At 50.6% G+C, this 50,996-nt stretch overlaps 3 protein-coding genes, 1 long non-coding RNA gene and 1 other non-coding gene across 30 annotated transcripts; 3 read left to right on the top strand and 2 right to left on the bottom strand.

Moving 5' to 3' along the window:
• The first annotated feature begins 10,878 nt into the window (after positions 1–10,878).
• On the top strand, positions 10,879–10,950 carry TRNAQ-UUG (transfer RNA glutamine (anticodon UUG)). The gene has a single exon. It is a non-coding gene; the product is annotated as a tRNA-Gln (tRNA).
• A 13,832-nt stretch (positions 10,951–24,782) lies between these two features.
• GNGT2 (G protein subunit gamma transducin 2) lies at positions 24,783–28,758 on the bottom strand. Of its 6 annotated transcripts, none has more exons than XM_077968617.1 (4): positions 28,588–28,758; positions 26,994–27,103; positions 25,490–25,595; positions 24,783–25,033 (listed from the first exon to the last, which is right to left on the bottom strand). In XM_077968617.1, exons 3-4 carry the CDS (start codon positions 25,571–25,573, stop codon positions 24,908–24,910), a joined length of 210 nt encoding a protein of 69 aa, XP_077824743.1. In that variant the 5' UTR covers positions 25,574–25,595; positions 26,994–27,103; positions 28,588–28,758; the 3' UTR covers positions 24,783–24,907.
• Positions 28,759–28,850: 92 nt separating this feature from the next.
• On the top strand, positions 28,851–41,370 carry ABI3 (ABI family member 3). 14 transcript variants are annotated; one of them, XM_077971267.1, is made up of 8 exons: positions 28,851–28,985; positions 34,963–35,112; positions 36,169–36,345; positions 37,984–38,069; positions 38,292–38,387; positions 38,617–38,771; positions 40,220–40,354; positions 40,697–41,370. In XM_077971267.1, exons 1-8 carry the CDS (start codon positions 28,869–28,871, stop codon positions 40,858–40,860), a joined length of 1,080 nt encoding a protein of 359 aa, XP_077827393.1. In that variant the 5' UTR covers positions 28,851–28,868; the 3' UTR covers positions 40,861–41,370. The 14 variants fall into 14 exon arrangements, with proteins under 14 accessions (XP_077827393.1, XP_077827389.1, XP_077827392.1 ...); XM_077971263.1 differs by having other exon boundaries at positions 40,199–40,354; XM_077971266.1 differs by having other exon boundaries at positions 38,614–38,771.
• Positions 41,371–41,504: 134 nt separating this feature from the next.
• Positions 41,505–48,699, bottom strand: PHOSPHO1 (phosphoethanolamine/phosphocholine phosphatase 1). 8 transcript variants are annotated; one of them, XM_077971274.1, is made up of 4 exons: positions 48,375–48,699; positions 47,179–47,268; positions 44,789–44,900; positions 41,505–43,282 (listed from the first exon to the last, which is right to left on the bottom strand). In XM_077971274.1, exon 4 carries the CDS (start codon positions 43,273–43,275, stop codon positions 42,397–42,399), a length of 879 nt encoding a protein of 292 aa, XP_077827400.1. In that variant the 5' UTR covers positions 43,276–43,282; positions 44,789–44,900; positions 47,179–47,268; positions 48,375–48,699; the 3' UTR covers positions 41,505–42,396. The 8 variants fall into 8 exon arrangements, with proteins under 8 accessions (XP_077827400.1, XP_077827401.1, XP_077827399.1 ...); XM_077971275.1 differs by having other exon boundaries at positions 41,505–43,155; XM_077971273.1 differs by lacking the exon at positions 47,179–47,268.
• Positions 42,372–47,186, top strand: LOC144335615 (uncharacterized). Its single transcript, XR_013406565.1, has 3 exons — positions 42,372–43,111; positions 44,541–44,672; positions 47,028–47,186. It is a non-coding gene; the product is annotated as an uncharacterized LOC144335615 (long non-coding RNA).
• Positions 48,700–50,996: the final 2,297 nt, after the last annotated feature.

Below are 50,996 nucleotides of genomic sequence, written 5' to 3'. Positions count from 1 at the left end.
AACAGTCAGGGTTTAAAGGAAACCGAACTGCCAATGAAATCTGATTGGCAGTTCCTTAAAACGCACAGGTTTCCTGTCACTTCCAGTCACTTCCAGACATCTTGTCTAGACATATCTTTGAGACTGGGGAATCTATTCTTGTAACCACAGGCCGCCACCCAGGCCTCTGGCACTCAGTTAAATGGCTTCTGCCTTGAGGCTATTCACAGTAGTCGTTTCTAGTACAGAGGGACCATCTATAATCTGCTCTTTGTCCCAGTTTTTCCTCTTTGTGGGCAGAAAATGTTTAAAGCGTGTCCTGCCCAAATCAGTGTCCTGCTAAGTCCCCTGTCTCTGTGGATGCTAACTTTCACTTGGGATACAGAATTCAGCTTTTCCAGCCCTGTAACACTCCAAGTTGTAGGATTTCCAGTAAACTTGGATTGCAAGCCACTCTAAGCAAAATTGAAAACTTAAAACAGGGCACCTTCAGTCTAAAAGATGTCTCTTACAGGACCTGAAGACTGCATGAAGTCACTAACTCCTGCCAGCATTCCAGTTTCCTCCTACCATTTCCCATAAGTCTACAGTCCTGATAGGCACATAGTCTGTGTTTCAGATACCAGCATCAATTTCAGGATCATTAAATTTTGAAGAGGTTCCTGCTCTCCCCCCTACCTCTTCCACTCAACCCTGCATCTGTCTTGACACAGGATTCAAGTTAACATATAGCTCTTCTTTTTCTTATTCCTTTGTTTGGATGCTCCTGCTTCCTTTATGCCCTTCAGTTTCAAACAAGTCTCCCATATAAATTCTAATTCCCTCATCTTTAAATTTTACCAAGGGATTATCAAGATGCTCCTCATGTAACTGAGTAATCTATATAACTGCATATGCCTCTCTCCTGTCCCATTGTGCTTGTAAAGATCCCAGCTCTCCACATGCAAAGAACACAAAAGGCATTAATCACAAAAGAAAAGAAAAAGATACATTTGACTTTATCAAAATTAAAACCTTCTGCTTATCAAAAGACATTGATATGGTTTGGCTGTGTCCCCACCCAAATCTCATCTTGATTTCTACATGTTGTGGGAGGGACCTGGTGGGAGGTAATCGAATCATAGAGGCAGGCCTTCCCCATGCTGTTCTGTGACAGTGAATAAGTCTCACAAGATCTGATGGTTTTAAAAAAGGGAGTTTTGGCTGAGTGCGGTGGCTCACGCCTGTAATCCCAGCAATTTGGAGGCCGAGGCAGGCTGATAACCTGAGGTCAGGAGTTCAAGATCAGCCTGGCCAACATGGTGAAACCCTGTCTCTACTGAAAATACAAAAATTAGCCAGGTGTGGTGATGCATGCCTGTAACCCCAGCTACTTGGGAGGCTGAGGCGGGAGAATCACTTGAACCCAGGAGGTGGAGGCTGCAGTGAGCTGAGATCATACCATTTCACTCCAGCCTAGGTAACAAAGCGAGACTCTGTCTCAAATAAATAAATAAGTAAATTAATTAATAAAAGGGGAGTTTCCCTGCACAAGCTCTCTTCTTGTCTGCCACCATGTGAGACATGCCTTTTGCCTTCTGCCACGATTGTGAGGCCTCTCCAGTCACATGGAACTGTAAGTCCATTAAACATCTTTTTCTTCCTAGTCTCAGGTACATCTTTATCAGCAGCATGAAAACAGACTAATACAGAAAGTTGGTGTTACTGGGGGTCAATTTTTCTGGCTGGAAATCTCTGTAATCACAGTGCCTTTGCCTGAATTCTTGTCCTGCCTCTGGAAGAATGAGGTATGCAGACAAGTAAAGGGTGACGAAGAGTTTTATTTAGTGTTAGAACAGCTCAGAGGAGTGGGTACCTCCTCTCTGTAGGCAGGTTGTCCGGTTGAGTGTTTAGCTCTTAGCAGAGAGGAGGCCCTGGAGAGGGTGGTTTCTCTCCTCAGCCAAGTCATTCAGATGTCTCAGTAGGTCTCTGAAGCTCTCAGCAGAGAGGGTACTCCTCTCTGCTGGTCCATCATCTCTGCAGCTCTCAGCAGAGAGGGTATTCCTCTCTGCAGCTGGTCATCTTGTCTCATAGATGATACTCCTCTCTGGAGCTGGAATAGATGGTACTCCTCCTCTCTGCAGCTGCTCGTCCTGGCCAGTCATGTCTCCCTGCCCTCTTTGTCCTCTGGCCATCCTCTGCCTGCTCTGGCTGAGCCTAGGGCTTTTATGGACCTCACAGAGGAGGAAGTGCATGCCAACTGGTCCATGGGCAACTGTGGGCAGGCTGGAAGAGGCACCACAAGTCCCCACTCCAGTCTGTGGGACTGGCAGCCCAGCCCCCAGCCTTCAGGCCCTCCCTGGCCTGAGGGTGGGGCCTTACTAGGGACCTCACCCACTTCTGCCCAGGACTTTCTGCCTCCTGCTACCATTCATGGTCTGGGACTTGGCCTTAACCTTGCTCTGAGATGGGAGCAGGTGCCAGGACTGGAGAGAGGCCAGGCAGTGGGAGCAGACACCTCTGAGCCTGCAGGAATTGCGGGGGCTGCCCTTTCTAGGGCACCCGAGGGTGCAGGGTGCAGAGACGCCTGGGTCCTGTACCTGGGAGGACAGTCGCAGCTGCACCTGGGAGCTCCTACCCTGCTAACTCAGAAGAGGCAGGCCTCCCGCTTGTCCCTGGCTCCTGCCTGCTGCATGGAGTAGGAGGCCCAGGTCTGCAGTTGCGGGTCTGGTGGCTGCTGCCGCACCCAGGAGGGCAATCCTGCCTGCACCCAGCTCCCCCAAGAGCACAGGGAGGTTCAGATCCATAGCTGCAGTTTGCATAGCCCCAGGAGGGTGAGGCTTCTGCCTGCTTTGTAGAGTCAGAGGGCTGGGTCTGCAGTTACAGTTTGGGCAGCTACAGTGGCATGGGGCACCCCGCTCCCAACTCAAAAGGGGCAGGGCTCCCACTGGCTCCATGGAGTGTGCAGCCCCAGCCATGCCTCCCTGATGCAGCTGGCAGGATGGCAGCAGCCACTGTCACCATTGGTACTGAGAGTGAGGTGCTGCTGAAAAGATACTCAAAAATGTGGAAGTGACTTTGGAACTGGGTAACAGACAGAGGGTGGAACAGTTTGGAGGGCTCAGAAGAAGACAGGAAAATGTGGTAAAGTTTGGAACTCCCTAGAGACTTGTTGAATGGATTTGACCAAAATGCTGATAATAATATGGACAATGAAATCCAGGCTGAGGTGGTCTCAGATGGAGATGAAGAACTTGTTGTGAACTGGAGCAAGGGTGACTCTTGTTATGTTTTAGTAAAGAGACTGGCAGCATTTTGCTCCTGCCCTAGAGATTTCTGGAACTTTGAACTTGAGAGAGACGATTTAGGGTATCTGGTGAAAGAAATTTCTAAGCCTAAAAGCATTCAAGAGGTGACTTGGGTACTGTTAAAGGCATTCAGTTTTAAAAGGGAAACAGCACAAAAATTTGGAAAATTCGCAGCCTGACAACACAATAGAAAAGAAAATCCCAGCTGGGCATGGTGGCTTTCAGTCTTCAAAACTTTCTCAAATCTGTCTGGTCTCACACCTGTAATCCCAACACTTTGGGAGGCTGAGGCAGGCAGATCACTTGAGGTTAGGAGTTTGAGACCAGCCTGGCCAACATGATGAAACCCTGTCTCTACTAAAAATACAAAATTAGCCAGGCACAGTGTTGCGTGCCTGTAATCCCAGCTACTCGGGAGGCTGAGGCAGGAGAATCACATGAACCCAGAAGGCAGAGGTTGCAGTGAGCCAAGATTGTGCCACTGCACTCCAGCCTGGGTGACTGAGCAAAACACCATCTCAAAAAAAAAAAAAAAGAAAAGAAAAAAAAGAAAAAAAAAATCCCATTTTCTGAGGAGAAATTCAAGCCAGCTGCAGAAATTTGCATAAGTAATGAGGAGCCGAATGTTATGTTAATCGCCATGACAATGGGGAAAATGTCTCCAGGGCATGTTAGAGGTCTTCACGGCAGCCTCTCCCATCACAGGCCTGGAGGCCTAGGAAGAAAATATGTTTTAGTTGGCCTAGCCCAGGGTCCTTGTGCTGAATGCACCCTAGGGATTTGGTGCCCTGCATCCCAGCTGCTGCAGCTGTGGCTGAAAGGAGCCAACACAGAGCTTGGGCTGTAGCTTCAGAGGGTGCAAGCCCCAAGCCTTGGCAGCTTCCACATGGTGTTGAGCCTGTGGGTGCACCAAAGTCAAGAATTGAGATGTGGAAACCTCCACCTAGATTTCAGAGAATGTATGGAAATGTCTGGATGCCCAGGCAGAAGTTTGCTCCAGGGGTGGGGCCCTCAAAGAGAACCTCTGCTAGGGCAGTGAGGAAGGGAAATGTGGGGTCAGAGCCCCCACACAGAGTCACTACTGGGGCACCACCTAGTGGAGCTGTGAGAAGAGGGCCCCCATTCTCCAGTGCCCAGAAAGGTAGATCCACCAACACCTTGCACTGTGCACCTGGAAAAGCTGTAGATAACACTAGCCTGTGAAAGCAGCCAGGAGGGAGGCTGTACCCTGCAAAGCCACAGGGGGGTGCTGCCCAAGACAATAGGAACCCACCTTTTACATCAGTGTGACCTGGATGTGAGACACAGAGTCAAAGGAGATCATTTTGGAGCTTTAAGATTTGACTGCCTCACTGAATTTCAGACTTGCATGGGGCCTGTAGCCCCTCTGTTTTGGCCATTTTTTCCCATTTGAAACAGCTGTATTTACCCAATGCCTGTACCCCCATTGTATCTGCTTTTGATTTTACAGGCTCATAGGCAGAAGGGACTTGCCTTGTCTCAGATGAAACATTGGACTGTCAACTTTTGAGTTAATGCTGAAATGGGTTAAAACTTTGGGGGACTGTTGGGAAGGCATGAATGGTTTTGAAATGTGAGGACATGAGATTTGGGAGGTACCAGGGCAGAATGATATGGTTTGGCTGTGTCCCCACCCAAATCTCATCTTGAATTTCCATGTGTTGTGGGACGGACCCAATGGGAGGTAACTGAATCATGGAGGCAGGTCTTTCCCGTGCTGTTCTCATGATAGTAAATAAGTCTCATGAGATCTGATGGCTTTTAAAAAGGGGAGTTTCCTGCACAAGCACTCTTCTCTTGTCTGCCACCATGAGAATACATGCTTTTCACCTTCCGTCATGACTGTGAGACCTCCACAGCCACATGAACTATGAGTCCATTAAACCTATTTTTCTTCCCAGTCTCAGGTATGTCTTTATCAGCAGTGTGCAAACAGACTAATACAGACACTATTAAGAAAGTGAAAAGGCAGCTGGCCGCAGTGGTTCATGCCTGTAATCCCAGCACTTTGGGAGGCTGAAGTGGGCGGATCACTTGAGGTTAGGAGTTCGAGACCAGCCTGGCCAATATGGTGAAACCCCATCTCTCCTAAAAATACAAACATTGGCCAGGCATGCTGGTAAGCACCTGTAATCCCACCTACTCAGGAGGCTGAGGCATGAGACTTACTTGAACCCAGGAGGCAGAGGTTGCAGAGATCACGCCACTGCACTCCAACCTGGGTGACAGAGTGAGACTCTGTCTTTAAAAAAAAAAAAAAAAAGTGAAAAGGCAAGCCACAGACTGGGAGAAAATGTTCAACATACATATATTTGATAAAGGATTAATATCAGGATACATAAGGAATTCCTGTAAATTAATAAGAAAAACTTTTTTTGTGAGACAGGGTCTTGCCAAGTCACCCAGACTGGGAAAAACAGTTTCTTAATGAACAATACTTTAAACAGCATTTAGAAAAGAACATATCTATACAGTTAGTAAGCATGTAAAAGAGATGTTCAACATCATAACCATCAGGGAAATACAAATTAAAACCATAAAAAGAGATCACTATACAACCACCAGAATGGCTGAAATTTAAGAGACTAACAATACCACCTACCAACAAAGATGTAGAACTGGAACTCTCCCATACACTGCTGGTGGGAGTATAAAATAGTACAAAGCATCTTGGAAAACTGTTTGGTAGTTCCTAATAAACTTAAGTACACACATAGCCTATAGCCCAGCAATTCTATTCTTAGGTTTATACCCAAGACTAAAAAAGGGTTGTACAAGAGTGGTCATAGCAGATTTATTTATACTAGCCCCAAACTGTAAACAACCCAAATGTCCATCAACTGGAGAATGGACCAACGAATTGTGGTATAGTCATACAATGCAATACTACTCAGCAATGAAAGAATGTACTACCGATACATAAAATGACAGGGATGAGTCTCAAAATTGTTATTTATTTATTTATTTATTTATTTATTTATTTATTTATTTATCTGAGATGGAGTCTCACTCTGTCTCCCAGGCTGGAGTGCAGTGGCGTGATCTTGGCTCACTGCAACCTCTGCCTCCCGGGTTCAAGCAATTCTCCCGCCTCAGCCTCCCAAGTAGCTGGGATTACAGGCATGCCCCACCACGCCTGGCTAATTTTTTTGTATTTTTAGTAGAGACTGGGTTTCACCATATTGGCCAGGCTGGTCTCAAACTCCTGACCTTGTGATCCACCCATCTCAGCCTCCCAAAGTGCTGGGATTACAGGCGTGAGCCACCGCACCCAGCCTTCAAAAGTATTGATTTAATTTTGTTGATTGATTTTGTGTCTGGCAAAATAAACCAGACACAAAATACATTACAGATAAGTGAATTTCATATATGTAAAATTTAAGAGCAGGCAAAAGTAATTTATGGTGATAGAAACCAGTATAGTGATTCCAGGGAGGTAGGCGGTAATGGCTTGAAAAGAGTACCAGAGAACTTTCTGGGGTGATGGAAATGCTTTATATCTTGATCTAGGTGATGATCAAACAGGTGTATACATTTGTTAAAAAAAAAAAAAGTATTGGTTTCTCCAGTTAAAATTTGTGCATTTTCCATTATATAAATAATAATTCATTTACATATCATTTAAAGGGATAAAGCGGGGGGCAGTGGCTCATTCCTGTAATCCAGCACTCTGGGAAGCCAAGGCAGGAGGATCACTTAAGGCCAGGGGTGCAAGACCAGCTTGGGCAACATAGCAAGATTCCTGTCTCTATTTAAAAAAATGAGATAGCCGGGCGCGGTGGCTCAAGCCTGTAATCCCAGCACTTTGGGAGGCCAAGACGGGCGGATCACAAGGTCAGGAGATCGAGACCATCCTGGCTAACATGGTGAAACCCCGTCTCTACTAAAAAAATACAAAAAACTAGCCGGGCGAGGTGGTGGACGCCTGTAGTCCCAGCTACTCGGGAGGCTGAGGCAGGAGAATGGCGTGAACCCGGGAGGTGGAGCTTGCAGTGAGCTGAGATCCAGCCACTGCACTCCAGCTTGGGTGACAGAGCAAGACTCCGTCTCAAAAAAAAAAAAATAAAATAAAAAAATTTAAAAAAAAATTAAAAAATGAGATAGATTTTATATATTCTGTTATTGAACAATCTTCAACATATGCAACATATGGTGCTAATAAAACAAGGTGCAGAACAGTGTTTTGATTTTTTCTTTTTTAAGAAAAAGAATATGTGCTGGGCTCAGTTGCTCACATCTATAATCTTGTCACTTTGGAAGGCCAAGGCAGGAGGATCACTTGAGCCCAGGAGTTGGAGACTAGCCTGGGCAACATAGCAAGACTCTATCTCTACACAAGAAAAAAGAAAAGGAATATTCATATTCATATACATGTATATTTGTTGGTTTTTTCTTTTCTTTTCTTTTCTTTCTAGACAGAGTTCTGCTCTTTTTGCCCAGGCTGGAGTGCAATGGCGCAATCTTGGCTCATGGCAACCTCCGCCTCCCAGGTTCAAGCGATTCTCCTGCCTCAGCCTCCCGAGTAGCTGGTATTACAGGCACGCGCCAATACACCTGGTTAATTTTGTATTTTTACTAGGGACGGGGTTTCTCCATGTTGGTCAGGCTGGTCTGGAACTCCAGACCTCAGGTGATCCACCCACCTTGGCCTCCCAAAGTGCTGGGATTACAGGCATGAGCCACCGCGCCCAGCCTTTCTTCAGGTCCTTCCTAACCTGTGGCCTCACTGTTCTCCCCCTCTGCCTGATTCAGCCCTCAGTCTCAGTGCCAGGGCTGAAGCCACACTGATTCCACCTCTAGCAGAACCTAGGACTCTCCCATGCTTCAGGAGCCACTTGGGGAGGCTGGGTCTGTTCTCAAATATGCCATGGGTTGCCATCTTTACAATGTCATGAACTGTGGCTTTATGTTAATAGAAACTAGTTATTCTGGGGAAGGAAGATTACATCCTGTCTCCCTTTTCTCTCTTATCATTAAAAAATTAGTAAATGTGGCCGGGCGCAGTGGCTCAGGCCTGTAATCTCAGCACCTTGGGAGGCAGAGGCGGGTGGATTACTTGAGGCCAGGAGTTTGAGGAGACCAACCTGGCCAACATGGCAAAACTCCATTTCTACTAAAAACACAAAAATTAGCTGGGCAAGGTGGTGATGCACATCTGTAGTTCCAGCTACTCGGGAGGCTGAGGCAGGAGAATCGCTTGAACCTAGGAGGCAGAGGTTGTAGTGAGCCGAGATCATGCCACTATACTCCAGCCTGGGCAACAGAGCCAGACTCTGTCTCAAAAAAAACATAAAGAAAGAAAGGAAGGGAAGGGGAAAGGGAAGGGGAAGGGGAAGGGGAAGAAAAGAAAATAGAAAAGAGACAGAGCTAGGGAATGGGAGTAGGGAGAAGTGGAAGTAGGAGGGTGGAGTCACCTTCACCCTCACATTGGACAGAAGGAATTATCTCCTATGCATTGTCAAAGAATATCATCATGACCCTTTAGGGTTTCTACAGTAGCTTTTGAGATTTTAATTTCAATGCACTCTCACTGGTGCTCACAGAACCCTCATAAGGAAGAAATAAACAGGAAAGCTGAGTCCAAAGATGCTGACTGAAGTCATTCAACTTCAGCCTTAATAACTCACCCTTAAGCCATAGGAGCTTAAGGGGAGATTAGTTTGTTTCTCAAAATGGAAAATCTTTACTGTTTCTTCTGACCATATACAAGAGTTATTTTTCTTCAAGCAATATGGAAAAACAGAAAAGTCCTTATAAATTTACTCCCCAGAGATAAATCATCAACAGAGCATTTCAGATTTAGGCTACCATGGTCTTGACTGCATGCAACAGAAAATGACTGGGTACATTAAGCAAGAAAAGAGATTTATTGGAGGGATGTGAGATAGCTCAGAGCCCCAGAGAGAGGCTAGAAAAGCACACTCAGGAAGATGGACAAAGCCCAAGGGGAACTGGGCAGCCAGGACCTCAGGCAAGGTAAGGATCCTAGGCCGTGTGGTTAGGATGCCAGTTCTGCTGCCAATGGGCATGGCCTGGCTGCCCCCACTGCCCCTGGGACACTGGGTGTCACAGCCAACACTAGCAGCAGAACGAGTTCTAAAATGCCCTTGCTTGTGGGCATCAGTCTCTGGATTTTAAGTCTAATTGGTCAAGTTACGTCTCATTCTGACTGCTGGAGAGTGAGTTAATCTACCTCGGGGCACAGCGGCTGTCACCCAGATCTACACAGTGTTTGTGCCCTCAAGAAAGGAAGTCAGATGTCACAAGTCAAATAAATGGTAAATGTTCATTACACACATGTATAACTTTGTTTATAAGTCATGGGATATTATACATATTACTATATTTTGTTAGTATATATTATATATGAATTAGACATTAGTATATATTATTAATGATGTATTTTATTTTTATATAATTGTTATATAATTAATATATACTATATTATTATACACACTAATTGGTACAACACTATTATACATACAAATTGGTAAGTAGATTTTACCTGTTATTATATTGTTATACAAATTGGTATGTATACATAATTTGGTAAGTTGATTTTATTATTTTTATGCATAATTGGCAAGTAGTTTTGTTTGGGCCTGTATATCTTTTTATATCATTTTTATATCATTACAATAAGTTATTCCCTAAATTCTTGCGCAATATTGTGTAGATATTGTTATTAACCAATTTTCACTTGGACATTTATTTTGTTTTTTACTATTATAAATAACACAGCTGAGAACATCCTGGTACATGTGTCTTGGCACTTGCCTTGGTGTTTCCGTAGGTTAGTCTCAAAGGTGAAACTGCTGAGTCATACGGCGTGTAAAAATTAGATGTAGCCAGATTGACCTGCAGAAACATCCGTTTACATAGACATTCACTAAAATGTGGGAGAGAGCCCAGAGGGGAATGTCTTTTTCACCGATCTGATTTAATCCTAAAGTTAAGGATAATCGCCCAGCAAGGAAGGGTATCTGGGTGTTATCTCAGCAGTCCCACCTGGTGGTTTTTAATTAGGCACACAAGCAAGTGGAGGCGAAACTTTGGAACGGTTTCCCCTTGAGAGCTCTAGCCACGTGAAACAGTAGGACTCGCACCGACGCGGTCAGGCTGCCGGCGCAAATTTCAAAGTCTCCGTTCCCGCGTCCCTGGGGCGACTGGGGTTTGAACCGTTAGTCCCCCACTTGCCAGTCCGCTTCCCTTCCCGCTTGGCCAAAACACCTCTTCTAAGGTACCCCCTAACGTAAATAAACAAACAACCCAGGCTCCGTGCGCCGCGCCTCCTGCGCTGGAACTGAGGTTGGAGCAGGCTTTCCCCGGACCCATTCCGGCCCCACATAGCCAACCCTGCCAGCCTGCTGCCTTTCCGACCTCCCAGCCCCTGGAGGAGCGCAGGAAGACAGGATAACCCCAGGACCAGAAACGCCTGGAAAGGGAAGGACGCAGAAGCCCTCGCCGCGCAGCCCGTGGGTCCCCGGCCCAGGGCCCAGTCTGGCAAACGCGGACACGGCCGCCTCTGTGGAAAGACCGCCCAGAGCTCTCCTGGCTTGAGGAGACTCGTGGCCGTCTAAAGCAGCCAGTAGGTCCCATGGTGTAATGGTTAGCACTCTGGACTTTGAATCCAGCGATCCGAGTTCAAATCTCGGTGGGACCTCGCCGTATCTTTTGGTCCTGCAATTCCTGTTTTGGGGACCGCTTCCGGCAGCGGCCACCTCGGGTTGTGTAGGTATCCCCAGTGACCGGTCAGGCAGCGGCTTAGGGTCCCTCCTCCTCTCTCAAGATGTTTTCATTTCAGGGCCGTCCTAAGCGTGTCAGTGCGCACGCGCGAGAGTCGGGCAGAAAAATGTGTTGCTGGGAGAGCGAACGCGACTTTACCCTGGAGGGAAACTTCCGAAAGAACCCGAAGGATCCGGAGGATGCTGCTTCGGGCTGGGCATAGATAGGTCGGCCGGTCTAGGAGGTCCCCGGGGGCCGAGGGGGCCGGCATGTTTCTTATTGGCTACTGAGCAAGCGCGATACGTTACTGCTGCCTGAGCCGCCAACGAAGTGGCTCGACCGAACCAAGGGGCGGGGAAATGGCGCCTGCGGGACTCAGATTGGTCACGAACAATAACGAGGCTGCAGTCCCCAGAGGGGTATTTTCTTGGGGTCCGGCACGCACCCTAGTGTGTTTGTGTTGGTTGTCGGGTGCTGAGTGAGGTCGTCTGTGTCTGTCAGTCAGAAAACAGTCCCTTAGGCTGTATGCGGTGGCTCACGCCTGTAATCACAGCACTTTGGGAGGCCGGAGTTCGAGACCAGCCTGGCCAAGATGGTGAGCTGTCGTCTCAACTAAAAATACAAAAATTAGCCGGGCGTGGTGACGCGCGCCTGTAATCTCAGCTACTAGGGAGGTTGAGGCAGGAGAATGGCTTGAACCCGGGAAGTGGAGGTTGCAGTGAGCCGAGATCGCGCCAGTGAATTCCAGCCTGGGAGACAGAGCGAGACTTGAAAGGAAAGGGAAAGGGAGGGGAAAGGGAAAGGAAAGGAAAGGGAAAGGAAAGGAAAAAGAAAAGAAAAAGGGGAGGGGAGGGGAGGACAGTCCCTTAGATGCTGCAGCTGGTGAAAGAGGAGAGACAGAGAGAGAGAGAGAGAGAGAAGGTGCGGGGGCGGGGCGGAGGGGGGGAACAGGAGAAAGAGAGAGAGAAAGAGAAAGAAAAGAAAAAAGAAAAGAAAAGAAAAACAGTTCCTTGACTAAGGGACCGATTCTTCAGCTCGCCAGGGCGTCTTAAGGGAGTCCTCACCCGCTCTGGTCCAGGATCCGTGTTTAGGGTGCTGAGCAGGCACACGTGCTTTGCGAGGAAGGGCATACCTTTAGGATTGTATAAGAGAGACGTGTGTGAAGCAGCTTCTTTGGATCAGCATCTGGGTTTTGTGAGGTGCCTGTCCCTCTAGGATAAGTGACAAGGGAGCCCGCTGACGCATTTATGATCTCCCTACATGGTGATTGGCACTGGTTATACGTTCCCGCCCCTTGGGAGGATGCCACAGAAACAGAGGGGATCCTTGCGCTGTTCTCCCACCTCTCCCCTGAGCACCCGTCCTCCCCACCCTACCCCACCCCACACACTCCCTAAACGGTTGAATGGATCTGTGTGTATGAGCAATCCCAGCCTCAAAAATGCCTAGCCATGAGAGATGAAAGGATTTGCTCCACCAGACCGTAAAGCTTATTATCAACTGCAAGCTATAGAAATTGCGGTAGTTCGGTACTGGTGCCAGGCTGGTCTCGAACTCCTGACCTCAGGTGATCCACCCGCCTCGGCCTCCCAAAGTGTTGGGATTACAGGTGTGAGCCACTGCACCCGGCCTAATTTTTGTATCTTTAGTAGAGACAGGGTTACACCATGTTGCCCAGACTGGTCTCGAACTCCTGAGCTCAAGCGATCTGCCCACCTTGGCCTCCCAAAGTGCTGGGATTACAGGCGTGAGCCACCTCGCCCAGCCAGGAAAAGACATTTTTAATGCATAACTGACAAATAAATATAGATTACAATAGAAAAATCCAGCCAGGAGTGGTGGCTCACACCTGTAATCCCAATACTTTGGGAGGCTGAGGCAGGCATTACTTGAGCCCAGGAGTTGGAGACCAGCCTGAGCAATATGACAAAAACCCATCTCTACTAAAAATACACAAATTGGCTGAGTGTGGTGGTGCACACCTGTGGTCCCAGCTACTCAGGAGGCTGAGGCAGGAGGATGGCTTGAGCCCTTGGGGTCAAAGCTTCAGTGAGCCATGATTGCACCTTTGCACTCCAACCTTGGTGACAGAGCGAGATCCTGTGTCAAAAATAAAATAAAGTAGGGAAAATACATGGTCAGTTTGGGTTTAAAAAAGAAAAAAGAAGAAGAAGAAAAATCCTAAAAATCAATAAGAAAAGACAATCTAATAGAAAAATAACAAAAGGCTTGAACAGGCACTTCACTGAGAAAGGAAACTGAAAATAACTGATATACATATGAAAAGATGCAAGAGATCATTAGTCATCATGCAAATGCAAATTAAAAACTCAATCAGATACCACTACACACTCACCAGAATGCCAATGCTGTATGTTAAGAATATGGAATAATATGAACCTTCGTAGGAGTGTAAATTGGTGGAAGACAGTTTGATGTTACTAAACTTGGAAATGCTAGACCCTGTGATTTAGCAATTTCACTCTTGCCCATATATTCACAGAAATGTGTGCATATGTGCACCTAGAGACATACATAAGAATGTTAGGCTGGGCAAGGTGGCACATGCCTGCAATTCTAGCACTTTGGGAGGCCGAGGCAGGAGGATCACTTGAGACCAGGAGTTTGAGACCAGCTTGGGCAACATAGTGAGACCCCATCTCTATTTTAAATAAAAGAAAAGTTTGCCCACCAAGGGGAAGTCAGGATAAAGATTCTCTGCTTTGGGCCAGTCAAACCACATCTGGAGGATTGAGATCAATTCTAGGTATCACACAAAGACATTGGTAAATTTCATCCTGCCACTAACTGGCTGTGTAATTTGGGTAAGCAATTTAAGTGTTCTGAGCCTTATATGCAAAAGGATAATAACAGTACCTTTTGCATAGCAGTGTTGTGAGAATTAGCAAAATAGAAATGAAAAGTGCTTATATCTATATCTGATCCATAATATAGTCAAGAATGGTAACTGGTAGAGAAACAACTAGAATAGTGAAGTCTGTGGAAGCTCAGATACTTGAGAAACACAAATACTTATACCAGGAGGAAAACGAAACTTAGAGGTCACAAGATAGCTTTCTTAGTTTATTTGCCTATTTGTTCCTAGTCTGGATTACAACAGAGGTGGAGAATTAGAACTCATGGGTGGAAGTTAGAGGGGCAAAGAGGATGAACGTTCTAACAACTTGAGCTGTCCATTGGCAGAACACTGTAATTACCCAGGGGGTTCTTCCTGCCCACTGCACAGACCAAATCAATTCTCCAAGACCTTAGCATTGCATTAAAGAAAGAGTTCAATTGACATGAGGTCTGCCACATGGGAGATGGAGTTATTTTATTTTATTTTTTTAGACAGAGTCTCATTCTGTCATCCAGGCTGGAGTGCAGTGGTGTGATCTTGGCTCACTGCAATCTGCCTCCTGGGTTCAAGCGATTCTCCTGCCTCAGCCTCCCAAGTAGCTGGGACTACAGGCATGCACCACCACACCCGGCTAATTTTTGTATTTTTAGTAGAGATGGGGTTTTGCCATGTTGGCTAGGCTGGTCTTGAACTCCTGACCTCAGGTGATCCGTCCGCCTCGACCTCTCAAAGTGCTGGGATTACAGGCGTGAGCCACTGTGCCCAGCCCGGAGATGGAGTTATTACTCAAATCAATCTCCCTGAAGGCTCATAAATTGGGGTTTTTACGAACACTTTGATGAGCAGGGGGCTAGGAATGGGCACTGCTGACTGGTTAGGGATTAAATCACAGGGGTGTGGAAAATGGTCCTTCTGTGCTGCATCTGCCTCTTGGTGGGGCCACAGGCCCAGTTAAGTCATGAATCACTGATCTAGGTGGGATCTGTCAGTTGCCAGAATGCATCTCAAAAGACCAAGCCTAGGTTTTACAGTAGTGATGTTATCTACAGGGCGGGCAAATCACAAATCTTGTGACCTCTGGCCACATGACCTCTGAGCAATAAAGGATTATAGGAACTATGCCTACATTTTTGGTCCCTGAGCAAGGAGGAGGTTAGTTTTAGGGAGGGACCATTATCATCCTTGCTTTTTTTTTTTTTTTTTGGAGACGGAGTCTTGCTCTGTCGCCCAGGCTGGAGTGCAGTGGCCAGATCTCAGCTCACTGCAAGCTCCGCCTCCCGGGTTCACGCCTTTCTCCTGCCTCAGCCTCCCAAGTAGCTGGGACTACAGGCGCCCGCCACCTCACCCGGCTAGTTTTTTTTGTATTTTTTAGTAGAGACGGGGTTTCGCCGTGTTAGCCAGGATGGTCTCGATCTCCTGACCTCGTGATCTGCCCGTCTCGGCCTCCCAAAGTGCTGGGATTACAGGCTTGAGCCACCGCGCCCGGCCCATCCTTGCTTTCAAGTTAAACTATAAACCAAATTCCTCTCATGTTTAGTTTGGCCTTTGTGCAGGAATGAGCCAAAGACAGCCCATCTGTGAGGCTAGAAGCAAGATGGAGTTGGCCATGTCAGATTTCTTTTACTGTCAGAATCTTTGCAAAGGTGGTTTCAACATGCTTGAGAAATACTGAGCTGCTGGTCCCTGAAGTCTTCCAGAGAGGCTCAAAGCTGTTTGTCAGTTGTGAGTGTAGGAAGATTTCTGCACTCAGATGGAGATTGAGCTCCACAAAAGGTACCCTGCCTTCCTCTCTGAGGCTTGGTTCGTCTGTGAATCCTCATTCCCAGTTTAGGACTTTACTCACCATGAGCTTTTTCATTATTTCTCCGTGACTTTCACCATTTTTTGTTCGTTTGTACTAAGACTCTCAGTAAGATACCTGTTTTTCATCAGAAACCAGTATACACATACACACATGCACAAAACTGAAATAAAGGTTTAAGAAACAATATGTACTCCACTCCCACTGCTTCACTTGACTAACCTTGTAAAAACAAACAAACAAAAAATAGTAAATTAAACAAAAATAATATTTGACTTGGCGTGATGGCTCACACCTATAATCCCAACACTTTGTGGGAGCTGAGGTGGGAGGATCACTTGAGCCCAGGAATTTGAGACCAGCCTGGGCAATGTAGTGAGACCTCCTCTTTACAAAAAATTAAAAAATTAGCCGAGCTTGGTGGCATGTGCTCCTCTAGTCACGGTGACTGAGGAGGCTGAAGGAAGATGATCACTTGAGCCCCATAGGTTGAAGCTGCAGTAAGCTGTGATCAGGCCACTGCACTCCAACCCGAGTGACACAGCAAGACCCTGTCTCAAATAAATAAAAAGAAATAATATTTACCCTTACACATGTAAAAGTACCCTCTATTTTTTCTTTTCTTTTCTTTCCTTTTTTTTTTTTTTCTTTTGAGACAAGGTCTCACTCTGTTGCCCAGGCTGGAGTTCAGTGTTGTGATCAAATGATCCTCCCACCTCAGCCTCTCCAGGAGCTGGGGCTACAGGTGCGAGTCACCACACCTGGCTAATTTTTGTATTTTTAGTAGAGACAGGGTTTCACCGTGTTGGTCAGGCTGGTCTCGAACTCCTGACCTCAGGTGATCCGTCTGTCTCAGTCTCCCAAAGTGCTGGGATTACAGGCATGAGCCACCACACCCAGCCTCTGATATTTTCTATGTAGTTTATATTTTTTAAACCGGTCACAATCTACTAACTTGATTCTAGAACCCATAGTTGGTAAAACACTTAGACACTCACTACCATCCCAGCTGGCCGCCTTCTCCTAGCTCCAGCTTCTCTGAGACCTCCTTTACATTTCCATCTCTTTCTATGCCCAGTAGCATAGGAAGAACCTCTCTTTCTCCTCACAGCAGTCTGAAAGCCTCTTCCAATGGTTTTATTCTGGTGAAGGGGCCCAGGGCATAGCACGCTGTAGCCCCAAATTTCTGGGTTTAGGTGATCCTCCTGCCTCAGCCTCCTGAGCAGCTAGGACTACAGGTGCAGACCACTGTGTCCTGTGTAAGCCTATAAGTTATAAAATACATACAGTCTTTTTTTTTTTTTTTTTTTTTTTTTGAGACGGGATCTCACTCCAATGCCCAGGCTGGAGTGTAGTGATGTGATCATGGCTCACTGCAGCCTTGACCACCTGGGTTCAAGCAACCCTCCCACCTCAGCCTCCCAAGTAGCTGGGACCACAGGCATGTGCCACCACATCCGGCTAATTTTTGTATTTTTTGTAGAGATGGGATTTTGCCATGTTGCCCAGACTGGTCTTGAGCTCCTGGGCTTAAGCGATCTGCCAGCCCTGGCCTCCGAAAGTGCTGGGATTACAGGCATGCGCCAATGCGCCTGGCCCACACATAGTCTTTTAACACCTACCATGCTCTTGGTGCTAGAAATACAAAATTTAAAAAAGACTTAGCTGGGTGCAGTGGCTCACGCCTGTTATCCCAGCTCTTTGGGAGGCCAAGGTCGATGGATCACTTGAGGTCAGGAGTTTGAGAACAGCCTGGCCAACATGGTAAAACCCCATCACTATTAAAAATACAAAAATTAGGCCGGGCGCGGTGGCTCAAGCCTGTAATCCCAGCACTTTGGGAGGCCGAGATGGGCGGATCACAAGGTCAGGAGATCGAGACCATCCTGGCTAACATGGTGAAACCCCGTCTCTACTAAAAATACAAAAAAAAAAAAAAACTAGCCGGGCGAGGTGGCAGGCGCCTGTAGTCCCAGCTACTCCGGAGGCTGAGGCAGGAGAATGGCGTGAACCCGGGAGGCGGAGCTTGCAGTGAGCTGAGACCCGGCCACTGCACTCCAGCCTGGGCGACAGAGCGAGACTCCGTCTCAAAAAAAAAAAAAAAAAAAAAAAATACAAAAATTAGCTGGGTGTGGTGGCGCATGCCTATAATCCCAGCTAATCGGGAGGCTGAGGCAGGAGAATTGCTTGAACCTGGGAGGCGGAGGTTGCAGTGAGCTGAGATCGTGCCACGGCACTCCAGCCTGGGCGACAGAGTGAGACTCTCTCAAAAACAAACAAACAAACAAACAAACAAACAAACAAGACTTGCTCCATGCCCTCAAGGAGTTTGAAATCTTGACCGATAAATCAAAGACTAAAGTACAGTGTAAAATGAAAAGCAAGGCTCAGGAGTATATGTGGATGAAATGTAAGTGAAATACAGGTGTAGGTAAGGTATAAAAAGAAATCCAGACGAAAGCTCGGAATAGCATGGGAGTGCTACCATTTCTGTAAAAAGGGGAGAACATTTATATGGCTTGTGTGTGCATAAAATATCTCTGCAAGGCTGCATGAGAAACTGGAACATTGATTTCTCCAGGAATGAAACCAGAGAGAGAAAAGGAGGGAGAGACTGTTCACTGTACCCTTTTACACCTCTTGAATTTTGAACTCCCTAATTTTTCATTACTTCTTCATTCAGTCACAAAGTCTCTAGGGACTCAAGAAGCCAGAGAAAGCTTAAAGTGATGTTTCAACCTAGTTGTGACTTACTATCCGGATTAGCTAGATGAAGAAGCGGCAGCAGGCTGGGGGGGTGTTTCAAGCCCTGCATAAACTGGTCAAGGAATAAAAGAAGCTCCATATTGAATGCGTGGAGCCTAGGGGGCCAGGGTAGGGGTTGGGGGTGAGTAGGAGGCAGAGCTGAGGCCCCAGAGGTATAAGGGCCCCTCATGTGGAAGGGCCTTGGTGGCTTTGGTGCCCAGGAGTCTAGATTTGGTCTCACAGGAGGTGGAGAGTGAAGAAGGGCCTTAAGCAAGGGAGCTGCAGAGAACCTACCAGCAGCCGAGGGCAGAGTGGGCTGCAGCCGGGCTAGGAAGGTGGGGAGTTTCGCAGGATACTGTGGAATCATCAGGGTAAAAGGTGACCAAGCTTTAACTGAGGACCAGGCAGAGGCAGTAAAGCGATAAACAGATGAACATGTGAGAGCTTTAGAGGGTGGCTCCATCAGGAATTAGCTTGCTTAGGAATTAGTGTGATTAGATGGGCTGCCGGTGGGGGGGAGCAGGGGAGCGGCAAGGCCATGCGTACGTGGTTCTTCCTTCTCTCTCCTCTCCCGGCTTCCCTGGTCCCTGCTTCCTCAGTTCTGATGCTGCAGGCGATGAGTCCCCCACCTCTCCCATTTCCGTGGTCTGGTAGAGAATAAGAAAATCAGAGGGGCCAAGGGGACGATGAGTAACTACTCCAAAGTCACCTCCCTGCCCCTCTCCTACCCCAGCTTCTGTCAGAAATGAAGGAGGAGGGAGAGGAGGGCAGGGAGCAAGATATTTTTGGTGCTTAATTCAAACCCTGCCTGCAACTCTGCCCCTGCATGAATATCCTACCTCTTCCATCAGACCAGGGCCTCTGTCTCCCTACACATGACCAGCCACAGAATGTGTGGAGCCCAGTGTAAAATGAAAATGTGTAGGTCTTGTTAAAAAATTATTAAGAATTTCTAGATGAGGACAGCAGAGTGTTAAATCTAGCATGCGCCCTTCTAAGCAGGAGACCCTGTGTGACAGTAGAGGTCGAACGCCTATAAAGCTGGTTCTGTCCCCAGGCCTCAAGGTCAAGTAGGGAATTGTGTGTGGGCGGGGGGTGGGGGCGGTGGTGTTGGGAGGCAAGAGGCTGTGACTTACTTTTCCAGAGGTACTAAGGTCATGGTGGGGTAATCCCTGTCCCCACCTCACTCCTTGCTGGCTTCATGGGTAAGATCCGGAAGGCCCAAGGGTGGGTGGGGCGGGGCTGTCTAACCTGCTAGGAAGGATTTCTAGCTGCTGCCAGCTCCAGGAGCTGAGACCACATTAGCCAGTCCGCTGTTCCCCCTCCCCGCCTTGTAAGGCTGAGGAATCCCATCCTGGGAGTCTCTGGTGCAGTGTGGAAGGAGGGTGATACAGAATTGAAAACTTGAGAATGATTCCGTTCCATGTTACTTGACATGGAAATCAAGGCGTTCAAGAGCATTCCCTTTCGCTTACTCCCTTTTCCTGACTTGGCATCCTTTTACTGCTCAGGACCATTGGAATCTCAATTATGTGGTTTCTGCCAACAGCCTCACACGTCTGACCCTCTATGCTTGGTCTTCTTCACACTCCTCTTTACCCACCCCAGCCTGAGTTTCTGGAGTTCCTCCAAACTCTATTCTTGACCCTCCTTCTCTCAATCCACACAGTCCTCTTGGTCAATCTCGCCCACTTTTGTTGTATCAGCTGCTACCTCTCAGTGATCCTCAACAGGTGTGCAAAGGGAGGAGGAGAAGCCTATGGAGTCACGTGGGATCACCTAGTGGGGAGGGCTTTCCAACTGGTGACACTACCATTCACCTAGTCATCCACAGAGGAAACCAGAAGTCATCCTTGATAATTTCTTCTCCATCCTTCCAACATTCAGTCAATCTCTAGGTCCTGAAAATTCTACTTCTTCACTACCTCTCCAGTTCATCTCCTCTCCATTCTTACCCTTCCTTCCCAATTCAGTTCCTAATCACTTCGGGTGGCTGGATCATAGTGATTCTCCTTTCTCTAGAAACTGACGTTCTGAGGGTGGCCCTGAAAGTCAGCAGAGAATGGAATTTCTTCCTCTCTGATTCTTGGGACGCAATTAAGGTTTGATTCAGATGATCAAGATCTTGGAGTATAAGTGAATTGAAGACAAGGAGATCTGGGGAGAGCTTTGTGGCTGGACCTCTTTGGGTGAACCTGGAAACTGAAAATCCACATCACAAACAGGTTTACCAGAAGGCTCCCTGCAAAAGAGACTTTTCACAAGCCATAGACAGGGACCAAGGGGCTGTCTAGAGCTCATGAAACAAAGCAGACAGAGAAGCAGGAATAGAGGCTTTGCCTGGGTAGAATAGCATGGACTTCTCTTCATCAAGGCCAATGTAGCTCCGCTACTGCCCAGTGAGCTGGCAATGGTGAAACCCTGAGCCCCTCATACAGTACCAGACCTCAAGGCAACCATCCAGTTCTCTGGTGGCAGGTCAATGGAAGGGACACAGAATTGTCCTCACTGGAATAGGCACTTTTTCAGGAATTGAGTTTGCATTCCCTGCCAACACCACCATCTATGGACTCGTGGGATGTCTTCTAGGCAACTGTGGTGTCCTAGACCAGGCTAGCTCCAACCAAGAAGCTCTTCCCAGCAAAAGAAGTAAGGCATTAAATGCAATGTGGGTCCTGTAACAGAAAAATGGCATTAGTGAAAAAGCTAGGAAAATCCAAATAAAGTCTGGAGTTCAGTTAACAGTGTTACACAAATGCTAATTTTTAATTTTAAAAGTACCAGGGTTATGAAGATGTTAACATTAGGGGAACCTGGGTTAAGGGAACTCTCAGTACTAACTTTGCAACTCCTCTGTAAATCTAAAATTCTTCAAAATAAAACTACCAAAGAAACAAAAAGAAATAAGGTTGGGGCTAATGTCAACAGGATTTGCTGATCTCACCGTGTGTCTGTTATCTACAAGCAAGTGGCTTTACAGAGTGATAGGCTGTTCTAGTAAAGACCCAGGGTGGTGCCAGGTAGGTGGACACCACTTTGCAAAGACTAAGTGATGTCAGAAAGGTTGCTGGCTGTGCTGTGAATGGAACCAGAAACAACTTACAGTGTTTTCCCTTCATGGCTAAAAAACTCGAGGATCTCTAGGCTAGAGGAGGGAAAGGATGGCTCAGATGGCATCAATGACCCACTCTCAGAATGATCATTCTTGTCCTCCTAATCAACAGTGTGAAGGTCTGGGCATGCAACAAAGGAATGCTACCCGCTGGGCGCAGTGGCGCACACCTGTAATCCCAGCACTTTGGAAGGCCAAGGCAGTCAGATCACCTGAAGTCGGGAGTTCGAGACCAGCCTGACCAACATGGAGAAACCCCATCTCTACTAAAAATACAAAATTAGCCGGGCATGGTGGTGCATGCCTGTTATCCCAGCTACTTGGGAAGACTGAGGCAGGAGAATCACTTGAACCTGGGAGGTGGAGGTTGCAGTGAGCCAAGATCAGGCCATTTCACACCAGCCTGGGCAACAAGAGCAAAATTCTGTCTCAGAAAAAAAGAAGAAAAAAAGAAAAAGAAGGAAAGAAGGAAGGAAGGAAGCAAGGAAGGAAGGAAAGAAAAAGAAAGAAAGAGAAAGAAAGAAAGAAAGAAAGAAAGAAAGAAAGAAAGAAAGAAAGAAAGAAAAGAAAGAGAAAGAAAGAAAGAGAATGAAAGAAAGAAAGAGAAAGAGAGAGAAGGAGGGAGGGAGGGAAGGAAGGAAGCCACAGGGCACAATGTCATAATCCCTTTATAAGCTGAGATTTCTACCCTGCCATTTCAGGCTCCCTATGGCATTAGGAAGAGACAGAAAAGGGGGTCAGAGTGTCAGGCTGATGACTGACCCTGAGACTCAGGGAGTCCTGTGATTGTTACCACACCCTGTGGTGGCCAGGAAAGGTACAGGAGGAACCAGAGAACATCTGGGGCACATTGTACCCTGTGGAACGGTGGGCTGAAGAAACTGCTACTCTAATCAGAGTCCCACCAAGGGTTCAAGAGCCTCAGGAACAGAGATTAGAGTTGCCGCTCTGGATCCAGAACCCCAACCAGTGAGAGCCTGCCTGAAGACAGGAGAATAAGGACTGGGCAGGTGGAAGAAGGAAGCTGTAGCCACATGGCCAATGGCCGCATGACTGGCGCTCCCATCTTTTTTTCCTTCCTTACTGTTGGAGCCCTATGGAATATTTACCTTTCCCTGTTTTTTTGAAGGAAGAATTACTGTCTTTAATGTTTTCTCTTTCTCATTCCTCATCTTTTCCTTCTCTTGAGCAGACTATATGAAGAGTGGTTGAATTGACACCAGCTTGCAGAATGGTGAGATGGAGTCAGGATGGAATTGGGAATTGGAGATCCTGGATTTTGACCACAGAGGCCCCGTGACCTCACCCTTGAGGCTGTGACCAGCTGGGGAAGGGAGGCTGTGGCTGTAGTATGTAGGATGACTATTAGATTAGGTTTATTTTCAGAGACTTGCTTTCATTTCTATCTAGTAAACCCTACAAGCCAGAAACTTGGATGCTATCCTTGACAACTCATTCTCCTTCACTCATAACTCAAAGAAATGTCAAGATCTGAAAACTTTATTTCCCAAAGAACTCATCAACTTACCTACTGCCCCCAAGACTTACAGCCACTGCCCTAATTCAGGTCTTCCTCACTTTACCCCTGATGGAACAATCACCTCCTTAATTGCCTCTCTGCCTTCACTCTTTCCCTGTTCAATCTTGTCAAGAGCAAATTTCCAGCCAGGCTTGGTAGCTCACGCCTATAATCTCAGCACTTTGGGAGACCAAGGCAGGAGGATTGCTTGAGGCCAGGAGTTCAAGATCAGCCTGTGCAATATAGTGAGACCCTGTCGCTACAAAAAAATTTAAAAATTAGCCAAGCATGGTGGCACACACCTGTAGTCCCAGCTACGTGGGAGGCTGGGGTGGGAGGATTGCTTGAGCCCAGGAGGCAGAGGCTGCAGTGAGCCATGATTGTGCCCCTGCACTCCAACCTGGGCGACAGAGAAAGACTTTGTCACCCTCCCCACCAGAAAAGCAAATTTCCTTCTAACATTACCAAGTCACTCCCAGCAAATAAGTTTGTTTAGTTCAGCAAGCCAGACCCCACTAGTCACCTCCAAGCCCTCTCTAGCACAGATCCTAAGGATCTAGACCTCCTGACATCCCCACTCCAACCTGATTGGTGCTCCCATTCAAACCATGGTCCTTTCTCATATCATGCCTCTGTTTATACTGGCCCACCAGAAGTGCCATCCATCCACCCATTGACAACTTAACCCTTTAGAACTCAGCTCGAGATATCACCTCCTTCTAAAGGCCTTTCCTGTCTTTCTTCCAAGGACTCAACGCACCTCTTCAGCAAGATTAGGTAGCCCTCCTATGGGATTCCATCATATCCCTCGCAGACCTCTCTGATGTTGCACTGAGCTCATTGTATCATGAGTGCTGGTTTGTCTGCAGCTCCTTCAGTCCTTTCCATGCCGGCAAGGCCCAGGAATTGGTCTCATCCATCACTACATTCCCAGTCCTTAGCAGGATCCAGCCTCCCTTCTGCTAACCAGAATCTGCTTAAATACCTTCCTAGGCTTCCTATTGCCCTTAGGATGAAGAACAAAGTTCCTAACTGAGTTCACCAAAAGGTCCTTCAAGACTTGACCCCAATCTCCTTCTCTAGCCTCATGCTTTTCCAGCCCCCATTCTGCGCCCCTCGACAGCATTTACATTGACATTGCTCATTGCCCTGAATGTCTTTCTGCTGTGTGTTCCTACACGGCCCTTGACTCTCCCCATTGTAGCATTTATGGACTTAATTGTAAATTGTTTCATGTCTTCTCCACCAAATTCCATGAAAATAGGAGCCATGTTCGTCTTGCTCACTCTTCCATCCATAGTGCCCAGCACTAACAGACTACTCGACAATATTAAATAAGTCATGAAATCATAACTTCACAAACTCCTGTTGTCATCAGGCCATCTGGGGTGATCTAAATGACTAGGAACAGGATCACAGGGTAGGACATGATATGGGGGGACAGGACCGCCCCCAACCCAAACTAATCTGGCGTGGAAATGCTTTTTTCCTAGGAAGAGAGTGGAGGGAAAAGACGGAGGGGTTCTAAGGTGGTGTAAATGCTTCCTAAGGACTGCCCTCTGGGGTCTCATGGTATCGCAGGCTCCTCACACCCCACCACCCCTGGGGCCAACTGCTTGGCCAGCCACACTGTCCTCAGAGTGTTCCAGCAAAGTCAGCAGAGACCCAGCAGATGGAGGAAATAATGGGAGAAAAGAGTGGAAAGTGGGAATGGGGAATGGGTTCACAATGCATTTGTTCAGGGATCTTTACTCATTCTGTGATGAAGAGAAGGTGACACTTCATTGGCTCACTGGGGGTCTAGGAGACTTGGGCTTGGCTGAAGAGGGACAGACACTCAGGGCGGGGCTCCGTGTCATCAGCTTATCAGACAGCCGCCTTTCTCTTTGAAGGGATTCTTGTCCTCAGGGATCCCTTTGAGAAAAGGGTCGTTTCCTGCTTGGGCCTCCACATACTCCTTGATTTCCTTTCCCGCTTTGGAAATCTGTGAGAATACAAAAAATGTTTTAGGTCCTTGCTACTTTCTCTGGATCCATGATTTGGTCAGTGCTGGAAAAACAGGCTTCTGGGCAGGGCAGAGACAGAGGCCAAAGAGGAGAAAGACACAGGGGACAGACAGATGTTCGGGGGTGTGAGTTCCTCGATCTGACCCATAACACTGACCCTGACCTTCATGGACTGCTTGGCCAGAGCCAGCCCAGATGCAGGGCTGGACACACTGAGCTCTCCAAGGCCCTGAGGCTCTCTCTTGTGCTGAGGGAGGCTGGCACCTTCACAGAGTCAACCCCAGCCTTTCTCTGCATCCTATCCCATCCCAGAGGTACCTCCTGCTGCTTCTGCGGCCCTGGAACAGTCCCACCACCCTTTCTGGTCACTTCCTCCTTCCTGGGGCTCATCAGGAACAGGAAGGGAAGAGCAGGGATGGGGCGAGGAGGCTCACCGGAATTCTTGTGTTTTTCACTTCCTTCTTTAGCTGCTCCACCTCCATCTTCAACAGATCCTTCTCGCTGAGATCCTGGGCCATCCTGCCCTAGACAGACCTGATCCTGGAAAGGATTCAGCAGCCAGGATCATAAATCTCATCAGCTCTCCCAGCTCCCTCCACACCTCAACTTCTAGCATCTCCCCTGCCATATCCCTCAGTTCAGGCCCCTCATCATTCAACAGATATTCACTCCATCCTTGCACGCCCTGCCTCTTCGAGAGCCTGGGCTCAGGAGGGGAGGAAACTCCCAGTCTGATGGGAAAGGGACAATTTTTGCCTTTGGATTGACTGTCTACGGAGGAAATCTGGATTATCTGTCTACAGAGCCATCTGTCTGTCTGTCTACAGAGGAAACAGAGAAGAAAGAAGAAGGAGTTTCTTTCGGAGAGGAAGATCTGGGAAGCAATATTATTGTTTCATATAGTGACTCAGAGTTTTCCTCTTTCTCTACAAGTCCAGCACGGGAGAGTATACAATAATGTTCAAGAGAAGGGGGTCTTGGCCAGGCATGGTGGCTCACCCCTATAATTCCAGCACTTTGGGAGGCCGAGGTGGGAGGATCGCTTGAGCCCAGGAGTTCAAGATCAGCCTGGCCAACATGGCGAAACCTCGTCTCTACAAAAGATAGAAAAATTAGCCAGGGTTGGTGGTGAGTGCCTGTAATCGCAGCTACTCAGAAGTCTGAGGTACGAGAATCGCTTGAACCCAGGAGGCGAAGGTTGCAGTGAGCTGAGATCATGCCACTGCACTCTAGCCTGGGTGACAGAGTGCAACTGTCTCAAAAAATAAAAAAAGATCCCGGGTGCAGTGTCTCGTGCCTGTAATCCCAGCACTTTGGGAGGACAGGCAGATCACCTGAGGTCGAAGGTTTGAGACCAGCCTCGCCAACATGGTGAAACCCCATCTCTACTAAAAACACAACAAATAGGCAAGCGTGGTGGCGGGCACCTGTAATCCCAGCTACTCAGGAGGCTGAGGCAGAAGAATTGCTTGAACCCAGAAGACGGAGGTTGCAGTGAGCCGAGATCACACCACTGCACTCCAGCTTAGGCAACAAGAGTGAGACTCCGTCTCAAAAAAAAAAAAAAAAAAAAAAAAGAGAGACAAGGGGGTCTGGAGCTTGCCAGACTCCAACTCTGATCCCAGCTCTGCTGCTTCCTTACTGCTTCCTTAGTGTGGCCTTAGGGAAGTCACTCAACTTCTTTGAGTATTTCCCCAGCTGCAGATGGATATTAAAAAAACCTACCACATGCAATTATTGTGGGTACTAAGAAAATAATGTCTATAAAATATTATAATATACTACCTGGCACATAATGAACACTTAATACACTTATTATCACTAATAATGCTATTGTTATTATTATCACTGCAGGGTTATCAGGAAGGCCTGCCTGGTGCCTAGCCCCAGTGATACTAAGGGTAGATCCCAGCCCAGTGCAACCTCAGCACCTCTCACCTGCCACAGAAGAACACACTTTCCAAGTCACTTGTCCTGGACTCAGGTAAGATAGTGTTTGAGCCTCCTAGTTCTTCATCAGCTGAAAATCTTCAGATAAAGCAGATGGCCTGGAAACCAAAATCTCTAATGCCTAAGCTGATCATAGGCTCAAAGTTCTAAGCCCATCACCCGCCTGAGCCTTCAAGCCCTCACTGCCGCAGAGAGACAGACATTCTCCCCACAAAAACAAACTTGAAAACAGAAGCCACCTTTTCACCACCTTGCCCTGTGTTAGCCTCACTCTTTTGGTGACCTCACTAGCTTAGAGCCTGCAGCGCTTCTATTTCCCCACCTCCACCTCACAGCCCCGCCTGCCCCCTTTTGCTTGCTTTCTCCTCCTTCCCTTCCCACCTCTGAGCATGCTCTGAGGCTGTCCTTCCTCCTGCGGCAAGTCCTACACCGGCCCCTAACCTCCCTAACCAAGGTGCCTTGTGCGCCCACTGGATCCCCACTGTTTCACCTTATGAAGTTCTGCTAGCTCACTCTTCATCCACTCATTCAATAAATATGTACTTGCTCACCATGCTGTGCCACTTAGTACTTGGGGCATGGCCACCTCTAATGCCTCTGTTCAAGCTTCTTTGCTGCCACACCTCCCTCTGAGTCCTGAATGTGGGTTCCTGAGCACAGGACCCATATTCTGTTTTTTTCTTGCTCTCCCCCAAGGACCACCCAAGGGCTATGCCATTTAACAGACATTGAGCTCCTGCTCTGGCTGACACCCATCCAATGACAAGGGACCTGCTGAAGGAGCAAAAGTTAAGGGACCAATATGGTCGGTGGGAGGTCCTCTTACTCTCCTGTCTCTAGGATGACAGGCTTGGTGGTAGGAGGGGCAGAGAGGAGGCCTGCGGTCCATCCTAACTTCCCTGCTCCAGGACCCAGTCCAACTCTCAGCTGGGAGCTCTAGGAGTTTGAAATCAGGACAGGATCCTGGAGGTCGTCTGGTCCAACTGTCCTGTTAATGCATGAACTACAGCCCATACCTCCTAGGCAGGCTCAGTGCTCTGTCCACCGCTGCTTCCTAAAACCAACAAATTGATCTGGAATTTGAACCTGGTGCTTCTCAAATCCAAGTCCTTCCTGTTGTCTAATCTGAGTTCCTCACATTACACTTGGTCAATTTCATCTCGTCCTGCCTTCATGAGCACAGAGCATGTAGGGCAGATCTTCATCACACACTACCCTTCGCAGGCTTACTAACACCCCTCTGGGACCTCTCTAGTCATGTCTTCCCGGTGTCCAACCCTGACCCCTCTTGCTGCCACATCGGCTGTTTTCTATTTTTGCTGTGCTACCGTCCCACAGTCCTCTCTGGTATGACCAGTCTCCATATCCTATCCACCCTCCACTCCCCTGTCCCTTGGTGACTCATCCCCGAGCTTCCCAAGGAAGCCCCCACCCTCTGCCCTTTCCTCCCGCCTTCCATGAGTGGAAAATCCACCTCCACCCCCTATAGCAGGCCAGCCCCCTTCCTCCCCAGTCTCCCACCCCATCCCCCCACCAACCAGTTTCCTCTCCAGGACCAGGGAGCAATCACAGCTGCCCCGACCTTGGCTTCCTCTGCTGGGTGGGATTGGGGGCTGGGCCCCCAAATGGGCCCCTGGCTTCCCCCTTCCTCTGGGCAGGGGACAGAGAGGCACAGGCTCGGGGAGCAGGACTGACTTCCTCTTGTCCCGGAATGAGCATGCCTGCCCTTTGCAAGCAGGTTTGGGTCTCACGCAGAGGAAACCAAAAGCAGTAAGAGGGAGGGAAGGCAGAACAACCAATCAAGGGCAGGGTGAGACTCAAAACGAGCGGGCTCCCTGGGGAGCCAGACAGAGGCTGGGGGTGATGGCGGAGCTACAGCAGCTGCAGGAGTTTGAGATCCCCACGGGCCGGGAGGCTCTGAGGGGCAACCACAGTGCCCTGCTGCGGGTTGCTGACTACTGCGAGGACAACTATGTGCAGGTAGGTAGAGCGGGCGGAGGACTGACACCCCAGCCCCTGGAGGGCGGACCCTGAGCCCAGCCCCAAGTGGGGCCCTGGGAGCCATCCTGACAGTGCTTGTCTTGGGCCTTGGCTGAGAAATCCTCCCACTCCAGACTTTAGCTTCATCCCAGACCCCAATACTTAACTCTGACCCCATACTGCCCAAGCCCCCACTGTGCGCTTTCTGTCTCGCCTCAGAGATGTCTGGGACAGACAGTGCGATTCCATCCTGTTCTCAGATGTCACTGCAGGTTCATCCTTCTGAGTCCCCCAGGTCGATCCAGAGACCCAAAGCCTCCGTCCTCACACAGATGCTGGCGATCATTCTATTTCCAGGCCAGCTCTGGGTGACGCTTCAGAAGAACTTCCCAAACAGCACAGTGAACCTGAGATGGACCCTGAGTTTGGGAGAGTGGGGATAAGGCAGAGTAGGCTGGGCTAAAGAGAGGGGATCTCATGCAGAGGGAGGGGGATGGCCCACATGACTGCTGGGAGCAGGCTACTAGCAAAAGATAAGGAGGTAGCATTGTAGAACAGTTTTTAAATTGTGTGGTTGTCCTGGGGCTGAGAGTATAGATTCCTGGATTCAGGGAGGAGAGGCAAGGCAACTTAGCCATGATGGAAATCACTTCTGTTATTTCATTAATCTGTACAACTACCTTGTGAGACACGTATTATAATTCCTATTTTACACATGTGGAAACAGTAGCTCAGGGAGGTGAGGTGACTTGTCCAAGGCCGCACAGCTCCAAACAGCAGAGCCAGGCATTCCCGTATTTTTGCTCTTGTTGCCCAGGCTGGAGTGCAATGGCTTGATCTCGACTCACTATAACCTCCACCTTCCGGGTTCAAGAGATTCTCCTGCCTCAGCCTCCTGAGTAGCTGGAATTACAGGCATGTACCACCATGCCTGGCTAATTTTATATTTTTAGTAGAGACAGGGTTTTGCCATGTTGGTCAGTCTGGTCTCGAACTCCTGACACCTCAGGTGATCCACCTGCCTCGGCCTCTCAAAGTTCTGGGATTATAGGAGTGAGCCACCATGCCCGGCCAGTCTTTTTTTTTTTTTTTTTTCTTTTTTTGAGACAGGGTCTCCTCTGTCGCTCAGGCTAGAGTGCTGTGGCATGATCGTAGCTCACATAGCTTCACTGCAGCCTTGAACTCCTAGGCTCAAGCAATCCTCCCACCTCAGCCTTCTGAGTAACTGGGACTACAGGCGCATGCCACCATGCCTGGCTAATTTTTTTTATTTTATTTTGTAAAGACAGGGTCTCCATATGTAGCCCAGGCTGGTCTTGAACTCCTGGCCTCAAGTGATCTGCCCACCTTGGTCTCCCAAAGTTCTGGGATTACAGGCGTAAGCCACCACATTTGGGCTTACCTGACTCCTGACGCCAAGCCCTTTCCTCTCCATCTTTCTGCCTCCCTACACACTATGTGACTTTACGACAGTTTATTTGCACTCTCTGTACCCGGTTTCCTCTGCTCCCTGAAGAGCTGCAGGCTAACCTTGTTACCCCTTGGGCAAAACTTTATTTTTCTAACCTGTACTAACCGAACTATGAGAACAGGCATAGAGACCTCGTAGCATAGTAAGAATGTTGAAAAAAGAAATAAATGAGGAACAAGTGCTCATGGGAAATGGCAGATTAAAGAGAGTCAGTGATGACAGCAGTTAAAACTCTCTGGACCCTTCCTTTGGGCCAGGCATGTCACCAGCATGGCCTCCCTTCATCCTCATCTGAAGTCCAGTGAGGCGAGTCCCATTCTCACTTCACAATGAGGAAGCTGAGGTTTGGAAAGGTTAAGTCACTTTCCCAGAGGTCTCCTAGCTAGTGTCAGAGCCTGAATTCAAACCCAGAAATCTGATTCCAGAGCCCACTCCCTATGCCACTAACTGAAAATGCTACTCTGGGTATCATTTCGGTCTGTGTAGTTGTTGAATGACCACCTGCAGATGAGACAGAATGAGGCTTGCAAACCAGCGCATCCTCCTAGCACAGAAAGGCATGTTCCCTCTACGGACAAGGATCCAAGCAGTCCTTTCCATTCCTTCCATAACTTCTGCACACCTCAAAGAGCTTCCGCAGGGCTCTCATTTGCACACACAGTGTTCACACACAATTTGGGGTCACAAAGACCTAAGTCCAGTTTCCAGCTCTGCCACCTACCAACTACAGGAACTGTGGCAAGTTCCTCCTCTGATTCTCATGCCTGCCTTCAGGGGTGGCTCCATGGGTTCAATATAAAAATGTATCAAAGCATTTAGCCTAGTGCCAACCCCTTCAGAAGAGCAGGATAAATGGCAGCTCTTACCATGACTATCATCATCATTATCATTCATTGGAAAGATGGATAATAAGAATCAGTTCTAAGGAGGAGAAGCTGTCCTTGCAAAAATACATGGCGTGAGAAGCCTTGACCCAACTTGGAATCCTTGGATTCCTGCTTCTTTCCTGCAGAACAATAACTACTAGAACACACAACCTGTTACCTTTCCTGGCCTTTCTGAGGATCTTTGTCTAGGCAAATGCCTAGGAAGTTTATGGATCTCAGAACTGCTGTTACCTAAGGCCTGATTCCCCTACCCTCCATCCCCATCTGCAGCCCCTCTCTCCCCACACCACCCAGATGCTAGGAAACCCATGGGGAATTAGGGAAGGCAGACCAGGGTCACCTGCAGAGTTCTCCGCCAGGGTTGACTGACTTTACAGACAGGGTAATTTGCATGACGAACAAGCACTCAGCCGCAGAGATGGATCTCAGATGCTTGTCCCCGCAGACCTAACTTTGGGCCAGGAGCAAAGCCAGGGGTCAGTAGGTGTTCAGGCTCCAGGTGCCCAGAGCTGGGCCCAAGCAGACACTTTTCCTGTTTGGGCCAACAATTCCACATGTCAGTTTGGGGAGGAAACTGTACAGGAGAAGGCAGGCAAGCTAAGAAATCTGGGTGGAGATGGAGGAGTAGTCACTGCTCAGTTCTGGGCCTGTTTCCTCATTTGGTAAAGGAAGGTCCTGAACTAAATCAAGACCTGCTATCCTGTCTGGTTTTAATATCCTGGGTTGATTTCTTTGCCTTTTCAAGATTCTTGGTGACATATGCTGAGGAGATGTAAGTTTTGTTGCATACGCTGATGAGATGTAAATAAACATGCAAATGAGCATCTCTTTCCTGCTGTTGGAAAAGATAGACAGGGAGGAGAGAGCCACCGCATGGGCTTCCGGGGAGGTCCTGGCTCAGGCTCCATTAGAGGCTCCCAGGTGTCTCTCAGACCTTGCTCTGAGAGTTTGTAGGTCTGCTCGCCATTGACAGGCCCTGAGGGGCATCTGAGGGCTCAAGGAAGGGGATCCCAGTGTGTACCCTTGCCTGTTGGCCCACTGGCCCTACCCTAGATTCACCCTGGACTTGCCCCCTACCTGCGTTAGAAAGGTACAGGCTAGAGTATGGCAACTCCATGACCCAACAAGAGATGAGGAAGCTGCCTGGGGAACCAAACGACCAGAGAAGTTTTGCCCTAGCCCCCACTGCCTGATCTGGGACCAAAAAAAATTTCTTGGCCAGGCACAGTGGCTCACGCCTATAATCCCAGCACTTTGGGAGGCCAAGGTGGGCAGATCACCTGAGGTCGGGAGTTTGAGATCAGCCTGACCAACATGGAGAAACCCCATCTCTACTAAAAATACAAAAAAATTAGCTGGGTGTGGTGGTGCATGCCTGTAATCCCAGCTACTCGCGAGGCTGAGGCAGGAGAATCGCTTGAACCTGGGAGGCGGAGGTTGCAGTGAGCTGAGATCGTGCCATTGCACTCCAGCCTGGGCAACAAGAGCGAAATTCCATCTCAAAAAACAAACGAACAAACAAAAAAACTTCTTGCCTTCAGCCACTGCCTGCTTACCCCTCCTGCACTGACTGGCAGTGTGACCCTGGCCAGTGTCTGGCACAGTGCCTAGAATACAGTGACAATGTGCCCAGAGAATGTTTGGGATCCCATTCGACCTGCTAATTAACTCACAAGTGCGTATTTGTGAAGAATCTTCTGCGTGTTGGGTGTGATTCCATGATGGGATACAGGATGAAACAGACAAGCTCCCTGCTCTCATGACACTTCCATTTAAGGGAGGGTGGGTAGATAATAAAAAAAAAAATTCATAGATAATGTTTGATAGTGCTAAATGCCATGAAGAAAAGAGAATAAGGTAAATATGATAAAGAGGCAGTGAAGGCATGGGCTGGGGGAAATCTTAGTGTGGTGAAGGAAGGTGTTTCTGGGAAACTGAGGCCTGCTAATAAGGATTCTGAAAATAAGTACAGCATGTGCCAAGGCCCCGAGGCAGAAACAGTTCAGCTTGTTCAGGGAAACCCAATGGCCAATGTGGCTGGAGGGGAGAGTGGGAGAGGGGGAGTGATGAAGAGAAAGGCAGGAGCCAGACCTGGAGGGGCTATATGTAGGCCACGGTTGGAAGCTTGAATTTTATCCTCAGGGTATTAGAAAGCTATTAGAGGGAATGAATGAATAAAGTCCCTCTGTTCTGGGCCTCAGTTTCCTTATTTGAATTCCCAAACACCAATCTGCAGACTGGAGCTAAACAAAGAGTCACATGGAAAGCTTTTTTTTGGTTTGTTTTTGAGACAGGGTCTCACTCTGTCATCCAGGCTGGAGAGAAGTGATGTGATTTTGGCTCACTGCAACCTCTGACTCCTGGGTTCAAGTGATTTTTTTTTTTTTTTTTTGAGACGGAGTCTCGCTCTGTCGCCCAGGCTGGAGTGCAGTGGCGCGATCTCGGCTCACTGCAAGCTCCGCCTCCTGGGTTCACGCCATTCTCCTGCCTCAGCCTCCCGAGTAGCTGGGACTACAGGCGCCCACAACCGCGCCCGGCTAATTTTTTGTATTTTTAGTAGAGACGGGGTTTCACCGTGGTCTCGATCTCCTGACCTTGTGATCCGCCCGCCTCGGCCTCCCAAAGTGCTGGGATTACAGGCGTGAGCCACCGCGCCCGGCAGGTTCAAGTGATTCTTATGCCTCAGCCTCCTGAGTAGCTGGGATTACAGGCACGCACCACCATGCCTGGCTAATTTTTGTATTTTTAGTAGAGACGAGGTTTTGCCATTGTAGCCAGGCTGGTCTTGAACTCCCGACCTCAAGTGATTTGCCTGCCTGGGCCTCCCAAAGTAGTGGGATTATAGGCGTGAGCCACTGCGCCTGACATGGTTTGTTGTGTTTAAGAATGTCGGCTGGGTGCGGTGGCTCACGCCTGTAATCCCAACACTTTGGGAGGCCGAGGCGGGCAAATCACCTGAGGTCGAGAGTTTGAGACCACCAGCCTGATCAACGTGGAGAAGCCCTGTCTCTACTAAAAAAAAAAAAAAATACAAAATAAGCCGAGCATGGTGGTGCTTGCTTACAATCCCAATTACTTGGGTGGCTGAGGCAGGAGAATCGTTTGAACCCGGAAGGCGGAGGTTGCGGTGAGCCGAGATCGCACCACTGCACTCCAGCCTGGGCAACAGGAGCGAAACTCTGTCTCCAGAAAAAAAAAAAAAAAAAAAAAAAAATAGAATGTCTGCTCTAGCCAGTGTTGCCTTCCTCTTTCCTTTCTACTATTCACCCCCACTCCAACCCCTAAAAGGACAGCCTGTTACTGAAGTCTTCAGGAGGGTGGTACCATCATCTGTACTCAGTCCTCAGCTTGACTGTTTGAGAATGGGTATCTTTCCCTCCCTTTGCATCTGTTCCCCAAGGCTGCAGATTCACTTTTTTAAAGTGAATTTAAAGTGATGTTGTAGCTAGTCCCTCTTGCTACAACATAATTCTGCTGAGAGCCAACGCAAACATCTAAGGGTTGCGGCTCTGTCCCAATCCAGCGCCTATTTTCCCTAAATCCTCTCCCATCCCACCCCAGCCAGCCAAGGACCCAGTGGAAGATGCTGGCCCTTAGGCCAGGGCTGTGTGTATTTCAGGCCACAGACAAGCGGAAGGCGCTGGAGGAGACCATGGCCTTCACTACCCAGGCACTGGCCAGTGTGGCCTACCAGGTGGGCAACCTGGCCGGGCACACACTGCGAATGTTGGACCTGCAGGGGGCCGCCCTGCGGCAAGTGGAAGCCCGTGTAAGCACGCTGGGCCAGGTAAGGGGTGTGGGGCGTGGGAAGGCGTCTTGCATCAGGCCTCAACTCTTCAGCCCGACTCAGACATTTTCTACATCAAAAGTTCCTTCCTGCTTTCCCCCATGTCCAAATGCCCAACTCTACAGCAGAAGGTTGGCACTTTCCAAGCTTTTTGGACCTCCTTATCTCTGTGGCTATGCTACAAATTCCCCGAAGGCAGAGCTTTTTCTTTCTTGGAATTCTATCCTGGACATTAGAAAGTAATATCTACCAATCAGAGCAGCGGCATATACAGGAAAGAAGCAAATGAACCCTGTTTGCATCTAAATACAAGCAGTGCCTTAATAAATATCCTAGACCCAGGGTGCTAGCTTGACAAGGTCATCTTCAGCCCTGGAAGCACTGCCAGCACCATACAGTATACACCCTCCACCCTGCCACAGTGTTCTAGCGCACACACCCTCCTTCCTTCCTGGATCCTTGACCGAGGAATTGCCCCATAAAGCACATGCACAGACCCAGCCACACATTCAGCCTGGCCTGTGCATCACCCACATGTTCAGTGGGTGGGGTGTGCCTTTTCCTCTCCCCCCGCAGACCAGAGTTCCCACCCTTTCGAACTGTAGGCTTTCTCCATGGAACATTCTGAGAGGAAGTCAGTTCACTTATTTGTCCCCCAAAGCTGGTCAAGCCACCATTCTCTGCCACCTCCATATTTTCCCCCTCTGCTCCCAAGCCAGCCCAGTGCTTGTCTCTTCCCGGCATCCCCAGGGATGTTGTGTTTTCTCTTTTCCTCCTGTTCCTGCTCAGCTAATAATAACCCTTACTCTTTCCACCAGGAAGTGGCTCCAAAGTGGCTTCATCCTTTCCTGCCACTTTTCCCAATTGCTATGTAGCCTGGTGGGGGAGCGGGGGGAGGGGAAGGGCCCTCTTTTTCTAGACCTCGTTGCCTCCCATGGTCCCTACCCCCAGCCCAAAGTCTCTATCTTCTTCCTCCTTAGGGGGAAGGGCATTGGACACAGACCACCCCTCTCTGTCACCTTGAACCCTGTCATGCAGATGGTGAACATGCACATGGAGAAGGTGGCCCGAAGGGAGATCGGCACCTTAGCCACTGTCCAGCGGCTGCCCCCAGGCCAGAAGGTCATCGCCCCAGAGAGCCTACCCCCTCTCACGCCCTACTGCAGGAGACCCCTCAACTTTGGCTGCCTGGACGACATTGGCCATGGGATCAAGGTAGAGAGAGGGACCCTCTTCTTTCCCTCCAACCCACCCTCTCGTGCCTTGTGGCCCTTTTCCCTCCAGACCCCCAGTTCTCCTGCACATTTTGTCCCAACTTGCCACTGCTTTCTTTCCCCACTCCCTGAAGCCACCACTCTGAGCTCTTCTCCCTCTCCCTAGATTTTGTAATCCCTCCCTCCAAAACTGGTCTGTACCGTCCTCAGAGGATCTGCTGAGTGTGAGATCCTGAGCACCCCTCGCCCCCCCGCCCTGCCCCTGTGCCACCGGGCATGTGGGAAGGGGAAGAGGGGGAAGGGAGGATGTCAGGGTGTGCATGAGAATGGCTCCCAGCCACATGAGAACAGCAACTTCCTCTGTCTGGGGGTTTGAGGTCACTGCACTGAGCAGTCACCCCACAGCTGCTTTGGTGAGAAGAAGCGGGGATGCAGCCACACAAAGGGGACTTGGTGAAGAGAGGGGAGCATGGCGCTGGCGTCTTCTCAGCCCACGTCCTTCTGCGAGGTCGGAGAGGGCACGCACTCACACCCGTCCCGTCTTCAATTCCTGTCTCCACACCTTGACATTTCTGTATTGAAATGAACCCCTTGATATCCTGAACTTATCAGCCACCCTTAAAGGGGAAACCACACTCTCCCCTTCAACCACCAGGCCTCCTCCCCACCAGTAAGGTCTCTGTTGTCCAACTTATATTCTTTTTTTTTTTTTTTTGAGATGGAGTTTCACTCTTGTTGTCCAGGTTGGATTGCAATGGCGTGATCTTGGCTCACTGCAACCTCCACCTCCTGGGTTCAAGTGATTCTCCTGCCTCAGCCACCCGAGTAGCTGGGATTACAGGTGCCTGCCACCATGCCTGGCTAATTTTTTTTTTTTTTTTTTTTTTTGTATTTTTAGTAGAGATGGAGTTTCTCCATGTTGGCCAGGCTGGTTTTGAACTCCTGAACTCAGGTGATCTGCTTGCCTCAGCCACCCAAAGTGCTGGGATTACAGGCGTGAACCACCGCTCCCAGCCCAACTTATATTCTTTGTGCTTCAGCTCAAATCCCTTTCGTCTTGCCCCTGGTGAAGCCTATGAGGTAACACTGTACCCACCCCTTGGGGAAGTCCCATTGGTAACAGAAGTTCCCTCTTTCATGTGGGTGTGCGCCCTGTCATTTGCACATCCCCTCTAAGTGGCCTGGGTCCTGCTCCTCTCTGCCCTAACTCCCCAAAGCCAATTCCACAAATCTTCGAAAATGACAGGTGGGACACTTCTAAGTGTGATGTGTCCTCTCCTTTCCCCACCGCCTCCTCAGCCCAATCAAAGTTAGGGACTACTAAGCCAGGGCCTCAGCTTCCTGGGCTCTGAGATGGTTTGGAGGAGGGACAGGGGTGCCGGGCCCACTCAATCCGCTGTGGCTGTGCAGAGGAAGTGGCTGTCGGCTTTGGTAGAATTGAGTCCCAGAACCCAGGCAATGACAAGGGGGTAGCTTGGGGGAAGTGTAGGAGAGGGCCCTGAGAAGTGGAAGTGGGAACTGGCCATGCTGGGCTCTCCCTCCCGGTTCTCGTCCGCCCCTCCTCCATTTCCTCTTGGGGATGAGGGTGGGGAGCGGCCTCTCACCCCAAATGTCAGCCCTACCTCCCGCTCCCTCGCAGGACCTCAGCACGCAGCTGTCAAGGACAGGCACCCTGTCTCGAAAGAGCATCAAGGCCCCTGCCACACCCGCCTCCGCCACATTGGGGTGAGGCCTCGCCAACTAGCCTAGCCCTACCCCGCGCGACCCTGAAACTCTCCTCCCCCAGCCTCGCCACCCACCCCTGGCGCCTGGGTGCTCAGGCCGTCATGCTGGATGCCTGGCGCCAAACCTCCCCCTCGGCCACATGCCTTTCCTGCTCACACCCGACCCCTGCTGGCCAGAAGCCTTCCTCCTTCCTCCTAATACCCACTCCCCGACCCCCGCCAGGAGACCACCCCGGATTCCCGAGCCAGTGCACCTCCCGGTGGTACCCGACGGCAGACTCTCCGCCGCCTCCTCCGCCTCTTCCCTGGCCTCGGCAGGGTGAGACCTACAAGCCTGCGTGGGAGGGTGAGGGGTGGGAGGTGGCTTTCGAGAGGGGCCTCCTGCCAATGGTCATAGTGACTCCTGGGCTTGAAAGGACCCAGTTAGTCCTGGGTCACACGTGCAGGGCTGGGTTCAGGATTGGAGGGGTGGGGCCAGCTGGGGATGCTGCATTAGGGAAGGCGTGTCGCCAACCGGGCCGAGCCCCGCTTTCTCTGGTGTTCAGCAGCGCCGAAGGTGTCGGTGGGGCCTCCATGCCCAAGGGGCAGGCAGCACCTCCAGCCCCACCTCTCCCCAACTCCTTGGACCCACCTCCTCCACCAGCAGCCGTCGAGGTGTTCCAGCGGCCTCCCCCGCTAGAGGAGTTGTCCCCACCCCCACCGGGTAAGGAGCTCCGCCCCCTTCTTCTTCCCAACCGTGGGGTCGCTTTTCCGCCTCCTGCCATTCCCCAGCCCACCTCTCTTGGATCTGCCCCAGCCAGCCTCAGTGAATGCCTCCTCCATGGAGCGCAGCACGGGAGCGAAAGGAGGCGGAGGAAGTGAACTAACATAACTTAGCGCCTGCTGTATACCAGACCCTGTGTTCGAAGCTTCTCGTCCATTTTCTTATTTAAACTTAATCCTGGCCGGGCGCGATGGCTCATGCCTGTAAACTCAGCACTTTGGGAGGCCGAGGCGGGCGGATTACCTGAGGTCGGGAGTTCGAGACCAGCCCGACCAAAATGGAGAAACCTGGGCTCTACTAAAAATACAAAATTAGCCGGGCGTGATGGCACATGCCTGTAATTCCAGCTACTTGGGAGGCAGAGGCAGGAGAATCGCTTGAACCCGGTAGGCAGAGGTTGCGGCTAGTGGAGATCCGGCCATTGCACTCCAGCCTGGGCAACAAGAGTGAAACTCCCTCTCAAAAATAATAATAAACTTAATCCTAAAGGCCAGGTGGGGTGGCTAACGGCCGTAATCCTAGCACTTTGGGGGGCTGTGGAGGGCAGATCACTTGAGGTCAAGAGTTTGAGACCAACCTGGCCAACATGGCTAAAAATACAAAAATTAGCCTGGCTGGTGGTGCATGCCTGTAATTCCAGCTACTCAGGAGGCTGAGGCAGGAGGATCACTTGAACCCGGGAGGCCTCCAGGCTGCAGTGAGCTGAGATCACCCCACTGCACTCCAATCTGGGTGACAGAGCGAGATTCCCTCTCAAAAAAATAAAATAAAACAAAACAAAATAAACTTAATCACGAGAGGGTCCTTAGCACTCTTCCTTAATAGATGAAGCCACTGAAGCTGAAGTTCAGTGACTTGCCCAAGAGCCACCCAGCTAATAAGAGGTAGAGTCTGACTGTCCTCTAGTGCTGGATCTTTCAGGGTTTACTGAGCACTTACTATGCGCTAGCACACCGTGGGAGGACCAGGACAGGAGAGGGCTGGAGGAAGATTGCATGAGATGGGTGCATTCTTTTTATTTTCTTTTCTTTTGAGATGGAGTCTCACTCTGTCATCCAGGTTGGTTGGAGTGCATTGGCAAGATCTCAGCTCACTGCAACCTCCACCTCCTGGGTTAAGCCATCCTCCTGCCTCAGTCTCCTGAGTAGCTGGAATTACAGGCGTGTACCACTATGTGCAGCTAATTTTTGTATTTTTAGTAGAGATGGGGTTTCACATGTTGGCCAGGCTGGTCTCGAACTCCTGACCTCAGGTGATCTGCCCACCTTGGCCTCCCAACGCGCCTGGCTGAGATGGGTGGATTCTGGGGCCCAGCTCTCGAGCAGATCCCTGACACACTGAAGGAGCTTCCTGTGCCACACTTACAGCCTTTCTGCTTTTCCCCCAAGACGAAGAGCTGCCCCTGCCACTGGACCTGCCTCCTCCTCCACCCCTGGATGGAGATGAATTAGGGCTGCCTCCACCCCCACCAGGCTTTGGGCCTGATGAGCCCAGCTGGGTGCCTGCCTCATACTTGGAGAAAGGTACCTGACTTCTGGGACTGAGGGGCACCGGATCCCACTTCCCAGCTTCTGCCTCTGTTGTCCTGACCCCCATTCTCCTCCCTCTGCAAAGGTGTGAATCTATCCCCCGGGCTCCCTACACAATTTTTCTGACGAACTGAGTTCAGAACAGAACTGGGGAGAGGGCAGCTGGCTTGGTATTAAATATTAACTAAGCTGGGGAGGGGTCCTAAAGGCTTGGAAGCCCCTCAAGATGGTCCCTAGAGTCTAGTACTTGAGACCCTGCATCCCCATGGCGGTGGGGGTGGGGGGGGGAGAGGGCAAGAGGCATATCTCACAGCACCCTCTTCTCTTGCCCTGCAGTGGTGACACTGTACCCATACATCGGCCAGAAGGACAATGAGCTCTCCTTCTCTGAGGGCACTGTCATCTGTGTCACTCGCCGCTACTCCGATGGCTGGTGCGAGGGCATCAGCTCAGAGGGGACTGGATTCTTCCCCGGAAACTATGTGGAGCCCAGCTGCTGACAGCCCAGGGCTCTCTGGGCAGCTGATGCCTGCACTGAGTGGGTTTCATGAGCCCCAGGCCAAAACCAGCTCCAGTCACGGCTGGACTGGGTCTGCCCAGCTCTTGGGCTGTGAGCTGTGTTCTGTCCCTCCTCCCATCGTGGAGGGAAGGGGTCCTGCGGAGAGAGAACTTACCCAGAGGCCTGTTGCAGATGGGGAAGAGCTGGAAACCAAGAAGTTTGTCAACAGAGGACCCCTACTCCATGCAGGGCAGGGTCTCCTGCTGCAAGTCTCAACTTTGAATAAAATGGATGACGTCCTGTGACTGCCCCACGGAGATAAGGGGCCAGGAGGGATTGAAAGGCATCCCAATTCTAAGGCTGCTGCTAATTACAGCCCCCAACCTCCAACCCACCAGCTGCCCCAGAAGCAGCATCTTCCCATTCCCTCAGTACCCACAAAGTGCAGCCCACATTGGACCCCAGACACCCCTCTGCAGCCATTGACTGCAACTTGTTCTTTTGCCCATTGCTTGCTGTGTGTGTGATGTGTTCATATGTGGCTGGGCACTTGCCCAAGAGTGGGAACCATCTCCCTGACTTAAGCGGGACTCTCCTAGAGCACCTCACTCTCAACTCAGACTGACGCGCCAGAGATCTCAGTCATTTCTTCCCCCTTCACCTCCTTTATAGTTGTAAAACACCAGAGGAAGGAGGGGCTTGGGTTTCGCTGGTTCTGCTTAAAAACATCATGGCTTTCTGTTCCATGGGGGTTGGGAGGGGGATGCGTGGAGGGCCCAGCCCGCAAGGGTGACTTTGGTAAAGTCCCTGGTCTCTTGCTGCATAGATGAGGCTGGGGTGCAAGGAGACACCGTCACACGCTGCGAGGTTATTGGCTGGCAGGACCCGGGCCGGACGGTGCGCTACCTCGTACCACCACCAGGAGGCGATTGTTCCCTCTGGCTTTTCCGTTGGGGGTGCTAGAAGGGAGTGCGGAGGTCGGGAGGCAAGAGGGTGTAGACAGCACAGAAATAGTGTGGGGTCGCGTTGGGTGAAGCAAGATCGCAAAGGCCTAGGGCCATAGGTGGAGACCCTCTTCTGTCCGTGGGGAGTCCTTGTGGCCAGGAGAATTTCAGGATCCTGGGTTCCCTCCACAGCAGACTGGAGGGGGGGCAGTCACGCAGCCCGAGGCAACAGTTACAGCGGCGGGAGATGTTCCTTCTCTCACCTGCCAGGGAGCCCCTTCCTCCCAGTTGGTAGGACCAGGAAACACTGCTGCCTTCCAAGGTTTGCGCGCCACCCCGCGATGGGTCAGACTCCAGAACTCAACCGTGCGCAGTGGAGCGGGGGAGGCAGCCGAGGTGGGTTAACTGCATAGATAGGGACGGCTCTGAGCCCCCTTCCCCAAGCCCCTAAAGACGAGATTCCAGAAATTCCCGGAGGGACATAGCAAAGCCAAAGGGAAAAGGGAGTAGTAAAACTAACTTTGTCTTTCCCGAATCCCCCTTCCCCGCCCCCTCCGCCGTTGGCCAGGGTGCCCCCCTGCAGGCGGCCAGACTCAGCACGACTTCAGCACCTGTTGCAGGTGGAGGCGCACGTCGGCGGCCGTTTCCCAGGGCACCACGCTGGCACGGAACGAGCTGGGCTCGGCCTTCTGGGCCTCCTGAATGAGGCGGTGCATGGGGTAGCCGCGGCGTGGGAAGGCCACGTCGCCGCCCGCCAGCAGCCCCATGGGGCAGAAGTCGTTGGCGCCGTCGCCCACGTAGAAGAGGCGCTCGAAGTGCACGCCATCGTGGGCCCGCTCGCGCAGGTAGTCGCTGAGCACCTTGTGCTTGCACATGTTGGCGGGGCATCGCGTGCAGCTGTGTGTGTGGAACGGCCGCAGAGCCAGCAGTCCCCGCGCATCCGGCCCTGATGGGTTGCTGAGGATACGGCGGAACAGGCTGTGGTGGCCGGCGGCGCGCAGCGCGCTCTCCACGCCAAAGGTGTTGGCATCGGAGATGAGAATCACCTCGAAGCAGGCGCCCTGTTTAGCCACAAACTGCAGCAGGTCGCCCATGCCTGGCGACAAAGGGATGGCTTCGTAGATGGCACGCAAGTCCCGCGGTCGCACACCCTGCTCGCCCAGGTACTTGAAGACGCGCTGCATGTACTCGTTGTAAAAGCCCTCGCGGTAGGTGGCTCGCAGGCTCTCCGGGAGCCGCTGGCCTGGCGCGGCGCGCACAATGGAATCGTCGCTGTTTTCGTCCACGATAGTCTCGTCGAAGTCGAAGGTCAGGAGGAAGCGCGGCGCACCCTGCGCAGCCATCCCGCCGTCCTGGGAGCAGGGGGGAGAGCAGCAGGAGGAGGAGGAGGAGGGAGCAAGCGAGAGGGGGCGCGGCAGGAGCCCGCCCGGGAGAGGCTGGTTAGCGGGCCACGGCCAGAGGTGCTGGCACATCCAAGACCTGAGGAGGACCCAAGTCTGGTTAAGCTGGGAGGAGTACCCAATGCCACCACCTCTATCCCCAGCCTTCCCTGACTACCCCAGTGGCACCTCTTACTTAACTGCACCGGGGTTTATGCCCAGAGGGCTTCCCGGCACCTGTTTTCGGTACTCTCATCAGGGACCAATGGGGCTTAACAAGGGTCAAAAGAAGGGAAGAGCAGCTTCCGAGGATCACCACTTTGGGGAGGTTTGAACTGGACTGTTTTGGAGACTTCCAGTGGCCCCTGTTGTTCGTGTGGATCAAGAGAGGGTGGTGGGAACTCTCCCCTTCCTCATTCCCTGAGGCAGTCAAGGGAAACCACCCATCCACCCAACTGGACCGGCTTCCCCATTCAACTTTTGGGCTGTGGGGAATCTATGGCTCTCTGGGAGCTGCTTCCAGCCCAATGGCACTGGACAGAGGTCTAGGGATGGGGCACAGCTTCTCCAGGGAGTTTGAGGGCCCTGTGCTGACAGCTCATCACTAATCACTTGCCAATTCCCCAGGAGGAACGTGTCAGCGGGTGGGGTTTCTGCCAGAGTCCGAAGCAAGCGGGCAGCAGGAGAAGCAGTGGGGCTTGGGGAGGTAAGAGCCTCCCGCACCAGGCCACGACATACCTGGGAGACAGGTAAGGGAGAAGAGAGAGAGCAGCAGTGGCTGAAAAGGCAGAGGAGTGGGAAGGGCCAGGTAGTGGGGACTTAAGGGGTATGGAGGAGAGGGCTGAAAGGAAATCATGCTAGGGGATCTTGGAGACAGACTGCTGGACAGGAAGACAGAGTAGGGGTAGGGATAGGGGAGTTCCAGGAAGTGGAGACCTTGGGCCAGAGTCATGTTGGACGGGAGGGTAGTAGGCAGCAAGGGAGAGGACAGAGGACAACAGGGGACATGTCAGGGCACAAGGAAAGGCAAGCAATGGAGGCAGCAAGAGCCCTCAGCAGCAAGTCTCCATCACCTTTGCCTGCCAGTGTGTGAGAGGCGCAGAGGGGCAGTGAGCAGGTGATGTGCAGCTTCCAGATACCCACACACTGCTTTTCTCCCGCCCAGCTCCCACCCCAGTTAATTGAGATGGGATTGTTCCTCTTTCTGGTTTCTTCCTAAACCCCTCTCTCATATTCCTGGGGTGCTTATGGCCTGGCACACCTTGTGAAACAGAAGCCCAAGCTCCTCATTTCAGGGCTGGGATTTCGATGGACTATCTGCTGTCCTAACCAAGCTGTCCCTTCCACCTCATCCCTAGAGTCACCCTATGGTCTCATCAACATCCAGTGGGCATTTCGGTGGCCCAGGATCCTTCAAATTGCAGATATAAAGCATCAGGACCCCACACCTGGGATGGAAGCTTCTAGGAAATCATGAAGCTCCAGTAGAGGTGAGGGTAAACCTAAAATGGGCTGGATAGGGCCTCTCCCAAGGCCCTATGGAAAGGTGATGGAAAACTGGGGGCTGAGGCCTCATCCTAGGAGACCCCCAGAGGGACCCACTTACCCTAGATAGGCAGCGGAGGCCAGAAACTGGAAAACAGCCACTCATTGTCGGTGCATTACCGTGGGCACCACCTGTAGGGACTCTGTTGGCCTCCAGCCGTCGTCAAACGTTCCTGACAACCACAAAAGGTCATTTGAGGGTGCCCAGTCAGCTGCCTTTGCTTCCACTAGGAATACCCACCTGGCCCTGGTCCTTCTGCTGAGCCACAGGAGGCACTCCCAGGGTCTTAGCAAAAACAATCCCTCAAATAGGCCCAGCACCTACAACTCTAGAGAGGTTTCAGATGGTATCGGAGACCCAGAGAAGTTAACTGACTTTCCAAAAAGTCACCCACTGTAAATGGCAGACCGATCTCAAACCCACATCTGAGCCTGAGTCCAGTGTTTTTTCTCTAGTATCATCATTGTCCCTTAAATGTGTTTGACACATCATAGTTTACAAACCACCTTTACTCATATTCTCTCACTACTCATTAGTCATAAATTCAGCCAATGAGAAGGGCTCAGAGAGGTTAACTAACCAGCCACGCTGTTTACAGGGGGCATAGACTGTTTCGTGAACGCTTGACCGCAGCTTTGCCTTCCTCGTGCCCTCAAAAAGGAAGATGACCAAAGCTTACTATACCATAGCTGGGGTCTGGGACCCCTAGTCAGGTCTCACAGGTGATCTGGGAATGGCCTCCCTGGTGCTGTCAGGGGTCCGGTAGTCAGACGGGAGAGTCAGGTTGAAATCTTGGCTAGACTTTGGTGTGGCTTTGGGGACTGGGTTTCACCTCTTGGGGACTTCACTAAGAGAGCGGCAAAGGATACCACCTACAACTTCCAGTGCCTCTCTACTCTCCCACCTGTGCTCCTGGGGTTGCGTGAGACCAGAGGCAGCTGGGACAAGATTTGGAAAGATACAGAGAGCCAGGAGACAAGACCTGGAGAGGAGCAAAGGTCTGGCTGGCTGCTGCCCTCTGGTGGTGACAATGGTGACTGTAAACCCCTCTGTCAAGGTGACACTCTCCCCTGACTATCCAGGAGGGAGAAGCAATTGCCCCAGGACAGAGACAAGGACATCCCAGGAGCAGGGCACAGGCTCTAGCACTATCCATCTTGCAGCACCCCCTCCCTCACAACACCTGGACCACATATGTGTTAAATCCTTCTGCAGGGATGGAATGCGGCTCTCAGTTTTTTCCAAGAACTTCTAATCTAGGAATTGGGAGAGGTGGTCAAAGCTGAATGAAGCAGTGGGCAAAGAGAGGGTGAGGGATGGGAGAGAAGAGAGATTAAGGAGGAGGTGGGAGAGAAGGGGAGGGTTGCATGAGGGACAAGGAAATGGCATGGGTTGGAGCTGTCCCCAGTCCCTATCTGGAGGGACTTCCAACCTTCCAGATTCCCAGCTGATATCACATGTCCAACCTCAGCCAGGTGATTTATAAGAGAAAGGTCAGGGATGCCACTCCCCTTGTAAAAGCAAACAGGACAGGCACATGCAGCACGTGGAGAAGCAAGGGGCAGATACAAAGATTCCAAGGGGTCACCAGCAGCTACCCAGGGACCAGCTTTCATCCCATAGAGAAGGGTCTCATTACTTTGCCCTCTTCCTTCCTTCCTTCCTTCCTTCCTTCCTTCCTTCCTTCCTCTCTTTCTTTCTTTCCTTTCTCTTTCTTTCCTTTTTCTTTCTTCCTTCCTTCTTTCCTTCTTTTTCTTTCTTTTCCTTCCTTCCTTCCTTCTCTCCTTCCTTCCTTCCTTCCTTCCTTCCTTCCTTCCTTCCTTCCTTCCTTCCTTTTTTCTATTCTATTGACCATTAATTATGGTCAAAACTTCTCATTTTTTCAGCCAGGCAGGGTGGCTTAAGCCTGTAATCCCAACATTTTGGGAGGCCGAGACAGGCAGATCACTTAAGTCCAGGAGTTTGAGACCAGACTGGGTGACATGGCAAAATCCTGTCTCTTTAAAAACAAAAATGAGCTGGGAATGGTGACTTGTGCCCATAGTCCCAGATACTTGGGAGGCTGAGGCACGAGGATCACTTGAACCCAGGAGACAGAGGTTGCAGTGAGCTGTGATGGTACCACTGCACTCCAGCCTGGGTGACAGAGGGAGTAACCCCATCCCCAAAACACACACACACACACACAAAATTCCTCATATGTCATCATAAAAGACAGTTACATTTTTCTGCTAATAATAGTATCTAGAGGATTCAGTTAAACACTTATTGTTTGGTGAGTTGCCCTTGTTTCTTTTAGTCTCCAAGGCAGAAAGTCAGGCATCTTGGGTTTCTTCCCCTGAAAACTGAGAAGACCATGCCGTGACACCTCGTCCCCACCCCACAGGAGTCAGAGGAACCCCTTCCCCTGTTGGACTTTGGCTCCTGTGATGTTCCAAAAGGTCTCTCACCTCTGACACCTTTGTTCTGAGTCATCAAATCCTTTTGTGGTCACCAGAGTCCCTCAGAGTAGGGGGCAGAATCTGAGCTTCTCTAACAGGCTAGAGAAGGGAGAAGGGTTTCTAGGGGCTTGCAGGGAGTCCATATTCTAGTCCCACCTAAAAGTAGTGCCTACCTCCTTAATTCTGCACCGAGTCAGATTCCTGCCTGCTTCTCCCGCCTTTCACACAAATGCTCTTAAATATGTGGGAAGGGGGTGGGAGGGAAACAGGCCCCTCTCTGATACAGGCCCTAAGTTTGAAATTCCCTTCTTACTGGGTGGATGGAGTTCCTAGAAAAGTTTTGGCATAGTTTTCCACAGGAAATGTTCAGAATGAGGATGGGGAGGCGAGGACTCCAGAAAGACCACGGTAACAAGCCCTCTCTGTCCAAAAACAAGTCTCCTTGTATCAGTCACTAGAAATCAGATCCAACAACTAAGCTAGAATTCCCTCCCTCTCCCAGACAGTGCTCCCAAACATGACCATCTTCCTTGCTCACCACGCCTGAACAGCAGATAGGAAAAACAGAGGCCCAGAGAGGTCAAGCTAACATCCTGGGGGTCACACAGCATCGGAACCGAGAACTCAGGAGTCTCTGGCGCCTTTTGGGAATATTGCAGCTGGAGCTCCCCCCTTGGCCCTGGAGACTCTCGTGGGCTGAGAGCTTGCGGTCCTGACCAGCTGGCGGTGGTGGCCCTGCGCCCTGGTGCCAGTGAGGCGTCTGGGTCTAGCAGTCACCTCTGGGCACTGCCTGGCTGGGAGGACAATCTGGGAGGGGATCCTAGGGGCAGGGGCAGGGGCAGGGAGGTGGCAGCTGCCGGTAGGGTTGGGGGAGAGATATTTTTAGAGGTGACTAGGAAGCCAGCACTCTGGCGCACCCCCAGCTGGCGGGCGCTGGGCTCCAATGCGGGCGGGGGGTGCGCGGCTGGGGAGGGGTATTGTGGGTGGCAGGGAGCAAGGGGACACCAATTCCTTGGCTTTGCCAGAGTCGGGGACGGAGGGATACTCCAGCACTATGTTCCTGGGTAGGAGAGAGAAGGGGACTCACTCCTGAGCTCCAGAACTCCCCCACTGCCACGCGCGTGAAGGAGCGCCTTCAAACTCCACAGCCCCCACCCCGCGCCGGGACCCCAGCCCTCCCCTATCTCCCGGAGCCCAGGACTCACGTGGGGGCGGCGGCGGCAGAGGTCTGTCCCGGCTGAGTTTGGTGTGTAAGAAGTGGGGAAGGGGGCTAGCTGAGGTATTGGGGCGCCGGATGGAGCAAGGGGTGCTTACGGGAATTGGAGGGGACGCGGTGTCTTATCCACCCCCGGATTTCTGGGCTCCGGCTCACGAGTCCCTCCAGTCCCGAGGGACTGAGGACGATGTGCGTCTGAGCCGTCCCCTCCACTTGCCCCCCATCCCCCCGGGCAGCCGCCGCGTCCCCTTTAAATGCCCGGGAGCCGGAGCCGGAGCCGGAGCCACGGCCGGCGCTGCGGCTGCTGCAGCAGCGGAGCCCACCGCAGTCCCCACACGTCACAAGCGACTGTCCAATCACAGAGGCGCCGGCGCACATCAAAGGGGCGGGCCGCCCGAGGCCACGCCTCCCTCCGCCCCCGGAGGCTCCCGGAGCGCCAGCCAAGGTGGGATTGGGCGCTTGGGGAAAGGGTAGCAGGGTGGCGATGGAGCGCTGCCCTTCCGAGGAGCGTGGGTGGGGGCACCCTCACTAGAGAGGCTGTGGACATACGCTAAATCCCTGCCCACACACCCCAAATTGCCAGGGCTGCGGACTTTCTCATCCGCCGCCTCCAGGGCTCCGGTTCCTGAGATTTGCAGAAGTGCACCTCCACCTCCTGCCCATTCCGCTCTCGGGTCCTAAACCCAGCGGCGCAGCGTCCCGGCCCGGCTCTCGGGACCCTTTCCCCAGGTTATAGGTTACTGAGGGTTGCGGGGGGTAACGGGAGGAGTGACTCACCCTCCACCGCCCGTAAAGTTGGTGGAGGGGGTGGTGACAGACAGTTTGCCCCTTTTGCAAATGGCACTATAAATAAAAAACACACTTTCTCCCCTGCTGCCTAAGAGTCAGTTTCTCCCCAATCCTAATCTCCTCCTTTTGGCCCTCCCAGCCTGCTAGTGAGGAGAAGGAGAAAAGATTGTGTTTAGAGAGGAAAGACGTGAAACTGGTATTTACTGAGAACATACGATGAATTGGGCGTTCGGGTTAGGTCGCTGCGTTTATGGCTGAATGTTCACAACACTCGATAAATTATTTGCCTAGCCGTTCAAACCCGGACACACCTGACTCCATTGGGTCACAAAGGGGTGTGTAGGTGGGGAGAATGCACTTTGGAAGGCCCAGGTGGGAGGGTCGCTTGAGCCTCGGAGTTCGAGACCAGCCTGGACAAAATAGGGAGACCCCATCTCTACAAAAAATTAAGAAATTAGCTAGGCATTGTGGCATGCACCTGTAGTCCCAGCTCTACTTGGGAGGCTGAGGTGGGAGGATTGCTTGAGCCTGGGAGGTCAAGGCTGCAGTAAACTGTGATCACACCACCACACTCTAGCCTAGGTGAAAGAGTGAGACCCTGTCTCAAAACAAAACAAAACAAAACAACAACAACAAAAAAAATGAGCTTGTCTGGGGTCACCCAGGTGGTAGGGCTGGGGTATCAACCTGGTTGCCTTATGCATCACCCCATACTGTCCCTCTCATTGTCTGTCATCCCTCCTCTCCTGTAAGCAACGTGAGGACCATGTTTGTCTTATTGATATACCCCCATCCCCTAGCATAGACAGCCTGGCTGGTACACAGTGGGCCCTGGATGTTTGTTGAGTGAGGCCAGGTGCAGTGGCTTATGCCTGTAATCTCAGCACTTTGGGAGGCTGAAGCAGGTGGATCATTAGAGATTAGGAGTTTGGGACCAGCCTGGCCAACATGATGAAACCCCATCGCTACTAAAAATACAAAAAAAAAAAAAAAAAAAGCCAGGCATGGTGGCATGCACTCATAATCCCAGCTACTCGGTACTCGGGAGGCTGAGGCAGGAGAATCACTTGAACCCGGGAGGCAGAGGTTGCAGTGAGCCAAAATCATGCCACTGCACTCCAGCCGAGACGACAGAGCAACACTCCATCTCAAAAAAAAAAAAAAAAGAAGATGTTGAATGAAACAAGTCCCCTGCTGTGTTTAGCTCCAGGTTAGTACTCCATTTGTGTTCCTTCACTTTGTCTTCACAATAACAGATTGTTCCAGGGTTATTCCATTTTATTTTATTTTATTTTATTTTATTTTATTTTATTTTATTTTTGAGAAACAGTCTCGCTGTGTCACCCAGGCTGAAGTGCAGTGGTGTGATCTCGGCTCACTGCAACCTCTGCCTCCTGGGTTCAAGCGATTCTCCTGCCTCAGCCTTCCAAGCAGCTGGGATTATGGGTACCTGCCCCCATGCCCAGCTAATTTTTGTGTTTTTAGTAGAGACGGGGTTTTACCATGTTTGCCAGGCTGGTCTCAAACTCCTGACCTCAGGTGATCAACTCTCCTTGGCCTCCCAAAGTGTTGGGATGTTGGGATGACAGGTGTGAGCCATCATGCCCAGCCCTATCCATCCCCACTTTTTTTTTTTTTTTTTTTTTTTTTTTTGAGACGGAGTTTCACTCTTGTTGCCCAGGCTGGAGTGCAATGGCGCAATCTCCGGCTCACCACGACCTCCGCCTCCTGGGTTCAAATGATTCTCCTGCCTCAGCCTCCTGGTAGCTGGGATTACAGGCATGTGCCACCATACGCAGTTAATTTCGTATTTTTAGTAGAG

This window comes from Macaca mulatta, chromosome 16 (assembly GCF_049350105.2).
Source record: "Macaca mulatta isolate MMU2019108-1 chromosome 16, T2T-MMU8v2.0, whole genome shotgun sequence".
Taxonomy (NCBI): Eukaryota; Metazoa; Chordata; class Mammalia; order Primates; family Cercopithecidae; genus Macaca; species Macaca mulatta.
Note: the sequence above shows the minus strand (reverse complement) of the source record. Positions and strands in the feature narration are given on the sequence as shown.

What these genes read in the sequence shown, in the direction of transcription:
- PHOSPHO1 (XM_077971274.1), bottom strand. Translation starts at nt 43,275, where the DNA reads ATGTGCCAGCACCTCTGGCCGTGGCCCGCTAACCAGCCTCTCCCGGGC.
- GNGT2 (XM_077968617.1), bottom strand. Translation starts at nt 25,573, where the DNA reads ATGGCCCAGGATCTCAGCGAGAAGGATCTGTTGAAGATGGAGGTGGAG. An exon ending in TGAAAAACACAAGAATTCCG is followed by an intron (nt 25,034 to 25,489) that starts GTGAGCCTCCTC and finishes GTATTCTCACAG; the next exon opens with ATTTCCAAAGCGGGAAAGGA.
- ABI3 (XM_077971259.1), top strand. Translation starts at nt 28,869, where the DNA reads ATGGCGGAGCTACAGCAGCTGCAGGAGTTTGAGATCCCCACGGGCCGG. An exon ending in CCCGCCTCCGCCACATTGGG is followed by an intron (nt 38,070 to 38,291) that starts GTGAGGCCTCGC and finishes GACCCCCGCCAG; the next exon opens with GAGACCACCCCGGATTCCCG. An exon ending in TCTTCCCTGGCCTCGGCAGG is followed by an intron (nt 38,388 to 38,616) that starts GTGAGACCTACA and finishes GGTGTTCAGCAG; the next exon opens with CGCCGAAGGTGTCGGTGGGG.